The 72089-nt window shown below is 39.7% G+C and overlaps 1 protein-coding gene, 1 long non-coding RNA gene and 1 pseudogene across 2 annotated transcripts; 1 reads left to right on the top strand and 2 right to left on the bottom strand.

Moving 5' to 3' along the window:
- The first annotated feature begins 28676 nt into the window (after nucleotides 1–28676).
- Nucleotides 28677–29395, top strand: LOC104089775 (putative germin-like protein 2-3; annotated as a pseudogene).
- Nucleotides 29396–29973: 578 nt separating this feature from the next.
- Nucleotides 29974–62301, bottom strand: LOC104093136 (protein LOL2-like). Its single transcript, XM_070196266.1, has 7 exons — nucleotides 61992–62301; nucleotides 61210–61323; nucleotides 54097–54207; nucleotides 41867–41979; nucleotides 30670–30750; nucleotides 30505–30576; nucleotides 29974–30386 (listed from the first exon to the last, which is right to left on the bottom strand). The coding sequence occupies exons 2-7, from the start codon at nucleotides 61319–61321 to the stop codon at nucleotides 30348–30350; spliced, it is 528 nt and encodes a 175-aa protein (XP_070052367.1). The 5' UTR covers nucleotides 61322–61323; nucleotides 61992–62301; the 3' UTR covers nucleotides 29974–30347.
- LOC138906741 (uncharacterized) lies at nucleotides 31329–41859 on the bottom strand. Its single transcript, XR_011414355.1, has 2 exons — nucleotides 39507–41859; nucleotides 31329–31687 (listed from the first exon to the last, which is right to left on the bottom strand). It is a non-coding gene; the product is annotated as an uncharacterized lncRNA (long non-coding RNA).
- Nucleotides 62302–72089: the final 9788 nt, after the last annotated feature.

Below are 72089 nucleotides of genomic sequence, written 5' to 3'. Positions count from 1 at the left end.
TGTAGTTTCATCTTTTAAACTAGTAGAGAACAATAATGGAATCAAATCATATAATTTAGTAAGAAAACATATGTGTGTGTATGTGTAAAATTTCTCAAATACCCTGCTCAGTCAATACTCAACATATAGAGATGATTAGCAGTTAAATCAGATAAATGATCAAGGAAATTTCAAGTAAAGACGAAATGCAAAATCCAAACAAAACACTGGCTAGATTTCCTCAACTTTTCCATATCCGTACCACACCACTGATATGTTTCCTAAAATACCGCGTATACACAATCAAGAGAGAAATATGAGAGGGTGACCCTAGGGGGATGGATCCATATCCACACGCAAGCACGACCAATTCAACGTGCTACCAGCTCGGCATGGTCACAGGCTCAATATTATAATCTGCCCCGTGTGGTCACAGGCATAATAGTACAATCCGCCTAGCGTGGTCACATGCATAACAACACAATCCACTCGGCATGGTCACATGCACAACAACATAATCCGCCCGACATAGTCATATGCTCCCACGTTTATCAATCCCCGCGAGGCTCGAATCTAGCCAAACATAACGCAATACCATAAGTAAAAGCTATAGGAATTGATTCCAAATGATAAAGCTAATATCTTTAACCAAAATCAAAAAGTCAACCCTAGGCCCACGCCTCAGAACCCGACAAAATTCACAAAATCTAAACACCCATTCAAGAACGAGTTCAACCATACAAAAATCATTCAATTCCGACCACAAATCAACCCTCAAACCCCCAAATCTTACTCTCCAATCCCTAGTCCAATATCTCCAAATTTCACCTTAACAACACATATTCTAGGGGTAGAAATCAATGTGTATTCAGTATTATTGGACAAAAGTGATCAAAAATAGCTTACCTATTGATTTGTAGTGAAATCCTTCTCAAACATCGCCCCTAGCCGAGCTTCACAAGTCCAAATGTGAAATAATACTCTAACCCTCATTTTTTAAATTAAATAGTCTACCAAGTAGTTCCTCTTCGCGATCGCGGAAAGTCCCTCGCGATCGAGAAGGAAAAAAAATTGTTGCCCTAAAAAATACTCTTCGCTAACGCGAAGAATCCATCGCGAACGTGGTGACTATTTTTCTCAAAGGTACGCGATCGCAGACACATACTTGCGACCTTGTAGAACAACGTGTCTGACATCCCAAGTCTCCTCTTCCTTTTTCGCGAACATGACACCTCTGATGCATTCGCGTAGAACTAACTCCCCAAGGTTCGTGATTGCAGACCAATTCTCGTGAACGCATAGAACAACTTCATCAGTCACCCAAATAACCCTTCGCGAACGCGAGACCTCTCTCGCGAACGCGTATAAGGAAACCAGACACTAGCAAATTCTGCAACTCCACAAGGCCAAACTCAATCTGAATCTCACCCGAGGCCTTCGGGACCCAATCCAAACTTGCCAACACATCGTAAAACATCATATGAACTTAGTCGAACCCTCAAATTACATCATACAACATCGAAAATACAAATCACACTCCAAATCAAGCCTAATGAACTATTGAATTTCCAACTTCTAAAACCAATGCCGAAACACACCAAATCAACTCCGATTGACCTCAACGTTTGCACACAATTCATAAATGACACAATAGACCTATTCCAACTTCCGGAACCAAAATTCATGCCTGGTTACAGTACTTAAAATGACCGGATGGGTTGTAATATTCTTTCCATCTTACACAAATATTTCTCCTCGAACGGGTCTAGAATCACACCTACAGCCTCAAATAGGTATGGATAGCCGCTCCGTATCTCCCGCTCGGTCTCCCAAGTAGCCTCTTTGGCTGGCTGACCTCTCTACTTTACTTTTGATGAAGCTATATTCTTTGATCTCAACTTTTGAACCTGCCGATCCAAAATGGCCACTGACTACATATCATAAGTCAAATCCCCATCTAACTGAACCGTGCTGAAGTTCAAAACATCAGACGGATCACCGAAATACTTTTGGATCATGGAAACATGAAATACTGGGTGAACACTCGATAGACTAGGTGGCAATGCAAGCTTGTAAGCCACCTCTCAAAACCTTTCAAGCACCTCAAAAGGGCCAATATACCGAGGGCTCAACTTGCCCTTTTTCACGAACCTCATAACATACTTCATGGGAGAAAGTTTGAGCAATATCTTCTCTTCCACCATGTAGAAAACATAACAAACTTTATGATCTGTGTATCCCTTCTGTCTAGACTGTGCCGTGCGAAGCTTATCCTGAATCAACTTAACCTTTTCCAAAGCATCCTGAACCAAGTCAATACCCAATAGCTTAGCCTTACCCAGCTCAAACCAACCAAGCAGAGACCAACATCGCCTCCCATATAAGGCCTCATACGGAGCCATCTAAATAGTCGATTGGTAGCTGTTGTTGCAGGAAAATTCTGCAAGGAGTAGATTTTGATCCCAAGAACCCCCGAAATCCATGACACAAGTGTGTAGCATATCCTCTAATATGTAAATGGTGCACTCGGACTATTCGTTCGTCTGAGGGTGGAATTTTGTACTCAACTCAAGCCGTGTGCCTAACTCTCGCTGCAGTGCTCTCAGAAATTGTGATGTGAACTGCGTGCCCCATCTCAAATAATGGACACTGACTCTAAGGCCTCGTAAAATTTTACCTAAAACCCGGGGTTTCGTGGTTGGGGAGTTGAAGAAACTATTTTGAAATACAGGGTGTTTCTGCGGCCGCAGAACTGATCTGCAGACTGTATATCTGCCGCAGACCAAGGCAGAAATATGGGCAAATATTTTGGACCATTATGCGGCCGCATAATCATTTTACGGGCCGTATAACCCCTCGCAGATCCAGCACAAAACGATTTCGGAGGAAACTTCTGCAGCGTATTATGCGACCACAGAATAGGTCTACGAACCGCAGACCGGTCGCAGTGTGAGGAAGGGGTGCCCAGTTCCGGAGGGACATTATGCGGTCCATTTTGCGGACCGCAGTAGCATTATGCGGTCCCATATGCGACCATAGATCTGCATCGGGGCTTCATTTTTTCTAATTTTTGAGCCGACCCTATTTTGATATATTGAGGCAAATGGGCACTTTTGAAGCAAGAATTTGATATTTCTAGAGACAGGGATTACTATAGAGTGAGTGGGGAAGCTCATAAGCTTATTGATTATTAAATCTTGCTCCAAGTTGAAGAATTCACAAGAAAATTCACTACGTCTTCATCCTAGAGGTAAGGTTCTGCTACCTATCCCTCAACTTCTAGATTTTACTGAATATAGGCAGTAAGCCAAGCAATTATTGGGTGTGAGAGTTATTTATTTTACATGCATGTACCATCAAGGGTAGTGAGAAAATTGTTGAGATCATTTGGATAAACTTTGGGAAGTGGGATGAAAGAATCCACCATAGGAGGACCTTGAAACCTTAATGAACACCTAGTGTTTGATAAACTTCTCAAGTGAGATGGAACTATGAAATCCTTCCTAATTTGTGTTTAAATTTTCTATATCTCTAAATAGATCAAAGTTGATATGATTCTGGAACTGTGTAGTGAATTAAGGAAAGTTCAAAGCGAGGTATGTTGACTAAACTTATCTCTTAGAATTGAATTCCCACGATGTTCTTGTAAGTCCCGAGTTGTCCATTATGAATTGACTTTTCTGAATTGGTTTTGTGTCGAAAAATATATATATATGAATATGTTCAAAATGTGTTCTGGAATTTCTTATCGTATTATGTTATTCTTTGGGAGCGTGTTCAAAGTATGAGCATGTATTAAAAATGTTACGACTTCAAGTCAAGCCCAAATGAAAGTGATCATATCAAGTTGTGTAAGAAATCATATGTTCCTAAGACCCTAAGTTGCTCAAATGTATGCTTAATGTCTTGAATAGAAATGTTTGTTGTTGACAATCCGTGATAATGTTTGAAATTGAAATAGTGAGCATGAATTATTAAGTATGGCCAACGTGCCAATGATGATATTGCGTTATGGCCAATGGTGCCAATAAAATGAATGACATGTAAAAGAATATGATATGAGTGGTAAATAATTTTTATAATAAATATCTTGGGAGTATCGTTTATCCACCGAGGAAGGGCAGGTCGGAACAACCTAACCCCAAAACTACACGTGCCGGTGTAGGAGTGATTGAGGGGTAAATTCCCTTGCTAATGTGATAAGATTGTTTCCCCTTATATCGAATGAGATTGGTGTGTTGAGATATTTTTCCTTAAATGGGATGAGATTATTTCTAGATAGATGTGATGTGATGCTGACCCACGCGATATTATGGTGAGACGGCTTAGCCTATCGGGTTGAGATCGAATACCATGCCGCGCACATGGTGGTATTGTGAGTGTATGTATCGGGGCGAGACGACTTAGCCTGTCGGGGTGAGATGGGACTCCGTGCTAAAACACGGTGGTGTATCGGTGCTAAAGATCTCCCAAATTAAATTACTGAAACTTACTAGAAATTTACCTTTCCCCTAACTTCACACCCTGATACTGTTTGAGTCTCTTATTGATTTCATGCTTTATTATTCGTTTACTATTACTCGTTCTATTGAGAGGGTGTTTATTTTTACATACTAATACTATTCCATATGTACTAACGTCGATGCAGGTGGTTCCATTGCAGGTGGTATTGATCAGTAATAGCAGTACACCCTCTCCTCAGCTGACTTGGTGAGCCCCACTTCATTTCGGGGTCTTGTATCTCTTATCATTTGTACACATCATTTTGAGGTATAGCCGGGGCCTTGTTACCGACACTATCATAACACTCTTTTGTTCCTGTTAGAGGCTCCGTAGACATAGTGTGGGTTGTATCTATTTTTTGTAAGGTCAAACTAAAAATGGTGTAATCGTATCATTTGTTCTGCTTTAACTATGATTGTACAATGTACTATTTTGGAGACTTGCTAATGATGTAACTAATGGAAATGAACTGGTGTCAATCACATGACCTCTTACTGTCTAATTAATGAAATATATTCTTATCTTTATTCATGGGTGAGTTGGATAAAAGGTATTGTAAGGGTTTGCTTGACCGGGGTATCCCGATTGAGCGTCGGTCACGCTCCCCGAGGTCGGGGCATGACAAACTTGATATCAGAGCCTAAGGTTTTAAGGTGTCCTAGGATGTCTCAGAGTTGTGTCTAGTAGAGTGCTCTTATTGGTGTGTTGTAGACCACATCTATAATTAAGAGGCTACTTGGGAATTTAGGAATAATACCCTTCTTTGATATTCTAGATCGTGCGATAAAGCTGATTGTAAGATTGTTCCTCCTTTAGCTCGTGCATTGCTCTAATTTTCAGTATATGGTGCCTAGGAAGAAAGCAAAAACTGGCCAAGGAGCCAATGCCACCCCAGGAGTGGCAGTTGATCCTTTACTTGATAATGTGGGTGAGCACCCGAGGGATGAGAACATTCCCCCGACTACTACACTGCCTGATTCTACTACACCTGATCAGACCACACCAGTTCCTGCACCTACTGTGGGTGCAACGATCCCTCCAACTGATATTCCAGTTCCACCTCCAGCCCCAGTTTTTGGTCACGGTGTATCTGATGGGGATCTTATAGGAGCCATACATATGTTGGCTCAGATAGTGGCTTCCCAGACCCTAGAGATCTAATGTTTCACCCACTTCTTCTAGTCAGCTAGGGGATTCCGCTAGTTACGGGGTGAATAGATTTCTCTAGTTGGACCCTCTAGTGTTCACAGGTACTGATCCTGTGGAGGACCCCCAGGATTTTATTAATGAGATGCACAAGACCCTCGGAGTTATGCGTGCTATTGAGATGGAGGGAGCATAGTTGGCCTCCTACCGCACGAAATAGGTGGCTTATTCTTGGTTTGAGATGTGAGAGGACTCCCGTGAGGAGGGGAGCCCTCCGGCGAGGTAGAGTGAGTTTGTTGATGCTTTCATTGATCATTTCTTGCCTGTCGAGACTAAGGCAGCCCGTGCTACCGAGTTTGAGAGCCTGAAAAATGGTAACATGAGTGTGTGGGAGTATTATATGAGATTCGCGCGTCTGTACAAATATGTCATCTACATGTTGCCTACTATGGAGGCTAGAGTGCGCCAATTTGTGCAACGCCTTAGCCCTTTGGTTATTAATGAGGCCTCTACAACCGCCTTGAATTCTAATATGAACTATGATAATATTGTGGCATTTGCTCAAGCCATAGAGACCCACAAAGTGAATAATAGAATGGAGCATGAGAGCAACAACAAGGCTCGGTTCGCGGGCAACTTTGGTGGTTCTTCTGGTGGCGGTGATAGGTCAGCATTCATGGGAGGGTCATCAGGGCCTTCCCAGGCTTTTGCTCAGTCTTCAGCCAGTGCATCGCCATCGGGGCCCAGTCAGCAATAGGGGAGCCATTTTAGACCCTGCCAGGGCAACATGGGATCCTACCAGCAGGGTTGGTCTGGTGGGGGATTTCAGCAGCAGTGGAGGCCCCCATGCCCTAGGTGCGGGATGATTCACTTTGGGGGCCTGCTTCATGGACCAGCTCATATGTTACGAGTGTGGTATAAGGGGTCACATTTAGAGGGATTGTCGTTCGTCTCGCCAGAGCATGGGCAGGAGTACAACACAGCCGGCCAATTCTGCAACTACGACATCTGCGGCACCTCCTCCAGTTCGAGGCACCCCAGCACCTACTGGGTGTGGTGTAGCTAGGGGTGGCGCACAGAGTTTGGGAGGACCCAACCGTTTCTATGCTATTAGGGGTCGCCAGAGTCTAGAGGCTTCTCTAGATATTGTCATAGGTATATTGACTGTCCAATCTTATGATGTATATGTTCTTATTGATCCCGGTTCCACTTTGCCCTCTATCACTCCCTATGTTGCTATGGGATTTGGGATAGAACCAGAACAGCTCCATGAGCCGTTCTCTGTATCTACTCTGGTCGGTGACTCTATTGTGGCTGCGTGAGTTTATAGGGATTGTGTTATCACTATGCGTGGTCGGGACACCATGGTCAATCTCATTGAATTGGGGATGGTTGATTTTGATGTAATAATGGGGATGGGTTGGATTTATTAATATTTTGCCAAGATTGAGTGTCGAACTAGAACCGTTAGGTTTGAATTTACAAATGAGTTAGTGATTGATTGGAAGGGGGATGATGTGGTGCCAAAGGGTAGGTTTATTTCTTACCTTAAGGACACAAAGATGATTAACAAAGGGTGTATCTACCATTTGGTCTGGGTTACAGACACCGATGCGGTCGCATAATCATTTTGGGGGCCGCATAACCCCTCGCAGATCCAACACAAAACAATTTCGGAGCTATTATTCGGACCGCAGACCGGTCGCAGAGTGAGATAGGGGTGCCCAGTTCCGGAGTGCCTTTATGCGACCGCAGATCTGCATTGGGGCTTCATTTTTTCTCATTTATGACCCGACCCTGTTTCGATATATTGAGGCAAAAGGTCATTTTTGAAGCAAAAATCTGATATTTCTAGAGGCAGGGATTACCATAGAGTGAGAGGAGTAGCTCCTAAGCTTATTGATCATTAACTCTTGCTCCAAGTTGAAGAATTCACAAGAACATTCACTAGGTCTTCATCCTAGAGGTATGTTTCTACTCCCTAGCCCTCAAATTCGAGATTATATTGAAAATCGGTAGTAAGCCAAGCAATTCTTGGTGTGTGAGTTGTTCATTTTACATGCATGTACCATCAAGAGTAGTTGGAAGATTGTTGAGCTCATTTGGATAAAATTTGGGCAGTGGGATGAGAGAATCCACCATAGGAGGACCTTGAAACTTTAATGCACACCTAGTGTTTGATAAAATGCTCATGTGAGCTGGAACTATGAACTCCTTCTTAATATGTGTGAAATTTTGCTATATCTCTAAATAGATCAAAGTTGCTAGGATTCTGGATCTATGTAGTGAATTAAGGAAAGCTCAAAGAGAGGTATGTTGGCTAAACTTCTCTCTTAGAATTGAATTCCCACGATGTTCTTGTATGTCCAGAGTTGTCCATTATGAATTCACTTTTCTGAATAGGTTTGGTGTCGAAAGATGTATATGTGTGAATATGTTCAAAGTATGAGCATGTATTAAAAATGCTGTGACTTCAAGTCAAGCCCAAATGAAAGTGATCATATCAAGTTGTGTAAGAAATAATATGTGCCTAAGACCCTATGTTGTTGACAATTCATGATAATGTTTGAAATAGAAATAGTGAGCATGAATTATGAAGTACGGTCAACGTGCCAAGGATGATATTGCATTATGGCCAATGGTTCCAATAAAATGAATGACATGTAAAAGAATATGAAATGAGTGGTAAATACTTTTTATAATAAATGTCTTGGGAGTATCGTTTAGCCACCGAGGAAGGGTAGATCAAAACAACCTAACCCCGACACTACACGTGCCGGTGTAGGAGTGATTGAGGGGTAAATCCTTGTGCTAATGTGATGAGATTGTTTCCCCTTATATGGGATGAGAATGGTGTGTTGAGATGTTTCCCCTTAAATGGGATGAGATTATTGCTAGCGAGATGTGATGTGATGTCGACCCACAAGGAATTGTGGTGAGACGGCTTAGACGATCGAGCTGAGATCGGACGCCATGCCGCGCACATGGTGGTATTGGGAGTGTATGTCTCGGGGCGATACGGCTTAACCGATCGGGATGATATCGGAATTCGTGATAAAACATGATGGTGTATCAGTGCTAAAGATATCCAACTTAAATTACTGAAACTTACTGGAAATTTACCTTTCCCCTAACTTGACACCTTGATATTGCTTCAGTCTTGTTTCAGTCTCTTATTGATTTCATGTTTTATTCTCCGTTTAGTGTTACTCGTTCTATTGAGAGGGTGTTTAGTTTACATACTAGTACTATTCCATATATACTAACGTCCCTTTTGCCGGGGGCGCTGCATCTTTAATGGATGCATGTGGTTCCATAGCATGTGGTATTGATCAGTGATAGAAGCACAACCTCTCCTCAGCTGACTTGGTGAGCCCCAATTCATTTCGGGGTCTTGTATCTCATATCCTTTGTACATAGCATTTTGAGGTATAGCCGGGGCCATGTTTCACTCTTTTGGAAGGTGAAACTAAAAATGTTGTAATCGTATCATTTGTTCCACTTTAACTATGATTGTACAATGTACTATTTTGGAGACTTGCTAATGACATAACTAATGGAAATGAACTGGTGTCATTCACATGACCTCTTACTGTCTAATTAATGAAATGTATTCTTCTCCTTATTCATGGGTGAGTTGGGTAGAAGGTATTGTAAAGGCTTGCTTGATTGGGGTATCCCGGTTGAGCGCCAGTCACGCTCCCTGAGGTCGGGACTTTACACCGGCACACCATGAAGGCAAAAACTCTCGTGACTATAAATCTCAACCAACCGCTCCGAAGAATAGTTAGTACCAACTGGAATGAAGTGTGCGGACTTATTCAATCGGTCCACAATCACCCAACTAGCATCAAATTTCTTCAAAGTTCGTGGGAGCCCAACTACATTGTCTAAGGTGATACGCTCCCATTTCCACTCAGAAATCTCAAGCATCTGAAGCAAACCGCCTAGCCTTTGATGCTCGTACTTCACCTGCTGATAATTCAAGCACCGAGCTACAAACTCCACTATATCTTTACTTATTCTCATCCACCAATAGTGCTGCCTCAAGTCCTGATACATCTTTGCTCCACCTAGATGAATGGAATATCTCGAACTATGGGTCTCCTCAAGAATCAACTCACGTAACCCATCCACGTTGGGTACAAAAATCCGACCATGCATGCGCAACATCCCATCAACCCCTATAGAAACCTCCTGGCATCACCATGCTGAACCGTGTCCTTAAGGACTAGCAATTGAGGGTCATCATACTGACGCACTTGTATGCGCTCATATAAAGAAGACCGAGAAACCATGCAAGCTTACCCGACTAGGTTCCGAAACATCTAACCTGATGAACTTATTGGCCAAGGCCTGAACATCTGATGCAAGTGGTCTCTCACTAACAGGAATATATATAAGACTACCCATACTCACCACAAGGTATCGGCCACTACATTGGCCTTCCCGGGATGATACAAAATGGTAATATCATAGTCTTTTAAAAGCTTCAACCACCTCCACTGCCTCAAATTTATATCCTTTTTCTTGAACAAGTGTTGAAGGCTCCGACGATCAGCAAATACCTCACAAGACATGCCATAGATATAATGCCTCCAAATCTTCAATGCATGGACAATGAATGAGAACTCTAAATCATGAACGGGGTAGTTCTTCTCATGGGGCTTCACCTGGCGTGAAGCATAAGCAATCACTCTACCCTCCTGCATCAAGACTCACCCAATACCAATCCAAGAAGCATCATAATACACTGTATATGAACCCGACGCTGAAGGCAAAACTAGAACTAGAGTTGTGGTCAAGGCAGTCTTGAGCTTCTGAAATCCCTCCTCACACTCATCAGACCACCTGAATGGGGCACCCTTCTGGGTCAATTTAGTCAAAGGTGCAGTAATGGACGAGAAGCCCTCCACGAAGCGGCGATAATATCCGCCCAAGCTAAGAAAGCTCCGAATCTCAGTAGCTGAAGTTGGTATGGGCAAACTCTGAACTGCCTCAATCTTCTTTGGATCTACCTTGATCCCTTCAGTGTCCAAATACCTCACAAGGCTCAGTTCTATGAAAACTCACATTTGGAGAATTTTTCATAAAGCTTCTTCTCTCTCTATGTCTGTAGTACAATCCTTATATATTGTGCATGCTCCTCCTAGCTCCGCGAGTACACCAGGATATCATCAATAAATACTATTATAAACGAATAGAGATATGGCAGGACTACACTGTTCATCAGATACATGAATGTTGCTGGGGCATTGGTCAGATCAAAAGACATCACAAGGAACTCGTAGTAACCATAGCGGGTCCTGAATGCCGTCTTCAGAATATCAGAGTCCTGAATCTTTAACTGGTGATACCCAGACCTCAAATCAATCTTAGAGAACACTCTAGCTCCCTAAAGCTGGTTAAATAAGTTATCAATGTGCGACAAAGGATACTTGTTCTTAATTATAACTTTGTTCAACTGTCTATAGTCGATGCACATCTGTATAATACCATCCTTATTCTTCACAAATAGAACCGGTGCACCCCAAGGAAACACACTAGGCCTAATTAACCCCTTATCAAGAAACTCATGAAGCTGCTCTTTTAATTCCTTCATTTCTGCTGGTGCCATGCGATACAGAGGAATAGAAATGGGCTGAGTTCCGGGAACCAAGTTAATACCAAAATCAATGTCCCTGTCGGGCGGCATGCCCAACAGGTCTACAGGAAACACATCCGAAAAGTATTGCACTATTGGAACAAAATCAATGGTAGAAGTATCAGCACTAACATCCCTCACAAAAGCCAAATATGCCAAACACCCCTTCCCAACCATCCGTTGGGCTTTCAGATATGAAATCACCCTACTGGGAACATAGTCTAGAGAACCTCTCCACTCGATCCTAGGTAACCCCGACATCGCCAATGTCACAATCTTAACATGACAATCCAGAATGGCATGACATGGGGACAACATTTCCATGCCCAATGGTCCCCACAAATGAGAGGTACACACAGTCTACAATAATAGAATTTCCCACTGACGTAGATACATGAACAGGCAAAACTAAGGAGTCACGGGGTTTATCCAAATAACGAGCAAAATACGATGATACATATGAATAAGTGGAACCAGGGTCAAATAATATGGAAGCATCCTTGTGGCATACTGAAACAATACATGTGATCACTGCGTCTGAAGCAATGACCTCTGGCCTGGCAGGTAAAGCATAACATTGAGCCTGACCGCCACCTGATCGGCCTCCCCCTATAGGGTGACCTCTAGCTGCCTGAGCCCTACCCCGAGCTGGCTGAGCGAGCGGTGAAGTAACTTGTGCAGAAGTCATAGTATGGGATCTCTGTTGTGGAGCCCTACTCAATAATCTGGGGCAATATCTCTTAAGATGACTCAAATCCCCCCACTCGTAGCGACCCCTCTTGACAAGCTGCTGACCCTGATAACCTGAGGAACTACCTATAGAAACCTGGGAAGACGAAGCATGGTAAGAACTTTGTGCTGGTAATGCCTTCGAATAATGACTGGCCCAAATGAGCACAGTAGGAACCATGGCTAGTTGATGCACCACAATGAACCGAATGAGCCATCTGAGCAGGCCTATAAGGACGACCCCTACTTTGATAGAACTGCCCTTCAGAAGAAATACTGCTGAAACCACCTGAACCACGAGGTCTCTTGGCCTCCCTCTCCTTACGCTCCTTGATGCGAACCTGCTCTAGACGCCTAGCAACATCAACAACATCATCGAACTTAGCACCTGATGCAATCTCCCGAGTCATGATGAAATATAGTCCATAGTTGAGGCCATCAATGAACCTCCAGATCCTCTCCCTCTTAGTGGGAACTAACCATATCACGTGATGAGCCAACTTTGAAATGAGAACTTATGCCACGTAAGTGGTGCAACGCTGATTGGCCCGCTCAACTCATAGGCCTCCCACTATCTAAAGGCTGCCCCGACAACTAAAAATTAGAGAATGAGACTCCACTAGCCTCCAAAATTCCGGCCGTGCGAAGGATCCGCTGGCATCTGTCTAAGAAATCCTGAGAATCCTCTAACTCAGCCAGACTGAAAGCTGAAGGCCTGATCTTCCCAAACCGCTCTAGCCTTTTTTACTCCTCATCACTCATAGGTGGACCCACCTGGGCCTGAGCAACTGCAACTGTTTGGGCTGTTAGTAGCCCCAGTGTCTGAAGTCTGTGAACCACCTGCTCTGAAGTACGGGCGGTGGGAGTTTGAGCACCTCCCCCGACCTGAGAAGTGGCTGGTGCGTCCTGAACGTAAACCGCCGGAGCAAGGCAAGTGCGTATAGTCAATATCTGGGCCAAAGCCTCCTGAATGCCTAGAATCACAATGGGCACAACTGGTCCTACCAGCTCAACCACATCTAGTATCTGCTCCTGAGCTGGAGCAACTGGTGGCTCCAAAGGTGTTGCTCTAGCTGCTGTACAAGATGCACCTCGGCCTCTACCATGGTCCCGCCCTCTCACGGCCCTAGCTGGTGGTACTGGTGGCCATCCGCTTGATCCGGTCGCACGTGTCCTCACCATCTGTGAGAGAATAGAATAATAAAAATTTAGTTTCAGTAATCAATAAATCTGTACGACATGAATACAAGAAAATGAAGTTTCCTAATGGTTTGGTAGCCTCTCGAAGATAAATACAGACGTCTCTGTACCGATCCGCAAGTCCCTACTAAACCTGCTCAGAACGTGTAATACCTATGAACCTAGGGCTCTGATACCAACTTGTCACGACCTAAAATCGCTATCCGTCATGATGGTGCCTAACACACCGACTAGTCAAGCTGAAACATGATAATGAAGGCAAATAAAATAACAAAATTTATAGAAATAGCATAAGTCTGAAGTTTCAATACAGTATAACTGCTAATACAAAGTCAATCCCCAGAAGATGGTAAATACGGAGTCATGAGCTTCTACAATAGAATACAAGTGTTACACCCTATGTTTTCGTACGTGGAAGTATGCCATAAGTAAATTGATATAAGCTCGAAAATGAGATGTTACATCCCGCATTTTTTTTTCGTACGTTAAAATTTCGTTGAAGTTTGGCAATTTGGGATAAAATACGGTCCGAGTTGTAATACCCGGTATTTATGGACAAGTATCATATAAGGTACCACATGACCATGATAGTAAGGTGTATAAGGTATGTTAAAAGTGAGTAGTATTATAAGTAATTTGAGATAATTATTAATTATATGGGTAATTGGTTAATTATTGGATTAGTGGGAAATTATTAATTTATTATAGAAATGGGGGAATTATTGATAAGACTTTGATGAAAAAGGACGTGACAGCCCACCCTTCAAACAAGTACCACATGACTCTTGAATTACATTGAAAGGTGGCAAAATTTGTGAGTTAGTGGCTTATTAGTCACCATACAAAGTGGCCCACAATGTTAAGATTCTTTCTTATATTATTATTTAAGATGCATAGATTTGCAAAAAAGGAACGGATTTAACAATTCAAAGCAAACATTAGTCATTCTAATATGCATCTGCATATATCACATAACGTAAGAAACAGATGGATTCTCAACAATTCAAAGCAAACGTGAGCCATTTAATATGCATCTGCATATATCATATAAGCAACGCAAGACCTTCAACAATTCAAATCAAAGTGAGATTTTGCAATTATAACGGAGTACGTTGTAATCTTTCTCAAGACTATCATACGGATATTTCCCTAATTTGATCTGCCGTTACATGTTATTCGCAAAAGCGGTGTGTTAGAGGGATTATCAAGAGAATCGGTTCAGGTATGTTAAGACTATCCTTTCTTTCTTTTGGCATGGTCCAAATGATACAAATGAAACTTGCAAAATACGCAACTTCCATAAATGACTCTATTCATAGAAATTAGGGGTGTCTATATTCTTGATTCGCCATATGAATTATTATTATATCTTCTGTTCATGGGTCTCAGAAAAATACGTATTTGATAAAATTTATCTGACAGGCATATTATTTTTATGACATTCCGAGAAAATCTTATTAACGTATTTCTTATGCATTTCATGCATTTATACATGTACATTGACCCATGACCAGATGGCGTTATATACGTGTATAGTATATGTATATGGGATATGGGAAAAGGTTATGGTGTTATATACACACCACCACCTGATCAGCTGGTATACGTTGATGATTTGCCCACAGTGGCCGAAATGATATGATGGGATGCCCTTAGAGGCTTGATGATGTTATGAACGCATATACCTATGCATGGTATGAAATTTATACACATACGCATGACATTATAAAAATGAAATGACTCACAGAGCTATGCACACATACATGTCAAGTCTTTTACTCCATGTTTCTCTCATGTCTATTATTTACTGATTTTTATTCCTTACATACTCGGTACATTATTTGTACTGACGTCCCTTTTGCCTGGGGATGTTGCGTTTCATGCCCGCAGGTCTTGATAGACAGGTCGAGAGTCCTCCAAGTAGGCGATCAGCTCAGCAGAAGATATTGGTGCACTCCATTTGCTCCGGAGTTGCTTGTTTGGTCAGTATGATTTAGAAGTGTATGGTTTGATATGGCAGTACTCTATCCCGACCTTTATGATAATTATATACTCTTAGAGGCTTGTAGACATATGTCATATACGTGAAAGATTACACGGCTATGTCGGCCTATGTTTTGAGTTTATAAATGATCATGTTGGCCTATTAGGCCCGTATGTCACGAGTATATAATGAATTAATAAGAAAGATACGTTACGTTGGTACTCGGTTGAGTAAGGTACCGGGTGCCCGTCGCGGCCCATTGGTTTGGGTCGTGAAAAAAGTGGTATCAGAGCAGTTCTGTCTTAGGGAGTCTACAAGCCGTGTCTAGTAGAGTCTTATTTATGGGTGTGTTGTGCACCACGCTTATAAGTAGGAGGCTACAGTGTATTTAAGATTGTCACTCTTTCTTCTTACTCTAGATCGTGTGGTAGAGCTCAGTTATAAGAATTCAATTTCCTAAACTCTATCTTATTCATAATACGACGATGCCTATATCCAGAAAGACGGTTGGTAAGGGATTGAATAGCTGTAGAAGAGTTGAGTCAGAGGAACTCGATTTTGCATTATGTTTATGATGAGTAAATATAAAGTCTCCAGCAGATCATGTGTGTACTAAGATGTTTGAGCTTTTTGATAAGGATCCTTAAGGCAAGAATATCGATCCACCCCTATGGTGAAGGGCAATGAGAGATTTAGAAGATAGATACAAGTTTCAACAAGTAAAAGAAGCAAGGTGAGGAAGGGTACGAGGTGCCCAGTTAATGAAGATTATCAGTTTTTACAATTCAGGCAGAGGAATATAAGCATTTTGAGTTACCTTCAATAGTAACAGAAGTATGTACAATTGGTCACACCCATTCCAGTTATGCCCTATGGGGGTCAACAAAAGTAGTATAAGAGAAGGACGAGATATCAGGATCTGGCTGGGGTTAAAGTAACCCAAAATGATGGATGAATCCTTTTTGAGTTAGTTGACATTTTCGAAGGGTATTACAAAGGTGAACTCTAAAATAGTATAGCTTGATATGAGCACTACAAAGATAGGCACTAGAAGCCTTGAAGGGATAAATATTACATTAGTGTGGCTCCCGTCCCTAGTAGAGGGAGAACGTTAAGCAACCTGAAGAGCCACTGGATGGAGCAAAGGGGAGCAAAAAGCAAAAGAATGTCTTGTTGATGTTTTTAGAATAAAGTGATAGACATAAATGTTAGCAAAAAATAAGAAGAGAGTCAATAAAGTATTATGAGTAAGATATAATACATGGATGACAACGATAGATCAAAATAATGATAGTATTACAGAGTCTATAGTCACGTGAAGGGAAAAATGAGAGGTGGCAGGCCTTGAGACAACAAAAGAGTATAGGCCATAAAGTCATATCCTTACTTCGAAAAATAAGTTCGTGACTCCGACGCAGCTACCGAAAGGAAAAGTTAGACCCCAGAATAATAGAAATCAGTATGAGCTAGTGAACAAGATAAACTAAACATGAATTAGGGACTGAGTAACTTGATAATAGTCAGCATCATGAGAATTTCAAATTTGCGTTCCGACGATAATAGAATAGACAACAGAAGACGATTCATGAGAAATTCAGAAAATGGTCATTCAGGAAGACGCTTCCCTAAAGCAAGCAATATGAGTAAAGTTAAGCTTAAGGGATTGTATGTGCCAGTTGCACTAAGAAAATGGTCATTCAGGAAGACGCCTGATAGGGATATCGATTTTGGTATTGATTTGTCATCGGGCACTCATCCCATTTCTATTCTACTATATCGTATGGCCCCAGCGGAGTTGAAGGAGTTAAAGAAGCAGTTACAAGAATTTCTTGATAAGGGCTTCATTCGGCCTAGTGTGTCACCTTGGGGTTCTCCGGTCTTGTTTGTAAAGAAGAAGGATGGTTCTATGCGCATGTGTATTGATTATCGATAGCTGAACAAGGTTACAGTGAAGAACAGGTATCCATTTCCACAAATTGATGACCTATTTGATCAGCTACAGGGTGCTAGAGTGTTCTCAAAGATTGATTTGCGGTCAGTCTATCATCATTGTAAGATTCGGGATCCAGATATTCTGAAGACTACCTTTAGGACTCGATATGGTCATTACAAATTCCTTGTGATATCATTTAGGCTGACCAATGCCCCAGCAACATTCATGCACTTGATAAACAGTGTATTCCAGCCCTATATTGACTCATTCGTCATTGTGTTTATTGACGACATCTTGGTGTACTCCCTGAGATGGGAGGATCATGAGCAACTCCTGAGGATTGTGCTCCACACCTTGAGAGAAAAGAAGTTGTATGAAAAAATTTCAAAGTGTGAATTCTGGCTTGATTAGGTGGCATTTTTGGGGCATGTAGTGTCGAATGAGGGGATCAAGGTAGATCTGATAAAGATTGAAGCAGTGTAGAGTTGGCCCAGACCGTCTTCAGCTACTGAGATCCAGAGTTTTCTTAGTTTGGCAGGGTATTACCGTCGATTCATGGAGGGTTTCTCATCTATTGCTGCAACTATGATCAGATTGACCGAGAAAGGTGCTCCATTCAGGTGGACCGAGGAATGTGAGGGGATCTTTCAAAAGCTCAAGACTACTTTGACTACAGCCCTAGTGTTGGTGTTGCCTATGCGTTTAGGGTCTTACATTGTGTACTGTGATGCGTCGCGTATTGGCCTCGGTGCGGTGTTGATGCAATACGGTAGGGTGATTGCCTATGCATCTAGACATCTGAAGGTACATGAGAAGAATTATCATGTCCATAACCTTGAATTAGCAGCTATTGTCCATGCCTTGACAATTTGGTGGCACTATCTGTACGGTGTCAGTTGTGAGGTCTATACCGACCATCAGAGTCTACAACATATGTTCAAATAGAAGGATCTTAACTCGCGGCAGCGGAGATGGTTAGAGTTGCTTAAGGACTATGATATCACCATTCTATATCATCTCGGGAAGGCCAATGTGATGGTTGATGCCTTGAGTCGTAAGGCGAAGAGCTTGGGCAGTTTAGCATATCTACCGGTAGCAGAGAGGCCATTAGCATTGGATGTTCAGGCCTTGGCCAACCAGTTTGTTAGATTGGATGTTTCATAGCTGAGTCGAGTTTTGGCATGTGTGGTTTCTTGGTCTTCTCTATATGATCGTATTAGAGAGCATTAGTATATTACTATTGAGGATGATGGTGTGTTACGGATGCAAGGTCGGCTATGTGTGCCCAATGTAGATGGTTTACATGAGTTGATTCTTCAGGAGGCCCACAATTCACGGTACTCCATTCATCCGAGTGCCACTAAGATGTATCAGGACTTAAGGCAGCACTATTGGTGGAGGAGAATGAAGAAAGACATAGTAGAGTCTGTAGCTCGGTGCCTAAATTGTCAGCAGGTGAAGTATGAGCATCAACGGCCAGGTGGATTGCTTCAGAGGCTAGATATTCCAGAGTTGAAATAGGAGCGGGTTACTATGGATTTTATTGTTGGGCTCCCACGAACTCGGAAGAAGTTTGAGGCAGTATGGGTGATTGTGAATAGGTTGACCAAGTCGGCTCATTTCATTCCAGTGGTGACTACTTATTCTTCAGAGCAGTTGGCTCAGGTTTATATTCGCGAGATTGTCCGACTTTATGGCGTGCCAGCATCCATCATCTCTGACTGTGGTACGTAATTTACATCGCAATTTTGGAGGGCCGTACAACGTGAGTTGGGCACACGGGTTAAGTTGAGTACAACATTCCCCCCCCCCAGACGGACGGATAGTCCGAGCGCACTATTCAGATATTGGAGGATATGCTTCGTGCATGTGTGATGGAGTTTGGGGGTTCTTAGGGTCAGTTCTTGCCGCTTGCGGAGTTTGGCTACAACAACGGCTACCAGTCGAGCATTCAGATGGCTTCGTATGAGGCCTTGTATGGGAGGCGATGTCAGTCTCTGGTGGGTTGGTTTGAGCCGGGTGAGGCTAGGCTATTAGGTACTGACTTGGTTTAGGATTCTTTGGAAAAGGTTAAATTTATTCAAGATCGACTTCGTACAGCCCAATCTAGTCAGAAGAGTTATGTGGATCAGAAGGTTCGCGATGTTGTATTCATGGTTGGGGAGCAGGTTTTGCTCAGGTTTTGCCCATGAAGGGTGTTATGAGGTTCGGGAAGAAGGGCAAGTTGAGCCCTTGGTATATCAGACCTTTTGAGATTCTTGAGAGGATTGGAGAGGTGGCCTACAAGCTTGCACTGCCATCTAGTCTAGCTGTAGTTCATATAGTATTCAATGTTTCTATGCTCCGGAAGTATCACGGTGATTTGTCTCATGTGTTGGATTTCAACTCAGTCCAGTTAGACAAGGATTTGTTTTATGTTGAGGAGCCGGTGGCCATTTTGGACAAGCAGGTACGAAAGTTGAGGTTGAAGAGCATTGCTTCAGTGAAGGTTCAGTAGAGGGGTGACTTCAAGTATACGTAACCATTATCCTCATCTTTTCACCACTTCAGGTATGTATTTATACTTATTCGAGGACGAATGTTTATTTTAAGAGGGGGAGGATGTAACGACCCGGCCAGTCATTTTGAGTATTTTAGCTCCAATACCCTATTTGTTGCCTCCTCTATGTTGTATTATGGTTATGTTATTTTCCGGGGGTGTTTGGTTTTGGGTTTTGGGTGAGTTTCGGAGTGAAATGGGACATATGGTCCCTAAATTAGAGGCTTAAGTTGAAAGAGTTGACTGTAGTTTGACTTTTGTGTAGACGACTCCAAAATAGAGTTTTGACGGTTCCAATAGCTTCGTGTAGTGATTTTGGACTTAGGAGCGTGTCCGGATGTTGATTTGGAGGTTTGTAGGTCGTTTCGGCTTGAATTGGTGAAAGTTAGAAAGTTGAAGGTTTGGAAGGTTGGAATGTTTGACCGGGAGTTGACTTTATTGATATCGGGGTCGGATTCTGATTCCGGAAGTTGGAATACATCCGTCATATCATTTAAGACTTGTGTACCAAATTTGAAGTCAATCAGAGTTGTTTTGCTTTGAATTGGCACTAATTTTGAAATTCGAACGATCATAGTTCAATAGGCTTGAATTGAGTTGCGATTCATAGAATCGATGTTGTTTGATGTGATTTTTGGCCTCGAATAGGTCCGTTATGTGTTTTGGAACTTGTTGGTATATTCGGACGGGGTCTGGGGGATCCTGGATGTGATTCGGATTGAATCCGGAACCAAATTGGACTTAGTCTTGTTGCTCAAATTCCAGCCTTTTTGGTGTCATCGCACCTGCGGAGGGATTGGTCGTAGGTGCGGACTCGCGGGTACGAGTGGTGAAGCGAAGAAGCCTAGGTCTGGGCTCGCAGGTGCGCCTCCGCAGGAGCAGACTTTGCTTTCGCAGAAGCGGAATTTGGTGGAAGTCCTTGGCATGACCACAGGTGCAGTCATTTTCTCTGCAGAAACGGGCTCGCAGGTGCGAGCAAGAGGTCTGTAGGAGCGGAATCTAAGGACCTAACTGGGAACCACACCTGCGATGGTTTTTCCGCAGGTGCGGCGTCGCAGATGCAACTGAGTGACCGCAGATGCGGAATCACTAGGCAGAAAAGGCCTAGTTTGAGGGTTTGATTTCATTATCCATTTTTTGACCTAGAGAGCTCGGTTTGTGGCGATTGTTCGAGAGATTTTCAAGAAATTAATTGGGGTAAGTGATTCTAACTCGGTTTTGACTATATTACACGAATCCATTGTTATTTTTATCATTTAATTAGTGATTTAAGTTGAAAATTTGGGAAAAATTATGAAAACTTCTTAGGCTAATTTTGGGGATTTGAAAGACGATTTGAGGTCGGTTTTGAGTAATTCTTGTATGGTTGGACTCGTTATCGAATGGGTGTTCGAATTTTTTAATTTTGGTCGGGTTCCGAGACACGGACCCGGGTTGATTTTTTGAGTTGACTTTTTATTTCTCTTTAAAGATTATAACTTTATTGTTCGAAATAGCGTCCTATAGTTTATATTTATGGTATAAAGTTGTTTTGGCTAGATTCGAGCCGTACAGAGTTGGATAATTGAGGGAAAGACTTACTAGTAGATTGAGTTAGCATGTTTTGAGGTAAGTGTCTTGCCTAACTTTGTGTAGGAAAATTACCACTTAGAATTGGTGTTGGTTTGCATTAATTGTGATATGTGAAAGCCGTGTATGCAAGGTGACGAGTATGTACACAGACTAAATATAAAAATTTACCGATTTTAGCTATGTAGATTCCTTTTATGCCTTAATTGAGTTAACTTAACATGTTATAATCATCATCATTAGTCTATCTTCACATGCTCTACTTGTCTTATATCTCACTTGTTAATTGTCTTTACATGTTTAGTTGAAGTATTGTTTCCTCTATTCCTTATTCATATTTAACCGTTGAGTTCTTTACTTGAAGTTGTTATTTTTGGAATATCTTGTTGTTGAAATTGGTATTGAGTTATAAAGGTCGTGATTTACATTGAGGCAAGGTTGTAAAGTTTTGACATACTATTCTTGTTGAGTTATTCACTTCTGGTTATTATTCTGAGAATCTTGTACCTATTGTGGTTGAGCCATGGGCTATTTGTTGTGAAAACACTATTGTTGTTGGTTTCTTGGCAAGTTGTAATATTGGGCACTTGAGGCGCGATTTGTGATACGTTGTGATATTGATATGCATATGGTGGTATAAGGATTTGGGGTTGAAACGCATGCGGTGAGATAAGGTGAGATTGATACGTGTGTTTCTAGTAGGGGAACTACTTGAAGTCACGCGGTATGATAAGGTGGGCTAAAATGCGGGATGCTATTTTGGAAAAAATAATTTTCAAAACTAAATGCAAGGCTCCCGCGGTGATATAAAGTAAGATTGTAAAATGTTTTGTGATTTGAGACTACGAGGCGGTACCTCGGTAGTGATTTGAGACTACGAGGCAGTACCTCGGTAGTGATTCTTGTTGATACTTTTCCATTACTTCACTTGTGTTTTGTTGCTTTGTTTCATGTCATAGCATTCCTTGTTTTTCTTCCGTGGTGCATTATTTGCCTTAGTTTAGTGTAGCTAATCTCGGTGTATTTCTTTATTGTTTCATTTCTATTATTATCATTATTTCATTGTTATATACCTGTTCAGTTTCTTATTTATTCTAGTAGGGCCTTGACCTGACCTCATCACTACTCTACCGAGGTTAGGCTTCGCACTTACTGGGTACCGTTGTGGTGTACTCATACTACGCTTCTGCATATCTTTTTGTGCAGATTCAGGTACCTCCTACCAGTTCAGGCACTAGTGAGACGAGCCCAGGTTCGGAGACTTCAAGGTATACCTGCCGGCGTCCGCAGGCCTCGGAGTCACCCTCTATCTAGTCTATCTTATTTTCTTATCCTTTTATAGACACTGATGTATAGATGTTCAGTACCATCTTATAGAGCTTGTGACTTATATTCGCCGAATTTTGGGAAGTTGTGTTCTGTTGAGTTACGGGGTTTCCTTATATGATAATGGTTGAGTTATTTGAAGGTTCTTTATAAATTCTCAGTTAATATTGCATGTATGTTAGGCTTGCCTAGTCGTAGAGACTAGGTACTATCACGACATCCTATGGAGGAAAATTGGGGTCGTGACACCCATTGCCAACTCTGATTCACAAGTAGGATAGACACCCCATCAACCACAAACCTTCCACTTGACCCCATCCGCGAGAAAATCACAACACTCAACATACTCCCCATTCCTGTCGAAAACATTTGTTCTAAGCCATGGTAGAAATCATCGAGAACTTTTTGAAATCCATTAGCACATAAATAAATCGTCATAACTGAATCCCTCTAACTCAACCAAATCACGCAGGTCTCCAAACCCAAGAATATTATCACAAAACACTCGTTCACTCTCACCGCATCAAAAGAACTGATCATTTCTATTATTATATTGTTCCGAATCACTACCAAGCTGACCCATTTCTTCGATTTCTCCTTGACTTGCCTTCAAGTTAACACTTATTCTTGCCAGTACACTATCATCCTTAACCAAGGCTCAACACAAGAGATCCTAGCATGAAACCACATTGCCCTAAAGCCCATAAGCCACTATATTCCTTCTTAAGCACCCAAAAATACCGCATCTGAGATACCAACTCTAAAGAGGCCTTAGGTGAATCTAAAGTTGTTTCCTTAACCCCTCTAATACTAAAATATATAATCCATAATGATACAGAAATACTGCGAGTTCCGACACCACCCATTGCAAATCTCAGATCTTAGCCTTTTACGAATCCAGAAATTTCTCAAATACCACATATGAATCTTGAACTCATTAGAACTTTCTCGAGAGTCATCCACCTTATTCTAATCTCAAGTGCACCGCCCAAATAAGCCGAATGACCTGTGCTCCATTAGCACACTAACACCCAAAGAAGTAATCCCACTTTAACGCAACCAAGTGACTCCGTTTTCTTAGCACATTACAACCATCACGAATAACAAACCCAAATCATTCTAAGATTTCCATATATCCATAAAGTTTAATACATCACGCTTCCATAAATTCCTTACTCGAGTCATCCTCGAAATCAACATCTTCAAGTCATTACTGATTCACAAACATGCCTCAGGCCGAAACTATTACAACACATAACCATGCAACCTTATCGTCTATGGTAGACTCCCCCACTAGGCTCGAAGCCATATAACTAATACATCTGATAACCCATAATACCCTTACTCCATTACTGCCATAATCCCGCACTGAAATTCAATTGAATCCTTCATAAGCTCATGTAACACAACCACAAAATACCTCAAATCATCAGCTAAGCTCGCATTCATCCTCCAGTCAAGTTGACTTTCTTAATCGATCCAAACTCAAATCGCAACACATATAACCCACTGGTAGAAATAAACCCTCCACACAAACATCATAAGGATCACACATCTATAGACCACCCCGCAGGAGATAACCCACCTGCTTAGCCTCAAACTGGCATTTCACTTCGTCCTACCATGGTCACAACCACCATGCAATCGCTAAATCTTCCTGAGTCTAAACTCGTCAACAAGACATAAGAATTTATTTCAGCCCATAACTGGACAACATGAAAGATCGCTCAACACGTTCATAACTCGAAACTGTACAACACATCAAGACAGAAATCAAGCACCCAATAGTCCTTTTTACATCCCAACCAAACTCTTCTCATCACATCCAAGCCATCTGAACACATCCTGCAGTCACATCATATTCATCATATAGCTTATTCAACCACTCAAGGAGCCAAAAATCTCACTCCTAGGGACACTACCGGACATATAAGTCCAAAAGCACATGCTTACAAAACTGAAACTACAGAGCCTAAGTTGTGCTCCAAACCTAGCCTCAAGTCCTTCAGACTAGCCCATCACCAAACACAAAAGACACATCTCGCACCTTATCCATGGAATCACAAGTCGTCGATGCACAGTTTATACCAAGCGCTCATATAACATACGAGTGAGTGGAAGTAATTCAAAGAGATACGCTTCAAGCTGAAGCAATGCCGCATTATAAGGTAAGAAAGATGAGAATTTTATCCTAGATGCCCTGTAGCCTCTAGAAGATAGGTATGGACGTCATCATACCGATCTGCAAGACTCTACTAGACATTTGCTCGTGACTCATAGAACCTATGAACCCAGTGCTCTGATACCAACTTGTCACGACCCAAAAATTCAACTAGTCGTGATGGCACCTACCCAACCCGCTAGGTAAGACAAATAACCGTCACCACAACTTCAATCAAGTAGTAAGAGACAATGAATAAAATAATTGAACTTTCTATACAAATCTCAAGGATTGATAGTACAAATCATAAGCTTCTAAGACTTAGAGTTTACAAAGCTGGTACGAAGTAAATACATCATATGTTCGAAATATACATAAACAGATTTACAAATCTAAAGCTACCAAGGACAAGTGGCAGCTGCAACCGGAACGCAGGTACATCTTCAAAGCCAGCTCCCGCCATACATAACTACATCAGTCCCAAGATCTGCACGCAAGGTGCAGAAGTGTAGTATAAGTAAAACCGACCCCATGTACTTAATAAGTAACATACCTAACCTCGGATTGAAAGAAGTGACGAGCTTAGAAGAAGGTCAATTCACATCACCAATAACCAATAACAATTCATAACAGTATAGTGAAGAAAGTAAGGGTATATAACTCAAGAGATGTAAGGCTCATCTCGTTCATAGATACGGAAAAGTAGACATGCCTTTCAAGTATAATAGTCCAAGTCTAAATCTTACCGATGAAATCAATTAAACATGAGTTTATCAAAAGAACTGTGTTTTCCAATTTACAACATCAGATAAGACTTTTCGTTTATCAATTAGCATGCGGAAAGTAAATCTCTATGCATACATGTCAATATGCATGTCAAGTCATCAATTATCATATACCGCCTAGCATGAGGAATATACATCTCTATGCTTACATGTCAAATCATAAATGTCACATTACCATCTAGCATGAGGAAAGTGCATCTCTATGCCTACATGCCAAGTATGCGTGTCATATGAATGATTTCACGGTGATATCCCCAGGTACTATCACTCTCAATATACTCAAGTTGTTTGTCTTAATTGCCCACTTCATCACACACACAACCACTCAGCACTGTATTAGGTGCATGGCTCATAAACTCTTCACTAAATCACGTGTATATATCACAGTGCCTGCACTCACTACTGGTATGTGAGACTCCGGAGAGGCGGATCCTTCCCAATCGCTTATCAAAAGCCAATATGACATGCTGCGGTGTGCAGCCCGATCCACAACAAAGACTGAGATATGATATGCAAATGAAGAACCATGACTGAGTGTATAATTGCGGTTAAATCAGAGAACTGAGAACAGAAATAGATTCATTAGGTCTCAATCGAATAAGCATAGCCTAAATATGATTTCTAACATGAATAGCAGCTCAAAGAATCAAACAAGTAGGGAAAATTACAGATATAACAGGATATGGTAGCAGAACAATTTCGGTACTAGTCTAAAACTTAACTTGAATCATCATTAACCTGGTGCAAGTCCACACACCCGTCACCTAGCATGTGTGTCACCTCAACACATCACAAATAACATGGTTCACAAGGATAATTACCCTTAAATCCAAGTTTAGAAATGTTACTTACCTCGAACAAGCCAAATCCAGTATCGAGCAAGCCAAACAATACTCTAGAAACGCTATCACGTGCGAAACATCCTCCAAACGGCTCAAAACTAGCCAAAAGAACCCAAAAACATCAAATAATGCCTTAGGAAATAAACCCAATCAAAAAAGGTCGAATCTTTTAACCAAATACTCAAAGTCAACCAAAACATCAACTCCGGGCCCGCACCTCGGAACCCGACAAAACTCACAAAATCCAACAACCCATAATTACGAGTCCAACCATACTAATTTCACTCAAATCCGACTCTGAATTGATGTTCAAAACTCAAAAATTCACTTTAAAAAAATTTAGACAAAACCCTCAATTTATCAGTGAAATTATCAATCAAATGCCAAAATCAAGGATGGAATCACAAAATATAATCAAAACCGAGTAGAAACACTTACCCCAATTCATGTGGTGAAAATCGCCTCCAAAATCGCCCAAATCCTAGCTCCATAACTCAAAATATGATAAAATAAACTCAAAATCCCGAAATTAGATGTTTTAATGCACTTCCAGTGGTCCTTCTTCGCGAACATGATTTCAAACCACGCGATCACGATTGCAAAACTGTCCAGCACAGTTTTTACCCTTCGCGATCACAGCCATTTCCCAACGATCATGATGAATAAATTCCATTATCTTCCTAAACTCTTTCGAGACAGCCTATAGTATAACGGCTATAATTTTTTGTACAAAACTCCAAATGATAAACGGTTTGATTTTTATAGAAACTAGAAACAAAGAGCTACAACTTTCATTTTTTATCACCTCAAAATTCCTTATAGATTGCTAGATATGAGTTTCCAAAATCAGCCTGGTGACAGCAGAATTCTTCTACGCGGTAGCAGGAATGGCTTCCGCAATCGCGATTCACAAGGCTCAAACAACAACTTGCTCTTCGCGAACCCGACCCAAAGGTCCGCAATCGCGATTTGCACCCTTGTAGCTAAAAACCAGCAGCTAAAAAGGGCCTAGAAATGATCCGAAACCACCCCGAAACTCACCGAGCCTCTAGGGACCCCGTCCGAACATACCAACAAGTCCCAAAACTTAATACGGACCTACTCGAGGCTTCAAATCATACATAATATTATCAAAACCACGAATCGTCGATCAAGATCAATCTCTTAAGTTCATAAACTTCAAACTTCGACCAAAGCGTCCAATTCAAGCCTAACCAATCCGGAATGAACCCAAATTTTGAACACAAGTTCCAAATGACATAACGAACCTATTCCAACATCCGGAACAACAATCTGTACCCGATATCATCAAAGTCAACTCTCTGTCAAACTTGTAAACCTTCCAAGCATTCAAATTACCAACTTTCGCCAATTAGCGCCAAAACCTTCTAAATCCAAATGCAAATCCGAGCATACACACAAGTCCAAAATTACCATTCGGACCTAACGGAACCATCAAAACTCCGATCTGAGTCCAAATACACAAAAGTCAAACTTGGTCAACTCTTCCAACTTAAAGCTTCTTAGTTGAGAATCATTCTTCCAAATCAATCCCGAATGACCTAAAAACTAAAATCGACGATTCACACAAGTCATACTATATCATTTGAAGTTATTCATGGCCTCAAACACCCGAACGGAATACAAATGGTCAGAATGACCGATCGAGTCGTTACGTACGTTTGAGCCGGCCTTGATGAAACATAGATAAAGTTCCATCCCTGTAAAAATTAGAAATAGATATTCAATATTTTAGTGATCGTTTCGTTTTGCACACTGGTTAGGCTCCATCTGGAGTCTGACAAAAGAAGAATGTCATTTTACTATTTCCACACGTTTTATCGTTAACAATGAGCATCAATAGACTCTCTCTCCGACTCGTGTGTTAAGGTTCTGGACGGCACAAAGCAATGTAAACTTTCTCTTTCTCCATGACTACATATAAATGCAGTCCTTAGCGAAAGCTTTCATCTGCAACCAAAAAAGAAAGCTTGTTCCGATAAGCAATTCATTAATTCTCTCTAAGTAAAAGAAATTTACGTTGAAATGGCTTCAAAGTTTCTTGTATTAGGGCTCCTTGTCTTTATAACTTATTTAGTTGCTTTAGCATCTGATCATAGTCCACTCCAAGATTTTTGTGCAACTGACTCCTCAAGCTCAGGTATGGTTTCCTATATTCTTCCTTGTATTGCTTTTCTGTTAAAGAGAATATTCAAAACTTAAAAGGATTTAAATATATACTGATAGTAAAAATTTTGCACTATCAATGTATTAATTTTAACATGTTGAATCAAGTATACTAACACCCAGCTTAAAAAGGTGATTGCCTAGGTGAGAAATTTAGTGCCCAATGAATAACTTTGCACTGCTGCTTGTATAATCATGGCAGTGGTTCTCAATGGCATGGCTTGCAAGGATCCGGAGCTAGTACAAGCAGATGACTTCTATTTCAGTGGACTGCACTTAGCAGGGAACACATCAAATGACTTGGATTCCGTTCGACTCCAGTTAATGTTGCTCAAGTTCCAGGACTCAACACTCTTGGCATTTCTATGGTGCGTTTAGATTTTGCACCAAATAGAGTGAACCCTCCACACTCACCCTCGTGCTTCTGAAATATTGGTAGTCCTGGAGGGTTGTCTTGAAGTAGGATTTGTGACCTCCAGTCCCGAGAATCGCCTTATAACTAAAACACTTGAAGTAGGTGATGTTTTCGTGTTTCAAGTGGGTCTCATCCATTTCCAGAAAAATATAAGAGACACTAATGCAGTTGCAGTTGCAGCTCTTAGCAGCCAAAATCCTGGACTTATTTCTGTTGCAACTTCAGTTTTTGGTTCGAATCCTGCTATTCCTGTTGATATTCTTGACAAGGCTTTCCAAATTGATCGAAACACAACCATTCTGATGCAGTCCCGCTTCTAGACATGTTTTTCAGGAAATTAACAACATTTTATTATTCAACATATATCCTAGAAAATATGTTTTGAATTATCCACGTGGTATGATGTTGTTTTTATTAATACTTTATTAATTAGCAGCTGTTTATTGTCCTACTTTTTCAAAATTAAGCATAGATTAATTACACACTAAGTGTTCTGTAATGTTTCTTTCGTTGATAAAAGATAGAATCAAGTATGCTAGCTGTTTCTTTTACTATATATATGTCATGGGTAATCTTCTTTTGCTTTACTAGTCTGTGCTTCCACTAATATATACTCCTTTTTATAAGGCATAAGTTACAGAAAATCACTCAAGTCTAGTGAGGCCTTATGCGCAAAAGTACTATTAAAGTGTGAAGTTGCTAAAGAAATGCTCAGACAAAGAAAAAGGATGGGTTAATACATCAACAATAACTAAGCACGGACGTCAATTATGTGGACAAAGGACATGAAAAAAAGAAAAACAGAAGTGAAAGAAACGAAGTAAAAATAGCATCATTCCAAGCACTCAAGGATGTAGCCTAATGAAGCTAAATAAAAACCTTTATCAGACGGTCTGAATCAAAGTAGAGGCAAACAAAACTAGATAATTTATTCCCAACTGCATAAGCGTTGGTGGGTAGAGTTACCCAGTACCTCCGAGACAAATTTTATTTTCAAAAGCTCGCCTAAGAGCAGTAAGGTCATGATCATATAAACCAAGCTGATTCAATTTTATTAACAAGAGGACAAATGGTACATATCAACATTCTGTACTTTGAATCATCGGGCGTATTCATACCACAGAATCTAATTTCACAACAATTACCGACTCCAAAAATCACACATCCCTGAAGCCTAAATCTTCCAATCACTTTGTGATTGTTATCACAAATGGTCCGACATCAGGTACAGTTCTTCAATCTAGAAATGCTTTGATACTAGCTCTAAATATTACCATATCTATATAGCACCACCTTTGTACTCATCATTCCAATGGAAGCAAACAAAAACCTTACTCCCTTCAACTAGTGCACTTCACATACATAGGAATCTTAATCCTTCTGCTATTGCATTCCATAGATAATCCTAAGTCGTAGTCGTCACACCAACAACGACATTGCTCACCTAGCAAATGTGAAAATGATTATCAGAAATACTTACCTCAAATGAAGCACAAGAAAAAATGAATCAGACGTGAGCAGTAAAAGATGAATAAACAGAGGTCATAATCAAAGAAACACACCAACTTGCCACTTTCATCTAAAGACATAGGGTTCTGAACGACCACGGTTTGATTCTGTGAACGGGCTGTAGCCTATACCAGATAAACAATGTTTCAGAAGTGAATTCTGGCTGGCCAATCGCAAGTAGCAAAGAGACAGTAAGATGCACCATATTAAGAACTCACAGTTGAAGAAATGGGTCCTGCAGAGGATGTAGCACCACCATTTGGGGTGTGCACAGGAACATGGACTCTTCCATCTCCGGCCTGCAAGGAGATTCGTAGACAAATTAAAACTTAAGATGAATCATCACAACCAGATGTGAACACTAATCGCCTAAGCAATGATTAGGAACTGAAACCTGACCGTTTCTAACAGCCAAGCTAGCAAGGTGAATTAGACGAGTAATGCATTTGCAGAAAAATAGTCTCCTGTGACATATATAACCTCTGGACTTATGCAAAATGAAATACAAAATTAATCAGCAGACAGCATAATTTCTTCAGTCTCACAGCAACTGGTGAAACTGCCTCCAAATTATGGATCTCAGATGGCAAAACATGATTCAACTTTTACTTTCCAACATGGCTTCAACAAGGACCACATTTTGACATGAAACCACTTCCCACCTTTCTTTATGTAAGACCTCAACATCTGTCATAATATATGTCCTTCCATCATCGTCACTTGACAACCCTTGAAGTGAAGCATAAATTAAATCACGATAACTAGAGGTTTAAACCAGGAGCAGACTGGACGAACCACAGAAGAAGCGACTTAATTAGAGACAACTGCTGCTCACTCCCAGGAAACCATAACCTATTGTAAAGCTTGATAATCTGTCTTTTCGGTAACAGTCCGTTTCAATTATCTGGTGCTATCATCTCGGATAATTCTAATCTCAACTGTAAATCTTATTATTTCCCTATCAGTCCTAATGTTTCAATTTTAATGAGTAGCAACAGATAGGTGCAACTACCACAGAATAGTCGAATCTGAGCTCAAGCAAAGCTCGTTTCAACCAAAAATGCTGTAAATCTTAGACTACATCAATGCAATGATCCCCCATACCCAACACTTCAATAAAAGCAGAAGCAGTCTAAAGAAAAAAATAGATAATATCTCAAGCTAGCCGAGGACAACTACGCACAATTTCTTTAAAGACAAGAACAAGACTTCCAGGTCATCCTCTTTGTATTAGCGCTTCTGATAGCATCCTAGGAAGCTCAACTATATTCAAGGACAAGGATGAAGTTTTGGAATATCAAAAAGGGCCTTTAACAAGATGTCAAGTTAAAGAGTTGCAAAACAAGGTCATTATACTTCAAGTGCAAATAAAGAAGTTGTTAATTGGGAAGAAGATCTCAAGGATAAAGGATGTGAATTGGCTAGGTGTTACAATTGATTTATAGCCCAAATTTATGTCCAAGAAGAGGAGTATTGGATCCCAAGAGATATCCTATGAAGAAGGTCCTAATCAGTCCACTTTTGGACCATTTTGGCACCTAAAATGTATCCAAACTTGCAGCCCAATTAGTCCTACATGAAGTCATATTTTTTATAATATAAAAAGGACTTGCTTTATGTCAAAGAAGGATACAATAGTCGTGCTAGAAGTTGAGTGCAAGTTGGTGCCAAGTTGCTTGCAAATTTCCTTCAAGATTTTCAAGATTTCCAAGATTCTATCCAAGATTGGTTTTGGACTTTCAAGATCCTATCCTAAGGTACTTAGACTTTTTGTCCAAAGTAGTTAGGGCTTTCTTTCTTTCCGAGATTTCTAAGATTTCCAAGATTGGTTTTGGACTTTCAAGATCCTATCCTAAGGTAGTTCGACTTTTTGTCCAAAGTAGTTAGGACTTTCTTTCTTTGTTTTTGTGGTAGAATTTCGTAACTCCCTCTCTATATAAAGGGATGTCTTCTTTGTTTTTAGGGCAGATTATGATGAACAATATCAACAAAAAATGTGAGAATTTTCTTGCACTCTTGTGTGTGGCTACTCTTGGATTTATTCTTCAACCTTCAAGAATCAACTTAAGGTGGTAAGATTAAACCCTTTTCGAAATCTTAGATCACTTCTAGGTATTCAAGAAAGATGATAAGTTTAGGCTTATTGTTTTTCTTGTTATTCTAAAGGGTCGGGTTTCACAATCTATCTCTTGTTTTTAATTCTCTACCAAAGGCGATTAGTTTAGGATACGATCTTGAAAGTCCAAAACCAATCTTGGATAGAATCTTGGAAATCTTGGAAATCTTGAAAATCTTGAAAATCTTGAAAATCTTGAAGGAAATTTGCAAGGGAACTTGGCACCAACTTGCACTCAACTTCTAGCACGACTATTGTAACCTTCTTTGACATCAAGTAAGTCCTTTAAATATTATAAAAAACGTGACTTCATGTAGGACTAATTGGGCTGCAAGTTTGGACATATTTTAGGTGCCAAAATGGTCCAAAAGTGGACTGATTAGGACCTTCTTCAAAGGATATCTCTTGGGATCTGTTAGTTTTACAGCATGTATATAGTGTAGTATTGTCCCACATTGGTAGAAGAGTAGTATGTACTTGTATAGTATAACTATAAATAAGGACCTCTTGTATTGTATTGTTCATCCAATATCAATAACATATTTTCTCCCGTGCCTTCTCACATAGTATCAGAGCAATTGTGAGAGACTTATCGCTGTGCATAAATTCCAGCGATTCCGGGAAAGAGAAATCAGTACTTTTTTAAGGCTGTTTTCTATCTGCTTCATCTCTGTCAGTGTTATGCAAAATCCAACACTACCACGCGTCACTGTCCGGCGACCAAACCCCAGTGAAAAGCTCCGGCAGCAGCCACCTCACGCGCCTCCACGCGCCACTAGAAGCTCACGCGCGTGAGCTCACGCGCCGACGCGTACGACCACTTCCGGCCATTTTTTGAAAATCTTCCTTCAGAACAATTGGGTCGCCTGGTAATTCCGATCCTACCCCTACTGTTTTCATTTCATTCCGACAACTTTGAGTTTTTTCCGACAGCTACAGTACTATTCCGACAGCTACAGTAGATTCCGGCAGCTACAGTATTTCAGTATTCTGTTTCTGTGTTTCCGTACACTGTTTCAGTGGATTACAGTTGATTCTTTCTCTTATTTGGTAATAATTTGCAACAATATCTTTGGGATTTGATGCTTTTGGGTCTAGAAACATGAGTTCTAGAAACTCTAGTGTTATTATTACCTCGGAACCTTTAATGGGAGGTTCAAACTATTTAGCTTGGGCTTTATCTGTCGAGTTGTGGTGTAGAGGTCAAGGTGTTCAAGATCATCTAATCAAACAGTCTAGCGATGGAGATGAAAAGGCAATAGCACTTAGGGCAAAAATCGATACTCAGTTATGTAGCATCTTGTGGCAATCTATTGATTCCAAGTTGATGCCCTTGTTTCGTCCATTCCAGACATGTTATTTGGTTTGGACAAAGCATGCACCTTATACACTAATGACATATCTCGCTTCTATGATGTGATATCGCGGATGACAAACTTAAAGAAGCAGGAATTAGATATGTCTACTTACTTGGGTCAAGTACAGGCAGTCATGGAGAAATTTGAGAAGTTGATGCCAGTTTCTGCTAGTGTGGAAAAACAACAAGAGCAGCGACAGACAATGTTTATCGTTCTTACCCTCGCTGGACTTCCTAATGATCTTGATTCAGTACGCGACCAGATTTTGGCTAGTCCGACTGTCCCGACAGTTGATAAATTATTCTCTCGATTATTCCGCCTTGCTGCAGCACCAAGTCCACCAGTGATCTCTGTTAATTTACAGCATGTATATAGTGTAGTATTGTCCCACATTGGTAGAGGAGTAGTATGTCCTTGTATAGTATAGCTATAAATAAGGACCTCTTGTGTAGTATTATTCATTCATTCAATATATCAATAACATATTTTCTCCCGTGCCTTCTCACATGGTATCAGAGCAATTGTGAGAGACTTATCGCTGTGCATAAATTCCAGCGATTTCGGGAAAGAGAAATCAGTATTTTTTAAGGTTGTTTTCTATCTGCTTCATTTCTGTCAGTGTTGTGCAAAATCCAACACTACCACAAGAGTTGTCACTGTCCGGCGACCAAACCCCAGTGAACAACTCCGGCAGAAGCAGCCTCACGCGCCTCCACGCGCCACCAGAAGCTCACGCGCGTGAGCTCACGCGCCGGCGCGTACGACCACTTCCGGACATTTTTTGAAAATCTTCCTTCAGAAAGTTGGGTCGCCTGGTAATTCCGATCCTACCCCTACTGTTTTCATTTCATTCCGACAACTTTGAGTTTTTTCCGGTAGCTACAGTACTATTCCGACAGCTACAGTAGATTCCGGCAGTTACAGTATTTCAGTATTCTGTTTCTGTGTTTCCGTACACTGTTTCAGTGGATTACAGTTGATTCTTTCTCCTATTTGGTAATAATTTGCAACAATGTCTTTGGGATTTGATGCTTTTGGGTCTAGAAACATGAGTTCTGGAAACTCTAGTGCTATTATTACCTCGGAACCTTTAATGGGAGGTTCAAACTACTTAGCTTGGGCTTCATCTGTCGAGTTATGGTGTAGAGGTCAAGGTGTTCAAGATCATCTAATCAAACAGTCTAGCGATGGAGATGAAAAGGCAATAGCACTTTGGGCAAAAATCGATGCTCAGTTATGTAGCATCTTGTGGCGATCTATTGATTCCAAGTTGATGCCCTTGTTTCGTCCATTCCAGACATGTTATTTGGTTTGGGCAAAGGCACGCACCTTATACACTAATGACATATCTCGCTTCTATGATGTGATATCACGGATGACAAACTTAAAGAAGCAGGAATTGAATATGTCTACTTACTTGGGTCAAGTACAGGCAGTCATGGAGGAATTTGAGAAGTTGATGCCAGTTTCGGCTAGTGTGGAAAAACAACAAGAGCAGCGACAGAAGATGTTTCTCGTTCTTACCCTCGCTGGACTTCCTAATGATCTTGATTCAGTACGCGACCAGATTTTGGCTAGTCCGTCTGTCCCGACAGTTGATGAATTATTCTCTCGATTACTCCGCCTTGCTGCAGCACCAAGTCCACCAGTGAGCTCATCACAGATACTTGATTCCTCTGTTCTTGCATCCCAGACAATGGATGTTCGGGCATCTCAAACTATGGAGCATAGACGAGGAGGAGGTCGTTTTGGAAGATCTAGACCCAAGTGTTCTTATTGTCACAAACTTGGACACACTCGTGAAATGTGTTATTCCTTACATGGTCGTCCACCCAAAAATGCTTACATTGCTCAGACCGAGACTCCAGGTAACCAAGGATTTTCTTTATCTAAAGAAGAATATAATGAGCTCCTTCAGTATCGAGCAAGTAAGCAGACATCTCCACAAGTAGCCTCAGTTGCTCAGACTGATACTTCTGTTACTGGTAATTCTTTTGCTTGTGTTTCCCAGTCTAGCACTCTTGGCCCATGGGTCATGGACTCAGGCGCTTCTGATCACATCTCTGGTAATATATCACTTTTGTCAAATATTGTATATTCACAGTCTCTTCCCACTGTTACTTTAGCCAATGGATGTCAAACTAAGGCAAAAAGAGTTGGGCAAGCTAATCCCTTGTCTTCTATCACCCTAGATTCCATTCTTTATGTCCTTGGCTGTCCTTTTAGTCTTGCATCTGTTAGTCGTTTGACTCGTGCCCTCCATTGTGGTATATATTTTATTGACGATTCTTTTATTATGCAAGACCGCAGTACGGGACAGACAATTGGTACAGGACGTGAATCAGAAGGCCTTTACTACCTTAACTCACTCAGTCCTTCCACAACATGTCTAGTTACAGATCCTCCAAATCTAATCCACAGACGTTTAGGACATCCGAGTTTATCTAAACTTCAGAAGATGGTGCCTAGTTTATCTAGTTTGTCTACATTAGATTGTGAGTCGTGTCAACTTGGGAAACATACCCGAGCCTCCTTTTCGCGTAGTGTTGAGAGTCAAGCAGAGTCTGTCTTCTCCTTAGTTCATTCTAATATATGGGATCCTAGTAGAGTCAGTTCATCCTTGGGATTTCGTTATTTTGTTAGTTTCATTGATGATTATTCAAGATGTACTTGGCTTTTCTTAATGAAAGATCGTTCTGAGTTATTTTCTATATTCCAGAGTTTCTGTGCTGAAATCAAAAACCAATTTGGTGTTTCTATTCGCATTTTTCGCAGTGATAATGCCTTAGAATATTTATCTTCTCAATTTCAGCAGTTTATGACTTCTCAGGGAATTATTCATCAGACATCTTGTCCTTATACCCCTCAACAAAATGGGGTTGCTGAGAGAAAGAATAGGCACCTTATTGAGACTGCTCGCACACTTCTAATTGAATCTCGTGTTCCGTTGCGTTTTTGGGGCGATGCAGTTCTCACAGCTTGTTATTTGATTAATCGGATGCCTTCATCTCCCATCAAGAATCAGATTCCGCATTCAGTATTGTTTCCCCAGTCACCCTTATACTCTCTTCCACCTCGTGTTTTTGGGAGCACGTGTTTTGTTCATAACTTAGCCCCTGGGAAAGATAAGTTAGCTCCTCGTGCTCTCAAGTGTGTCTTCCTTGGTTATTCTCGTATTCACAAGGGATATCGTTGTTATTCTCCAGATCTTCGTAGGTACCTTATGTCAGCTGACGTCACATTTTTTGAGTCTAAACCTTTCTTTACTTCTGCTGACCACCATGATATATCTGAGGCCTTACCTATACCGACCTTTGAGGAGTTTACTATAGCTCCTCCTCCACCTTCGACCACAGAGGTTTCATCCATACTAACCGTTGAGGAGTCTAGTGTTGTTCCCCCTAGTTCCCAGCCACATGAACACCACTCTTGACTTATCGTCGTCGTTTGCGTCCTCCATCAGGCCCAACTGGTTCTCGTCCTGCACCTGACCCTGCTCCTGCTGCGGACCCTGCTCCTAGTACACCGATTGCACTTCGGAAAGGTATAAGGACCACACTTAACCATAATCCTCATTATGTCGGTTTGAGCTATCATCGTCTGTCATCTCCCCATTATGCTTTTATATCTTCTTTGTCCTCGGTTTCCATCCCTAAGTCTACAGGTGAAGCGTTGTCTCGTCCAGGATGGCGACAGGCTATAAGTGACGAGATGTCTGCTTTACATACAAGTAGTACTTAGGAGCTTGTTCCTCTTCTCTCAGGTAAATCTACTGTTGGTTGTCGTTGGGTTTATGCAGTCAAAATTGGTCCCAATGGACAGATTGATTGACTTAAGGCCCGTCTTGTTGCCAAAGGATATACTCAGATATTTGGGCTCGATTACAGTGATATATTCTCTCCCGTGGCTAAAGTGGCTTCAGTCCGCCTTTTTCTATCCATAGTTGCGGTTCGTCATTGGCCCCTCTATCAGCTGGACATTAAAAATGTCTTTCTTCACGGTGATCTTGAGGATGAGGTTTATATGGAGCAACCACCTGGTTTTGTTGCTCAGGGGGAGTCTCGTGGCCTTGCATGTCGCTTGCGTCGGTCACTTTATGGTCTAAGGCAGTCTCCCCGAGCCTGGTTTGGTAAGTTCAGCACGGTTATCCAGGAGTTTGGCATGACTCGTAATGAAGCTGATCACTCTGTGTTTTATCGGCACTCTGCTTCAAGTCTCTGTATTTATCTGGTAGTCTATGTTGATGATATTGTTATTACTGGCAATGATCAGGATGGTATTACAAATCTGAAGCAGCATCTCTTTCAGCACTTCCAAACTAATGATCTAGGCAGATTGAAGTACTTTTTAGGTATTACGGTTGCCCAGTCTAGCTCAGGTATTGTTATTTCTCAAAGAAAATATGCTTTAGACATTCTTGAGGAGACGGGGATGATAGGTTGCAGACCTGTTGACACTCCGATGGATCCGAATTCTAAACTTATGCCAGGACAGGGGGAGCCGCTTAGCGATCCTGCAAGCTATAGGCGGCTGGTTGGAAAATTAAATTATCTCACAGTGACTAGACCCGACATTTCTTATCCTGTGAGTGTTGTAAGTCAGTTTATGAATTCTCCCTGTGATAGTCATTGGGATGCAGTTGTCCGCATTATTCGATATATAAAATCGGCTCCAGGCAAAGGGTTACTCTTTGAGGATCGAGGTCATGAGCAGATCATTGGATACTCAGATGCTGATTGGGCAGGATCACCTTCTGATAGACGTTCTACGTCTGGATATTGTGTTTTAGTAGGAGGAAATTTGGTGTCCTGGAAGAGCAAGAAACAGAATGTAGTTGCTCGGTCTAGTGCAGAAGCAGAATATCGAGCAATGGCTATGGCAACATGTGAGCTAGTCTGGACCAAACAATTGCTCAAGGAGTTGAAATTTGGTGAAATCAGTCGGATGGAACTTGTGTGCGATAATCAAGCTGCCCTTCATATTGCATCAAATCCGGTGTTCCATGAGAGAACTAAACACATTGAGATTGATTGTCACTTCGTCAGAGAAAAGATACTTTCAGGAGAGATTGCTACAAAGTTTGTGAGGTCGAATGATCAACTTGCAGATATTTTCACCAAGTCTCTCACTGGTCCTCGTATTGGTTATATATGTAACAAGCTCGGTACATATGATTTGTATGCACCGGCTTGAGGGGGAGTGTTAGTTTTACAGCATGTATATAGTGTAGTATTGTCCCACATTGGTAGAGGAGTAGTATGCCCTTGTATAGTATAGCTATAAATAAGGACCTCTTGTATTGTATTGTTCATCCAATATCAATAACATATTTTCTCACATGATCCAATACTCCTCTTCTTGGACATAAATTTGGGCCATAAAACAATTGTAACGCCTAGCCAATTCACATCCTTTATCCTTAAACTCTTCCTCCCAATTAACAACTTCTTTATTTGCACTTGAAGTATAATGACCTTGTTTTGCAACTCTTTAGCTTGACATCTTGTTAAAGGCCCTCTTTGAGATTCCAAAACTCCATCCTTGTCCTTGAATATAGTTGAACTTCCTAGGATGCTATCACCTTCTCTCAAGTGACAAAAGAAAATGGCTAGTAAGCACCTTTTGTTTATGAATAGACTTTGGGATGAAGTGGTGGATGCAGTGGACTAGGAGATGCTATAGTAGAATAAGATAAACTGTTGTATGATTTTAAGGATTTCATTTTAGATGCATTAGCTTTTCAGATTTTGTTATAGATTTCAAACTATTTTACATTTATTACAAATTTCCTATTTATATTCTAAATTATACTTGGATCTTTTTTATTATAATTTATACCTTATCAATCCGCTCTTTTTTCTCTTCAAGTAGGATTCATGATAAAGAAATCTCTCAATTTTATTACAATGTTAAAGTTTTGTAAGACCCTAGTACAAATGGGAATTTGATCCATTATAAACTGATAGTTCATACAGGCACATTGTTTATTGAAGGATCAACCACCACAAGATACTACGTGAATAATGATGGGTGACGATACTTCCTGATATTTTTGAGTTGCACCAAAAATCCTACTTGCCAAAGTCGAATGTTCTCCCTCTGGCGGAAGATTTTATATTGGAATATCTCTACGGAAAAGGGTCATATTTGCCCCTTTACTATCAAAAGTAATCTATATCTACCCTCCGTTTCAATTTCCTAGTATAACTACCCCTATCGCCATACTTTTGACTCATATTTGCCCTCCCCCTGTTAAATGGCTTGGTCCTCATCTTAAAAAAGATAGGTGGTTGGCCCTGATTGGATGAAAAAGACCCGCCTGTTTCTAATTAAGACCCACCTGACCAATACTAATAGCCCACCAATTCCAAAAAAAAAAAAAAGGAAAATTGAACTCATTCTACCCCATCTCCTTCCTCAATGCCTTTTCAGCACAAGTGAAGAAGCTCAATGCCTTTACAGCACTGCAAGAGAAAAATTTCAGGAAATGGCTGCTTTGGCATTGTTCAACTGGGGCAATGTTCATATGTCCAGGGCACGGAAAAGGATCTGTTTGAAAGAAGAGGGTTCAGGAGACACTACAGAAAAGGGCATATTTTAAATGACCCATCAAATAAACTATAGCCATGGCAAGCAAGAGACACCACTGAAACAACCTTCTGGTCTCCAAACTTTACTTTTGACTGATGCATAGAGTCCACAGCTATTAATGCACCATGTTGAACCCATATGCATAAAACTGCTAATGATGGGTTACATGAAGTAATTTTCTTTACAGAGGTCAAATTCACCAATATCTTGGCTTAATTTGTATAAATTTAAACAGTTAAAGTTTCAAGCATCAAATGCACAAACCACTTAGCTCCCAATATAATTATTATTTCAATTACAATGGTGGGAAATATCCAAAACATGGTTGCAGACTAGTCATCTCAAGAAAATGAAATTTCAAATAAAAAAATAGAAAATGGAAAGTTGAACCAGGCGCCACAAACTTTGCAGCCACCATCAACTTTGCTAATCTTATAGGAGAACACATTTGTGATTTGAGTTACAATCTACATTACTGTCAAATACATAGTTGTTATTGCTTATGATAGGGCTCGAAAGGAATATTCAAAAGCAGGAGAGAGATATTATAGGTTCAATTTTCTTTTTTTCCTTTTTTGGAATGGGTGGGTTATTAGTACGGGTCGAGTGGGATTTAATTAGAAATGGCGCGGGTTTTTTATCCAATCAGGGCCAGCCACCAGTTTTTTGTTTAAAATGGGACCAAGTCATTTAACGGGTGGGAAGCAAATATGATCCAAAAGTATGACGGTAGGGGTAGTTATACTAAGAAACTAAAACGGATGGTAGATGTAGCTTATTTTCGATAGTAGAGGGGCAAATATGGCCTTTTTTGATATCCCTATCAAAAAGATTTTACATTGGAATAAGATTAACTACTGTACATTTGAGATTTTCTTATAGATTTCTGAGTAGTTTTACATTTATTTTCATATTTATTTTTTAGATAGATTATGCTTAGCTTTTCTAGATTAGATTTTATCCCTTATTATTATCACTTATTCTAATTTTATTTTATTCTTGTCTTGCGGCTAGAGTTAAAAGTTTAAATTGTCTAAAAGCTCTAAATTGTTCCCAGTTTTTTCATACTAGGTAAATATGACCTATATTACTTTTTTGGAGACACTCCAAAAAACACATGATTTATTGATTTGGATATAAATTGTATCCTACTCTCCTTTTACTTCCTTGTTTCTCCCTCTTTCCATCTCACTTCTATATTCATCTCCTCTCTTAACTTCTCTCTACACTCTCGATTTATATCTGTTCTCTTTCTTATTCTTATCTCTTTTTTCCCAGACACAATAAAACATAAATACAGAAACATTAAGTCATCCACCAAAGAATTAAAAAAGGGACTAGCATTCTCACATTAACGTGTGTGATATAGTGGCATATGGCACATTTAACTGATGGAGCTCCGCATGGATACATCAGCATAGTACGACAGTTTCCACAGTTGACATGAGCAAACTGGTTAGGACCTGAAGATCAAGAGAAAATTAAAATTTGCACGGGAAGTACATCAAAGCATAACAAAGACAAATGAGAAAACGAAGATAAGGAGACGAAAACCTCGAGCTGACACCATTCAACAAATTCAGCTTGGCTAGATCCTATTATCCTAGTAAATGATAGAATTTGCAAACTTTATGTGCTAGTCACCTATCAATTCAACAGAGATCACCATTTATTCATCTAAACAATTCTTCACACATACATCAAAAAAGTAAAGGTTCTTCACACCTTTACAAAGACTAATACTACTGAAGATAGAAATAATTTTTAATATTGTTTTCTTGTTATTGTTGTTATTATAGCAACAACCTCCTATACATCCAAACATAAGGAAAAAGGGCTTCTCTCGCTGCTTTCATTTATGCATATTTAATTCATTGTATTCAACATTCATGTATATATCAGGTAAGCTAGTAACAAACATATAACACCAACATTTTTCTATTAGTTACTATATGTTAGTATTATTTAACATATATTTCTTTTGCAATACATAAATAAAAATGTGCCTATGCAGCATGTAAGAATATCTACATATATACTTTATGTTAATTGAAGGGGAACCTAAGTACAACGCTAAGAGTTAATGACGTGTGACTAAGTGACGGCAAGCCGGGGAAACAGCATTTTTGCAGAAATGTGAGGTAAGTAAGATAATAGACCCGATGTAGTGTGAACATTCCTCGAACTCTGCGAACAACAGGGGCTTAGTGCACTAAGCTATCCCTTTTGTATATTTATGTGAATTCAAAGAATAAGTATATAGGGTTTAACATTGGGACATTTATTCATTAATTTCACGCATAAGATCACATGTTCAAAAACATAACATATTTATAGTATACATTTCCTAAACATATAGTAGTATATTGTCTAGATTACTTGTACCTTATTATGTATATTAGGACTTGTTTTGTTTTGTTCTTTTAGTAGATGTTTTATACTAATAGAACTGATATCCTATAATTGTTTTCAGGGAGACATGTACGTCTTATAGGTCTTCATTTCCTATTATTTTTTGGTTTTTATGTGTAAAAAGAAAATAAGCAAATATCCACAAAAACGCAATAAGACAAGGAAAGGAACTGGTGAAAGAGAAGAGTTTGGTGTTAGAAACTTCGGCAAACATAGCATCAGCTTGCTGGGAAGTGCTTATGATGATTTAGTAGAGACATAAACAGCCTATAAACCTGTATATCAGCTAATTAGGGAGAGGATGGAGGACAATGAACTTCAAGAAAAATAACCCCCATATGAAGTGTAAGGAAGTATATCAGAAAATACTAGGGAATTCCATATTCCATTTGCTTCCCTTGTATGCTTTTATCTCTATTAGCAGACTCTGAGATATCAGAATGCCTACTTCTCTACGGGAAGTGGGACGCTCATCAAATTCTGGAAAGATAATTGGCAAGGGAACTGTCTTCTAAAAGATGACTTTCCAAACCTCTATCACATCTCTTGTGATCCTGACTCATCCATTGACTCATCCATTGCTCAATACAGGGAAAATAACAGTTGGAACATTCTTCTTAGAAGGTATATACAAGACTGGGAGTATGAGGAGCTGCTAAATCTACTGTCAAGGGTAGAGAATAATGGAATCAATGTTCATGCAGTAGACAAGCTAAAGTGGGGCAAGTCCAACGAAGGTCTCTATTCTGTCAAGGCTGGATATACATCTTTGACAGCACAAAATGAAATGGTAGAAAGCTGGCCATGGAAGCTTATTTGGAGAACAAGAGCTCCTTTAAAAGTCACCTGCTTTTGTTGGACTGCACTACAAGATGCATGCCTCACTGAGGATAATCTAAGGAAAAGAAGCATCCAAATTGCAAATAGATGCTACATGTGTCAGAACAATGAAGAAACCAACAACCATTTGTTTCTACACTGTCCAGTAGCTGCAGATGTATGGAACATGTTTCTCTCACTTTTTTTACTCAACTGGGTCATGCCTCAGAGCACCAAGGAAGCCTTTAGAAACTGGAACACATGGAAAGTTGATAAAACCATCAAGCAAATCTGGAGAATGATCCCTGCTAGTATTTTTTGGTGTTTATGGACAGAAAGAAATAGGAAATGCTTTGATGGTGTATCAACTCCAATTCACTCTATTAAGGCTAGGTGCTTAATGTTTCTTTTTAGTTGGCACAAATTGTCCCCTGTTGACACCCCTGATAGCTTTCTGAACTTTGTCAGCACCTTGGTCTTAAATTAACATTTCTTGTATTAGAGCTGACTTAGTTCTTTTTGATGTATTATCTTTTGTACTACTGCATCTTCTTGATGCCATCAATAAACAAATTAATTCATCAAAAAAAATATAAACTTAAGTTATGTAGTGCACCATTTAACTATTATCAATAAACTACTACTTAACATATTAAATAATGTTAAATCATGTAGTATACCAAGTTAACTAGTTGTCGATAAACTAATATACTTAGGGTCGTCTGGTTCACATACTAGTTATGCGGGATTTATACGGCATGCATTGTTTATGCAGTAAATAATAACAGAAGGATTGTTATGGGGTGAATAATGTGAGAAGGCACGGGAGAAAATATGTTATTGATATTGGATGATAAATACAATACAAGAGGCCCCTATTTATAGCTATACACTACAAGGAGATATTACTCCTCTTCCAATGTGGGACAAGACTACACTATACATATTTATAAACTAACACTCCCCCTCAAGCCGGTGCATACACATCATATGTACCGAGCTTGTTACACATGTAACTAATACGAGAACCAGTAAGAAACTTAGTGAAAATATCTGCTAGTTGATCATTCGACTTTACAAACTTTGTAACAATATCTCCTGAAAGTATTTTTCTCTGACAAAGTGACAGTCGATCTCAATGTGTTTAGTCCTCTCATGGAACACCGGATTTGACGCAATATGAAGAGCAGCTTGGTTATCACACACTAGTTCCATCTTGCTGATTTCTCCGAACTTTAACTCCTTGAGCAAATGCTTGACCCAAACTAACTCACACGTCGCCATAGCCATGGCCCGATATTCGGCTTCGGCGCTAGATCGAGCAACTACATTCTGTTTCTTGCTCTTCCACGAGACCAAATTACCTCCTACTAGAACACAATATCCAGACGTAGAACGTCTATCAAAAGGTGATCCTGCCCAATCAGCATCTGTGTACCCAACAATCTGCTCGTGGCCTCGATCCTCGAATAGTAATCCTTTGCCTGGAGCTGACTTTATATACCGAAGAATGCAAACAACTGCATCCCAGTGACTATCACATGGAGAATCCATAAACTGACTTACAACACTCACCGGAAAAGAAATGTCAGGTCTAGTCACTGTGAGGTAATTCAATTTGCCAACCAACCTCCTATATCTCGTAGGGTCTCTAAGAGGCTCCCCATGTCCAGGCAGAAGCTTAGCATTCGGATCCATAGAAGAGTCAATAGGTCTGCAACTCATCATTCCAGTCTCCTCAAGAATGTCTAAGGCATACTTCCGCTGTGAAATAACAATACCTGAGCTAGACTGAGCGACCTCAATACCTAGAAAATACTTCAATCTGCCCAGATCCTTAGTCTGGAAGTGCTGAAAGAGATGTTCCTTCAGATTAGTAATATCATCCTGATCATTACCAGTAATAACAATATCATCAACATAAACCACTAGATAAATACACAGATTAGGAGCAGAATGCCGATAAAACACAGAGTGATCAGCCTCACTACGAGTCATGCCGAACTCCTGAATAATTGTGCTAAACTTACCAAACCAAGCTCGAGAGGACTGTTTCAAACCATATAGTGACTTGCGCAATCTGCACACACAACCATTAAACTCCCCCTGAGCAACAAAACCAGGTGGTTGCTCCATATAAACTTCTTCCTCAAGATCACCGTAGAGAAAAGCATTCTTAATGTCTAACTGATAAAGAGGCCAATGACGTACAGCAGCCATGGACAAAAAGAGACGAATAGATGCTACTTTAGCCACGGGAGAGAAAGTATCACTATAATCAAGCCCAAAAATCTGAGTATATCCTTTTGCAACAAGACGAGCCTTAAGCCGATCAATCTGGCCATCCGGGCCGACTTTGACTGCATAAACCCAACGACAACCAACAGTAGACTTACCTGCAGGAAGAGGAACAAGCTCCCAAGTGTCACTCGCATGTAAAGCAGACATCTCGTCAATCATAGCATGTCGCCATCCTGGATGAGATAGTGCCTCACCTGTAGACTTAGGGATAGAAACAGTGGACAAAGAAGATATAAAAGCATAATGTGGTGACGACAGACGATGATAACTTAAACCGACATAGTGGGGATTAGGATTAAGTGTGGATCGTACACCTTTGCGGAGTGCAATTGGTTGACTAAGAGGAGACAAGTCTGCAGTAGGTGCAGAATCTGATGCGGGGCGTGAATCACCTGGGCCTGATGCTGGATGTGGACGACGATGATAAGTCAAGAATGGTGGAGCTAAGAAGGTTGAACTGGATTATGTGGAGGAACTGGAGCTATAGGTGGTGGAGCTACAACCGGAGCTGTAGGTGGTGGAACTGGAGCTATAGGTGGTAGAGCTACAACTGGAGCTATAGGTGGTGGAGCTACAACTGGAAGCTGTAGGTGGTGGAGCTGGAGTGACTGAATCTCCAAAAGATGAAACTGGTAGTACCTCAGAAATATCTAAGTGATGACCTGAACCTGTGAAGTATGATTGGGTTTCAAAGAAGGTAACATCAGCGGACATAAGGTACCGCTGGAGGTCAGGAGAGTAGCATCGATACCCCTTTTGTGTTCTCGAGAAACCCAGAAATACGCACTTAAGAGCACGAGGAGCTAACTTATCTGTTCCTGGAGTAAGGTTATGGACAAAACAAATGCTTCCAAAGATACGGGGTGGAAGAGAGAACAAAGGTAAATGGGGAAACATGACAGAGAATGGAACTTGGTTCTGGATAGCTGAAGATGGCATACGATTAATAAGATAGCAAGATGTAAGAACGGCATCCCCCAAAAACGCAACGGAGCATGAGATTGTATGAGTAGGGTACGAGCAGTTTCAATAAGATGTCTATTCTTTCTTTCAGCTACCCTATTTTGTTGAGATGTGTACGGACAAGATGTTTGATGAATAATCCCATGAGATTTCATAAACTGCTGAAATGGGGAAGACAAATACTCTCTGGCATTATCACTACGAAATGTGCGAATAGAAACCCCAAATTGATTTTGAATTTCAGCGTGGAAGGTCTGGAAAATAGAAAACAGCTCATATCGATTTTTTATCAAAAATATCCAAGTGCACCTGGAATAATCATCAATGAAACTGACAAAGTAGCAGAATCCTAAGGTAGAACTGACCCGACTAGGACCCCAAATATCTGAATGGACTAAAGTAAAAGGTGACTCTGCTCGATTATCAAGACGTCGAGGGAAATGGGAGCGGGTATGCTTACCGAGCTGACATGACTCACACTCTAGAGCTGACAAGTGAGATAAACCAGATATTATTTTCTGAAGTTTTGACAAACTGGGATGTCCCAACCGTTTATGTAATAAATCTGGTGAATCAGTAACAGGACAAGTTGTAGAAGGAAGACAAGATGTGAGTCCATGTGATTTAGCAAGGATAAGGTAATAAAGTCCGTTTGATTCACGCCCGGTACCAATGATCCGCCCCGTACTGCGTTCCTGTATAAAAACATGGTCATCAAGAAATAAAACAGCGCATTTAAGTGATTTGGCTAAGCGACTAACAGCTATGAGATTAAAAGGACTATTGGGAACATAAAGGACTGAATCTAAAGGTAAGGAAGGAAGTGGGCTTGCTTGACCTATTGCAGTTGCCATGGTTTGAGACCCATTGGCCATTGTGACTTTTGGAAGAGATTGAGAATACGAAATAGTAGTGAAAAGAGATTTGTTACCAGAAATATGATCTGATGCACCTGAATCAATGACCCAAAACTCAGAGGATGAAGATTGGGAGAAACAAGTCACGCTATTACCTGTTTGAACAACAGAAGCTATCTCAGAAGATGTCTGCTTACATGCTTTATACTGAAGGAACTCAATATACTCTGCTAAAGAAACCATCCGACTATTCAAAGCATCGGTTCCCATGTCGCTACAATTTGTAGTAGTAGGGTTAACTTGAAATAGTGGAAATAAGTAACTCCTGTGAGAAAACTGAAGAAATAGCTTGAAAAACATTGTTTACAGCAGGAAAACAGAATACTGTTCTATGCCGGAGCACTGTTCACGCCGGAAACACTGTAGCTCGCCGGAAAATTCCAAAGTTGTCGGAATTTGTTGTAACCAGGATGGATAGACTCGGAATTCCTTTGCGAGCAAGCTGTCCTGAAGAAATATTTTCAAAAAATGGCCAGAAAGGTCACTGTTCACGCCGGAAAAATATAAAAGTGGCCGGAATTTGATTTGAATTAGATGGGTAGGCTCGGAATTTTGAGAACACACTGTCCTGAAGAAGCTTCGCGAAAAAATGGCCGGAAAGTGGCCGGAACCCTCGCCGGAAAAGTTGTTGCCGGCGCGTGGAGGAGCGTGGCGGCTTTTCTGCCGGATAAAATTTCAGGGGTTGGTAGTCGGAGGGTGATCTACCTCGTGGTGGTGTTGGTTTTAGCACAACACCGACAGAAAGTGACTTTCACTTAGACAAGTCTTAGGTCACCGGAAAAATTACACGATGACTAAGTTCTTTCTTCCCGGTTAACACTGGAATGACGCACAGCGATCTTTTCTCACTAATGCTCTGATACCATGTGAGAAGGCACGGGAGAAAATATGTTATTGATATTGGATGATAAATACAATACAAGAGGTCCCTATTTATAGCTATACACTACAAGGAGATATTACTCCTCTTCCAATGTGGGACAAGACTACACTATACATATTTATAAACTAACAAATAACAATAAAGGATTTTTATGTATCGAATAATAATGTACGGATTCCTCTGTGGTGAATAATACAAAGGGAAAGTTATGTAGGAACTACATACTTCAAAGGCATGTCTATCTTTAAATAGTTAAATACTTTTACTCCAACAACAACAACAACAACAAACCCAGTAGTTTCCCACAAGTAGGGTCTTGGGAGGGTAAGATGTATGCAGCCTTACCCCTACCCCTGGAAGGGCAGAGAGGCTATTTCCGATAGACCATCGGCTAGAGAACAACCGAAAAAGAAAAGGTAATTACAACAAGTAGGAATAACAGCAAGATGAAATAAGATTGAATTCAAGAATGCAGTCAAACTCTATGTAGTAATAGCCATCTATGGATAAAAGATATCATACTAACACTAATACTAGCGATCTGAGTAAGACAAAGAGAAACGCTCGACTACCTACGAACCTTCTACCATAATCTTTGACCTCCACACCCTCCTGTCTAGGGCCATGTCCTCAGTCAGCTCTAGTTGCGCCATGTCCCGCCTAATAACCTCTCCCCAAGACTTCTTAGGCCTACTTCTACCCCTCCTGCTACCCACCGAGGCTAACCGCTCGCACCTTCTAACTGGGGCTTATATACTTCTCCTCTTACCATGCCCGAACCATCTGAACATCGCCTCCCGCATCTTATCCTCCACAAGGCTAACCACTCCCACTTTTTCCCGAATAACTTCATTCCTAATCTTATCCAACCGGGTATGCCCACACATCCACCTCAACATACTCATCTCAGCTGCTTTTAGCTTCTGGGTATGAGAGTTCTTGACCGGCCAACACTCTGCTCCATACAACATAGTCGGTCTAACTACAACCTTGTAGAACTTACCTTTAGGTCTCAGCGGCATATCACACAAGACACCGAAAGCGAGCCTCCACTTCATTCATCCTGCTCCGATACGATGCGTGACATCTTCATCAATCTCACTGTTATCTTGTATTATAGATCCAAGATACTTGAAACTACCTCTCTTGGGAATGACTTGCGTATCAAGCCTCACCTCCATATCCCCTTCCTGGGTACCGTTGCTGAACTTGCACTCCAAGTATTCCGTCTTGGTTCTGCTCAACTTGAAACCCTTAGACTCTAGAGTCTGCCTCCAAACCTCCAGCCTCTCGTTAACACCACCCTGCGTCTCGTAAATTAAAACTATGTCATCAGCACCTCATCTTGAATGTGTCTCGTCAACGCGTCCATCGCCAAGGAAAATAGGAATGAACTAAGAGTTGATCCCTAGTGCAACCCCATCATAACCGAAAAGTGTTCCGAGTCTACCCCCGCTGCCCTAACCCGAGTCTTAGCCTCATCATACATGTCCTTAATCACTCTAATGTAGGCTACTGGGACCCCTTTAGCCTCCAAGCATCGCTAGAGCACCTCTCTCGGGAATTTGTCATATGCTTTCTCTAGGTCAATGAACACCATGTGCAAGTCCTTCTTTATCTCCCTATACCGCTCCACCAATCTCCTCACAATGTGAATGGCTTCCATAATCGAGCGCCCCGGCATGAAACCGAACTGGTTCTCAGAAATGGACACACTGGTCCTCACCCTCACTTCAACCACCCTCTCCCAAACTTTCATAGTATGGCTTAGAAGCTTAATCCCCCTATAATTATTGCAACTTTGGATATCGCCCAAAAACAAGAGGAATCAGCGTACTCCATCTCCATTCATTGGGCATCTTCTTCGTTTTGACATTAAACAGCTTAGTGAGCCACTCCAAACCTGCCCTACCCGTATTCTTCCAAAATTCCACAGATATTTCATTTGGCCCTGTAGCTCTACCCTTATGCATCTTATGCATAGCCCCCTCCCCCCGACCTCCTCTACTCTTATGAGCCTACAATACCCGAAATCCCGACGCATCTCGAAGTGCTCTAAGTCGCCCAGCACAATGCCACTATCACCCTCTTCGTTCAGGAGTTTATGGAAATATGTCAGCCATCTTCGTCTAATCTGAGCCTCTTCAATCGAAACTCTATCTTCCTCGTCTTTGATACACTTAGCTTGATCCAGATCACGGGCCTTCCTCTCTCACCTTGGCTAGCCTGTATAGCTTCTTGTCCCCCGCCTTTAGCCCCAAGCTATTCATACAAACGCCAAAACGCCGCAGTCTTAGCCGCAGTAACCGCTAACTTCGCCTCTTTCTTAGCCCTCCTATACCCCTCCATGTTCATCCTCTTCGCCTCCATGCTCTCTATAAGCGCCAAGTACGCCGCTTGCTTGGCTTCCACTTTCTCTTGTACCTCCTCACTCCACCATCAGTCACCTTTGTGGCCGCCAGAGAAACCCTTCGAGACCTTTAACACTTCTCTCGCAGCTACTCTAATAGACTCCGATGTCGTGGTCCACATACACTCGCGTCCCCACTGCTCCTCCATGCTCCCATAGCCAACAACTTCCCCGAACTCCTGCGCTTTGTCACTAGTCAAAGCACCCCACCTGATCATGGGTTGACCATACACGGCCCTCTTCCTCCTCTTCCTCACGATCTCTAAGTCCATCACTAATAATCTATGTTGAGTCGTGAGATTCTCGCTTGGTATAACCTTGCAATCCATGCACAAACTCCTATCGCACTTCCGGAGGAGTAGATAATCAATTTGAGTCTTGGGCAACGAACTCTGGAATGTAACCAAGTGCTCTTCCCTTTTCGGGAAACACGAGTTGGGAATCACCAAATCAAAGGCTGTAGCACAGTCCAACAACGAAGTACCTCCTCCGTTCCTAACTCCAAAGCCAAAGCCGTCATGCACGCCGTTATACCCCCCAGATGTCGCCCCAATGTGACCATTGAAGTCCCCTCCTATGAATAACTTCTCGGTGAGCGGAATGCCACGTACCAACCCGTCAAATTCTTCCCAGAAGCGCCTCTTAATCTCCTCGTTCAAACCCACTTGAGGCGCGTAAGCACTAATCACATTTAAAGTAGACCCTCCCATAACCAGCTTAATAGCCATCAACCTGTCGTTCACCCTCCTAACTTCTACCACTAACTCCCTAAGATCCCTGTCAACCAAGATACTTATCTCATTCTTACCCCTCTCGCGTCCTGAGACCCACAATTTAAACCCATCAGCATCTCGAGCCTTCGAACCCACCCATCTAGTCTCCTGGACACAAGCTATGTTGATCTTCCTCTTATGGAGGATCTTCGCTAACTCTATAGACTTCCCCGTCAAAGTTCCTATGTTCCAAGACCCCACTCTCAACCTAGAGATTTACTTGCCCCCTTTTGCCCCCGCACCCCTACCCCCACCCCCACCCGAGGACATGACGTTATTCCACCATCACTCACCCCAGCTACTACAATCTACGGAAAATTACGCAAGAACTGTCGCTAAAACAGACAAAGGATTAAACTAAAGGAGGCAGGTCTAAGTTCTAACACTTACAACTCTAACCACTAGAAATGCGTACAGATAAGACAAACAGACAAGCAAGAATTAAACTAGTGACTTAAATACTTTTACTCCAATATTGCTAATACACGTCTTCTTATTCCACATTCTATCCTATATTCCTACATAAAATAATTCAAAGATTCCTGCATCACTTTTCTTTATCAGGAATGTTCCTGCATGACTTAATACAGGTTTTATTTACATTACCAATCAAATGTTGCATTAGTTATGCAGGAATTGGACTTTTCATACAGCCAACCAAACGCTGCCTAGTTACAGTGGATTATTTTTCTAACCTCTCCAACCAAACACTGTATTATTTTAAGCAAGATTTATGTTGAGATTATTTTTCCTAACCCCTCCAACAAAAGGATCCCTGAAGTTATGAATATAGATGTTTTAGAAGAAAAAATAAATGTTGGAACTAACGAGGACAGGAAAGGAAAGTAAGAATATATGGAATACCATCACTATTATATGCAATTGCCATAATGGAGAGAGATGATTGGAGATGTTTCTAGGGAATTAGACTTTTTCATACGGCCAACCAAACGCTACCTAGTTACATTGGATTATTTTTCTAACCTCTCCAACCGAACATTGTATTATTTTAAGCAAGATTTTATGTTGAGATGACTTTTCCTAATCCCTCCAACAAAAGGATACCTGAAGTTATGAAAATAGATGTTTTATAAGAAAAAACAAATCTTGGAACCAACGAAGACAGGAAAGGAAAGTAAAGAATATATAGTACCATCGCTATTATATGCAATTGCCATGATGGAGAGATGAATTGGAGATATTTCTAAGGAAATTACACTCAACAACAACAAAAAAACCTAGTGTAATCTCACAAGTGGGGTCTGGGGAGAGTAGTGTGTACATAGCCTTACCCCTACCTTGCGAAGATAGAGAGGTTGTTTCCGATAGACCTTCGGCTCTCTAAGGAAATTACACTCCAATTAAGAAATTGAAGACTTCAATGCCGGCAGTCTGTAGCTTTTTGGTGTCAAACGGAAGTTGTAAATACATGTAATGGTGGATTTTATTCGCTCCCTACATTTTCTATTCTTATAAAAGGGCAAAAAATAAGTGTACTTGCAAGTATCCTGTGGATACTAAATGCACAGAGTTACTTACCTTATCGAAAAGAATTGTTAATTAGAGCTATCTTATAGGCAAGAATACTGCTAAATTGGAAAAAAGTGAGTGAAAAACAGACAAGTTGCAGTGAGTATGTATCAGCCGGACAAAAGCAAAAGTATACAAACTCTTGCCTTCAGCAGAATTTGAAGTGCTACAGTGCTTCAAGCTAGCAAAGAATAAACTAGACCACCCACTTAGTTTAGGAGTTTCAATAACAAATATGACCTTCATAAAAGTTCCACAATCCAATCTGCATAAGTTTACATCAACAAGGTGTTTTTTTTTTCTTCCGCATAATAAACATTCTTCATCAGCATGGAAACAACAGATTTCTTTTTTTCGGTTTTTTTTTTGTGGGAGGTGGGGGGGAAATTCAAATCTTAATGTAAGATCCTACTGGAAGAATGTAAAACAAATGGAAGTCAAGATACAGTAGATATTCTCAAAAGCTAGATATGAAAATATGCTCAAAGAAAAGTAAGACGAGGGCTTCCAGGAAGAAAAGCTAAATTTCAAAAGCAGACTATGTGATTCTTTAATTCTAAAGAAAAAAGTACCTGGCACAAGGTTCACCGTATGACAGCAGGCGCATCTCACACTAGTTGCCCCACGTGGATGCATCAGCAAGGTGCGACAGCCTCCACATATCAACTGAGCCATTTCCATTCCTGCATAAAGGACGGAATTTAAGCAACACTGGAAGAACGGTACAGTGTAAGCCGTAAGACATATATCGTGCAGCGAACAGGTGTCATCTGGGACTGTTCGCAATAAGATGATATATAGTTCCTCACCGTGATTATCAAATCAGTTCGTGATTATCAAATCAGTTTTTTCTCCTCGGGGAGGGATGCAATAAATTTTCAGGAGTGAAGAGAAACTGCTCTAAAGACTACTTCTGTTACCCAGGTATTGTGAACTGCTTGATTGATGGAAAAAAAAAAAGAGAAGGAAAGCTCATTGGTTAAAGAGAAATTTCCTCCTACTCTAGCCCCAGGGGATGGCTTGAGCGATTGAGATATAGGAGCAACAACCCGGAGAATCTTGGTCAAAATTTTAGCTACAACACTCTGTGTAAGTCTATCTCCAACCCTTGTGAGCAAGATCAATGTTTTAAAAGGCGTGGACGAGAGGCGAGGCGTTTTATCTAACACGGGGCTAGGCAAAATCCTTGAGGTGTGGGGCAAAGCCCCATTGGTATTTAATTTTTAATATTTTATAAATTAATTAAAACAATAACAACAAACTCAGTATAATCCCACAAGTGGGGTCTGGGGAGGGTAGATAGTACACCCCTGCAGTGAATGTAGAGAGGTTGTTTCCAGTAGACTCTCGACACGAGGAAAAATGAGAAAAGAGCAGTAGCAAGAAGAAATAACGAGAACAAAATAAAAGAAAACAAGGCGAAAGAAACAACATGAAGATAGAAATTTACAATATTAGAATACAAGAATGCTACTAATAACACCGGAAATGTCCGAAAACCCGCACAACTACCTATTAACCTACAACCTTAATCCTCGACCACCACACCTTCCTATTAAGAATCATGTCCTCGGTCAGCTGAAGCAAAGTCATATCTTGCCTAATCACCTCTCCCCAATACTTTTTTGGCCTACCTCTACCCCTTCTAAGACCCCCTAAGGACAACCTCTCACACCTCCTTACCGGGACATCTACACTTCTTCTCTTAACATGCCCAAACCATCTAAGTCTCGCTTCCCGCATTTTGTCCTCCATGGGGGCCACTCCTACCTTGGCCCGAATATCCTCATTCTTAATCTTATCAATCCTGGTATGCCCGCACATCCATCTCAACATCCTCATTTCTGCTACTTTCATTTTCTGGACATGAGAATTCTTAACTGGCCAACACTCTGCCCCATACAACATATTAGGTCTCACCACTACTCTGTAGAACTTACCTTTAGGTTTAGGAGGCACATTCTTATCGCATAAGACACCGGATGCGAGCCTCCATTTCACCACCCCACACCAATACGATGTGTAACATCCTCGTCAATCTCTCCATTACCTTGGATTACAGACCTCAGGTACTTGAAACTATCTTTCTTGGGGATGATTTGTGTATCAAGCCTCACATCCGCGTCCGCTTCACTGGTCCCATCACTCAACTTACACTCCAAGTATTCCATTTTGGTCCTACTTAACTTAACCTTTAGGCTCTAGGGTTTGTCTCCAAACTTCCGATCTCGCGTTAACACCACTTCACGTCTCGTCAATTAGTAGAATGTCATTCGCGAATAACATACACCAGGGCACTTACCCTTGAATGTGACGCGTCAGTGTATCTAACGCCAAAGCAAATAAAAATGGACTAAGAGCTGACCCCTAGTGCAACCCCATCACAACTAGAAAGTGGTCCAAGTCCCTTCCCACTGTCCTCACCCGAGTTTAGCTCCTTCATAAATGTCCTTAATCACCTTAGTATACGCTACAGGAACACCTCTAGCCTCCAAAATCTCCATAGAACCTCCCTATGGACTTTGTCATAGGCTTTCTCTAGATCAATGAATACCATGTGCAAGTCATTCTTCCTCTCCCTATATTGTTCCACCAACCTCCTTACAAGGTGAATGGCTTCCGTAGTCGAACGACCCGTCATGAATCCAAACTGGTTTTCGGAAATAGACACACTCCTCCTCACCTATGCTTCCACTAACCTCTCCCAAACTTCCATAGTGTGGCTCAGCAGCTTGATACCCATATAGTTGTTGCAATTTTGGATATTACCTTTGTTCTTGTATAACGGAATCATCGTACTCCACCTCCATTCTTCAGGCATCTTCGTCGTCCTAAAATGATGTTAAATAACCTAGTGAGCCATTCCAAGCCTGCCTTACTCATTAAAATTGTAAAACGTTCAAGAAAATTATAAAATTAGTAGGAAAAAGTATATATATCTATAATAAACATGCTAATTTGTTCATGAACCATACGAAAGAATTTTTTTCTATACTTGAAAAAGTGAAACGAAAAGATGCATTGCACCTATAATTAACATGACTGCCTTGTAAGAAAACCTATAATTAACATGATTATGATAGTTATTAAAATAATATTCTAATTCCTAATAATTCAAAGAATAAAAATGATAATAATATAAAGTTATTTTTTAAAAACCTAAACTAGATAACAAATCACAAATACTTATTGTATAATATAATAGCCAGAATAGAGTCATCAAAATAACAGAGCGATTTCAAAAGAAATTCTAAATCCAAAAATTAACTTGAAAAGAATAAACTAAATAATGCAAAAAAAAAAAAAAAAAAAATGAACATGAAGCATAAAGAAAAAAAACGCAAACATGGAAACAGCGTAAGAATTGGAGGACAAAACTCTTTGCTTTGTAGTTTGCACTTTGCAAACAAAGGTTTAAAGTGTATTTGCTACTCAGTAGTAAACGACAAAGGGTAAAGATTATGAAATTGGGATAAACAATAAGAAAAAACCTTTGGCTTTTGAGATTTTTTAGTTTAAGAATTTACTATGAGTTAACTTTTGGATGTTTAAGTTAAAAAAAGATTTATTAAGCAATTTTGGCTTAAATTTAGAAAGTTCTAAGGGCTTATGCCCCAAATGAACGCCCAATACATTAGGATTTACGCCTAGGCGAATGCCCCGAATGTAATGGCTTACGCCCCACGATACTTATGCCCCGCCAGTACGCCTCTGTCCGTTTTTGGTACGCCTCGCCCCAGGGCTCGCCCGAGGCTCGTCCAAAAAATGCCTTTTAAAACATTGAGCAAGATTATCTGGCACATGTGCTTGTGGGTTATGGGCTTCTAGCACGCTGCTTAATAGATTAATTGAAGTGCGCTCAACCAGCCCAGATGTCACCACCATAAAATTTATCAAAAAAAAACACTTATTCCAAACTTTATTTTAGAGTAGCACTTGTCAACATAAGTCTTGAAAAAGAAGCGGAGATCATAATGTTTAACAACCACATTCAATCTTTGTTTTTAATAATGCACAATAAAATAATTTTCCTTTCTTGCGTCACTTCATTTATCTCACAGACATTTTCTGACCACTTTCTAGATATCCAAATTTAGCCAAGAGAAAACATGCTCCCACGTAAAAGTAAAATGGAAAGAACATAATGAAAAATACATTTGCTGGACCAAAAAGGAAAAGCTACAATAAGGGGGGAAAATAAATTATTACAACTTTCCCTCAAATCCTATAGATCCCAATTCTTCTTGCTTACTGAGGTCTTTAAAAGAATCACCAGAAAATTGAAACTGCAATATCAACCTAAACCAAACCAAGCCCATGGATGAATTCACCTAGCCAACCAAAATAAAACCAAACCCCATGATTAATAATTTTCAATTTTTGGATCGTTTCACATATGCGCACCGATGGAATCAATGTGTCCAAAGTTAGAGGCTCATAAACTGCCTTTCATGCCCACCAATGCAATTTGTAGCTTCTAGTTAATGGATGGAAACTACAAAAGCAAGATGAGGCAATATGTCGTAATGTGTTGTGGAACTTCATGTTGTTTGCTTGTACTATTAAACATTGGATGCTAGTAATCTTGTTGATTTTATGGCATGATGATGATTTGATAGTTGATAGTAGCTAATGGTATGAAGTCGATTTCCTATATCATTTATTTTTCTCTGCTTTAGATTGTACCTTATCAATAAAAGATTGTATCATTTAGTTTTCTAGTCTTCTAAATGCTAAGTTTTAAAATCCATGTTTTTTTGGCCTCTTTTATTTATTTTTTTTATTTTTATTTGGGGGGGGGGGGGGGGGGGGGGTCTCAAAATAAGCATAAATCGTTTTTAGAAAATAAACAGTTTGGATCATCGATCCGGAAAAATGAACAGGAAGAAACAACATCTCATTGGAAATAACTGAAGCTTTGAACCGTGTTCAAATAGAATAGGGTAGAATATAAATTCCCTATCTGAAAATGGCGGTAGAAATGTTGTGATACACTAACGTAATTAGAACCTTAAGTCTACTCACCTTTTCTTGGAAAAAAAAAGGGAATTAGCGCCTAGAGTTGTTTCACAGTCAATAATTTTCATAGAAGTAATAAAGAATGTACATGGATGAAATTTGAGGCATGGTTCGTTGAACTGGTTTAAATGTAGGCATTCTGTCTTTCTCAAAAGTTGCTGGTCAAAACAATATGACTAACATCTTTAGGGGCAAAGCATTTCTGACTTCATACTTGTCTTTAGAGTCAAATTATTATAGAAGTCCTAAAATATTTAGCATTTGTTTGGCTAAAAATCCATCGTAAGCTTCTTTTAGTTACAAGATACAAGAAAATGATATTCTGCAAGTTCCAAAGATGTACTAGCACAATTGCCAAAAGCTGAAACAAAGAACATAACCAAAGGAGCATGCTTAACTCAGGACAATCTCATCAGGTGCCTTTGCAACTGAAAGACAATTAGTCACATGTTTCTTCATTGCCGAGTTGCAACAAGTATATGGGACATGTTTTTGTCACTTTTTGGACTGCACTGGACTATGCCATGCAATGTCAGGGAGGCTTTCTTGAGTTGGAATGCCTGGAGAGTTGGGAAGTCCATCAAAAAGATATGATCTATGATTCCTGCTTGTATTTTGTGGTGTATATGGACAGAAAGGAATCAAAGATATTTTGATGGCATTTCAACTGCCAACCATGCACTCAAGGCCAAATGTTTAGTTAATCTTTTTAGCTAGGTTAATTCTACCTTATAACCCTGAGTCTTATTTGGAATTTATCAGCGCCTTAGTATTACAATAGCTTTTTTGTCATCGGGCTGATAATTCCCTTTCTTACCTATGCATCCTCTGGATGCTTCTTGTTAATGACATCCAACTTATTTCATCAAAAAAAAAAAACATAACCAAGCTAACATCAAAAACCAAAAAGGTTTACACCAACATCATCAGCCAAGAATAAAAACACCTAGAGTTACCTCTTGCGCAGATCAGAAAAAACTAGCTTTTCCAATTATCTCTTGATTTACTTCTCCCATCAATACTTGCCACTGCTCTTAAGAGCCCAAAATTCATACCCCAGTCTCCAATGCAGAGCCTTTGTAGGTAATATGTTTTGCTATCAGTTGATTTCCCAGCTCTTATGCAAATATGTTAGCAAACTTTTGTGTTCCACTCACTTTCCCTAGAAAGAAGTTTAACACTTGACAAACACTTTCATACTTTTTGTTAGATTCTCCTGCCCCCAGGGCTTTGGTTCGGTGATAATGACACACTTGGAATGAATGGATATGGAGCACGTCACGAGTTCGGCCTCACTCTAACCGCAGTTTTGACCTCCAATCGAACTATGAATACGATTAGATAGGCTGTTATGGGATGGGAAGTTGGTCGGGCCTGCATTTTCGATCAATTTTCAGCCACTCAATGCCGCTATAGGTGCAAGTTGTAAAGAGTCTTCAGCCGAGTCAAGCTCTAGGGTCATTTCATTCTTGTAATGGAAAGACTGCACACAAGACCACACAAGTCGCTCCCTTGCCTCGTCGACAAAGAGTCTAGTAGTTAAGTGGGAGCAAAGCAGAGGGGCAAATCATACACCCCAAAGCACTGAACCTATGGACTAACTGAGGTTGGGCCAGCAAACTCACCAGAGATTTCTCGATTATAAGAAATCCACTTAGATTCTCTTAAAACACTAGCAAAGCTAATCGTCTAAATTCCATTCAATTAAGTCAATAAGCTTTGATTGGAACAAGATGTTGGTCCCTTCTTCACATTAGAACCCATGATGTGGACCTTATCCCGAAGGAAAGAGTGGCCGAGTGGTGCTGACTGTAAATCTATTGAAGCTTCTTCACATAAGTTCAAATTCTTCTTCTTCCACTTGTTTGATGTAGAACTCAAGAAAGAGAAAAGATGCATTTGTCAGCTCCATTACCCTTTATCAGACACTGTCGGGAAATAAGTGTTTAACCAAGGGGTCTAGCTCAATTCTTTAGCTTATGCACTTTTCTTTATGTTTGAAAATGACTATCAGATTTCTTAGCATATTAGATTTCTTGCTTTCGGGTTAGTATTTATTAAGCAAGTTACTTCTTGCACTTTGGGACCAAATTTGTGATGGAACAACTTTCCTATCTTACAAAAGCAAAATTTTAGTTGATCACTGACTACCATATGTCTACAGCTGATCACTAATCCATTTCAACTAGAAGCTCGATATATCGTATCTAAAAAACACTTGTAAGGACGAGTTTTATGTCGTAATAAAGTCCATATTTATTTCCTCTTAGAAAAACCATAATGAAATTAAGTTCCAAGTCCTTAAATATTTTGACTACCATTCTGCTGGAATAGGCATTATCTTGAACTCGTAACACGCTCTCTTCTTTTTTCTTTTCTTTTTTTTTTGGGTGGTGGGAGGGGGGGAAAGAGGAGGGGATTCCACTACCAACTTAATCTATGTGCAGTCGTGCGTGTCAGCTCCCAATAGAGCAGTTAACCAAATTCCAAAAGATGAACTTATAGTTTCAAGATATTACCATTTCTTCTTCTATTACTATTTCTTCTTCTTTTCCCTTTTATTCACCATTGGCTAGACAGAAATAGTATCAAAGAAGTGCCAAATAAACTGGTGATGCATGTTCTTATCACACGGCACTGATAATAGAGCAAGAAAAGACAGATACCAGGAGGTGGGACAGGGGTGAGGGCATTGCACACTGCACAGCAGACATTAGTAGCTCCTCTCGGATAAAGAAGAATTGTCCTACACCCACTGCACACCAACTGACTCTGCATAGCTGCACCATTACCAAAATCAAAAACCAAATATGCATATCAATCCTACACCATAAAACTAATGTTTTGACTCTAAGTTTTACAAAAATCAAAACAAAATTCATGGACAGAACAGATCAAATATGTAACATTTTTTAATTACTTCTCTTCAACCTATGCCTAATATATCAAGCACTGTCCTCATATTGAATCAACAATTCTTCAATACTTTGGTCTTCAAAGAATAATACTCCCTTTGTCCCACTTTATGTTATGCACTTTCCTTTGTAGTCTGAATGTACCTGTCTATACTTATGAACAATTTAACTTTAAACTTCCCAATTTATACTTAATGAGATGATTATTTTATAGCTAAACAAATATTTATAACTTATCTTACATCACAGGTTCAAAATATTTTTTATTCTTTATTAAACTTAGTGCCTAGTCAAAGAACATCTCATAAAATGGAAAATGGGACGTAGGAAGTACAAAGTCCAATCTAGACAATTCGTCATGCTAAGATTATCAAAACACCTAACGCATAACCATATTTTATCAACAAAACAGTGTATAAGCTTATCTATAAATCAAATCTATCCCAATTTCAATATCCAAATTCATAAGAAACTGATTTTCAAATATCCAAACAGATGATAAAACCAGAAATTTAAGAAAAGCAATTGCTTACCAGTAGAAGAAACCAGAAAGCTAGGGCCAAACAGATTTGGTAATATATTCCACACAAATTTACAGCAAAATTGACAATAAGGGGATTCCCAATTTTCTGGAAATGTGAATAAAAAAATTGAAAGCGAATTTATAGATTATCCAGAGTTTGGATTTGGTAATCGTATCGGAATTTCCCTTTTTTATTCTTACTACATCTTCTTCTCCGTTTAATATTGACAAAAGAATGTTTTTTTTTGTTTTAACTTTTATGAGTTTTCAACGGAGGAGAGAGAGTAAATTCGTGTAGAATTGGAAAGTTCTTTTAATTTGTGAAGAGTTCTAGACGCGATAAGTGCTTCCTTATGCATAACTGTTATGCCTCTCTCAGAATCTGTGGCATGACCCATCTTATCCCAAAAATACAGTAGGACATTTTGTTCTGTTTCATAGTGCTCATTCTATCAAATTCACTTTTGTGCAGAAGAACAGCGTGTGCACGATCAGAAACAATGCAAATGTTTGCTGCATTCAGTTTTCACCTGACTCCAGTCATTTTCTGGCTTATAGCTCTGCTGATTACAAGACTTATTGCTATGATCTTCGAAATATCTCAGCTCCTTGGTGTATATTGGCTGGCCATGAGAAAGCTGTTAGTTATGCAAAATTCTTGGATGCTGAAACGCTCATTTCTGCATCCACTGACAACAGCCTGAAGATATGGGATCTCAATAAAACCAACTCAAGTGGCTATTCAGCCGATGCTTGTGTCTTAACCCTTAAAGGGCACACCAATGAGAAGGTTGGCTATTTCTAGAACATCAGTCATTTTTGCTTGTATATCTATGAAGTCCCAATTCTGAATTGCCACTTAAACTTAATGATACTATTACTGCTCTTCGCTGTCAATACCATTATTGTTGTACGAATTGACATCTTCTCTTTTATTCTCAGAACTTTGTGGGATTGTCTGTGAGCGATGGATACATAACTTGCGGGTCAGAAACAAATGAGGTAGGTTCCCTGCTCCGCGTTTTAATGAAGAATACGAAATATGAATCTCTTCTATTCCTATGACTGAAGATGGGGCCTAATAGGAAAGGAGGTTTGAGGTGTTAAGTTTGACCCATCCTGGGATATATACGGTCACATATCATTGACATTGATAATTTTCATTTGGTTGATCAAGTTATTGGATGTCCTACATTTTAGTTTCCTTAAACTGAGGTCTTACTTTTCTTCTGTTTGCAGAAGAAACACATCTGCTAGTCACTGCGACGTCTTCATTCCCTCAGAAAAATGAACATCTGTTGCACTGTTGCTGATTACAATTTCCTCATTTGAAACCATTTTTTCTTTAGAAAAGAAAAATTGCTTAACCCACTCTGTATTTTGTTAAAGGAGCATCTTTAAAAGAGATTATGAACCTTCATGCTGAGAACACAGAATATGCGAATAGTACTACTCTCTGTGTATTTATTGCACCAATTTGTTATATTATGACACGTCGTGGTAGACTATTCCTCAACTGCTTTCTTTGACCCAAAGCTACCTTTTGGTTCCTAAGCGAGGAAAGAGAAACTGTTGGAAATTACTTTTCTTGCCTTTTTGCCTATCTATTCTGGAAAGTGCAGAAAAGCAGCTGAAACTTAAAAGAAATTCCTGAGTTATTTCTTGCAAAACATGTACGAAACTTGAAAGATTGGTTTGTTCTTGTTTTACAGATTCCTTTTCCTTTCAAAACAAATGCGTTCAGAAAATGATTTTTTCCCTTTACTTTTCTTACTCAAGAAATTAATTTTTCTGACAATCCAAACGAAAAGGAGAAGACTTTTCTTATTACTGGCTTATCTCTTTCCTGCAGGTCTTCTCTTATTACAAATCTCTGCCTATGCCTATTACTTCTCACAAGTTTGGCTCGATTGATCCAATCTCTGGTAAAGAGACTGATGATGACAATGGGCAGTTTGTTTCAAGTGTTTGCTGGAGACAGAAGTCAAATATGGTTCTTGCTGCCAATTCCAGTGGCTGCATAAAACTACTAGAGATGGTTTAGATGTGGAGCAAGTGAAAGAATCGCAGCCTTCAATTGCTCCTATTTCCTCAAATGTCCTGGGAATCTTTGAGTGGATCATGCGACATGCAGCTTTATGATTCCTTGAGAAATTGGATATTTCTCCAAAAGTATAAGGTTAAACTCGGGGAAGGCACCCAAGTCTGCTAAAATTGTCTTGACAACTGTGGGGTTGTTAGATTCAAAAAGTTTAGGAAGCTGAACAGAAACTAGTAGTATGGTGGAAGGAGTCTTCATGTCGAAGCTGGAAAGGCAATGAACGCTGAAATTACTCGCTTAAGCCCAACGTAATGTAGCGTTCCCAAAGATGCAATGCGTCTGATAGGTGGAGAAGAGCCATTTCTGCCACCTAATTGACTGAATCTTGAGATATTCCCTCATAATCGATGCAAGCACAGTAGTGATATCATCCATATTTTAGAAGGCTCAGGGTGTAGCTGTCTGCGCTGTCCATCATATGAAATTGCAGTCAAGAGAAATTTTGTTGGTGTGTGATGTTCATTTGTACATCCAGATAGATACAGCCATTGTAAAAGCATGTGTTACAGGAGCAGTTTAGTTGATGATGAGTTGGTTGTACATGTCATAATTTTCTTCTTACGTAGCAATATATAGGAAATTTGTACATTGAATATCAAATGAATTTTAATACTTCGGCATTTCTTTGTGCCATATTGGGGTACAGATGACAAAAATTTGTTGTTTTTATCTCCATTGATCTAATGACATAAAATAGATAAATCCAGAGTGACATATTTATTAATATGCAGGTCGAAACTGCTTCAAGTGAAACCAATTTACTGCAAACGTTGCAAGTTTGCAGTAAGACATTCTTGATGGAAGGTGTCACGCCCCCAAACTGGGTTGGACGTGATTGGCACTCAACCCTTATCACTCGTTGAGTTAATCGTGTACTATTTGTATCAAACTCCAAGTTCAATAGCAAAGAAACTTACGTGCTTAAATATTAATTCTAATCAAATTGTATTTTTTAAGCTGACTGATAAAATATAATATATAAAGGATAAATCCCAAAATATTTTAATATTGACCCACTAACCAGTCATGAACCTCTAGAATAAAAAAAAATTAAAATACATAGCCTACGGGGGCAACCCCCGAAAATAAAAAAAAACGTAAAAAAAATATAAATAATAGTCTGAAAAGGATCCACTACCGCTGGGATGAATCAACGGAGTCTGTAAACTGAATCTAGAATATCTCTTCTAGCCACGTGCCTCGTTACCTGCGTCCTCAATACTTGCTACACGATGTAGCAGGCCCAAACGGGCTAAGTACCACCAAAGGATACCCAGTAAGTCTCGTAGGCTACCTCCTAAAAAGGCAGAGCGAGACCTTCTAGGAAAAATAAGAAAGAAAACGCATATACAGAAAAATCAAATAAATTTTACAACCAAGTCATAAGCTGGAAACTGAACTATACGCTAAACTGTGAGCTAAAACTAAAACTTAACGTAGAAATTGAATCCATAACTGATATCTAAAATAGAAACTGAGTTATATACAGTATATATATATATATATATATATATATATATATATATATATATATATATATATATATATATATATATATATATATATATAATATAAGACAAAACTTTGCTAAAAAATATTACGCATAATGGCCCTACGTACGTGAGCATCTGGGAACAAGTACGGGGAGTGTCGGCCTATCTCCCCAATAAATAGTTGGCACCTACGAGCATGGGGTAGGTAACCTTGACATCATGACACTCACACTGGGGGAGGTTGGCCACTTCTCCCTACTGAATGTGTTCACATTGATGCATGAATTAATGTTGAAACTGAATACTTAACTGAATGTGAATATCACAAATAAAGACACATAACAATTGGTAATACACACAAGCATGTATTCATGTCACATATAATGTCGTATTGAATAAGAATAAGTGAACTGAGTGTTGGATCACGAGAATACATGACTTAGCTTTATCTAGCATATAGAGCACAAGGGTTCTAATGGAATTCCCTACTAGGAAAGTAAACCTCAACTCACCTCAAGTCTTAGCTTCAATTCATCCTTTCAAACTTCCTGGGAGTTCAACAACTCACGATCTACAAATATTTAAGCTAGAATCATCAAGACATACTCAACAAATTTTATTCACCACCAATTGAACTAATTTCTAAATCGTGAATTACTCAATATAATCAGTGCATAATGTGAAAAAAAAATATTTGTATTTCTCTGTCAAGCTTACTGCTACAATATCCTTGACCACTTGGTTTATGGAGAGGAAGAAACATATGTTAATATCAAAAATATTACATGTCCATACTTAAATAACACCATCCAAAACCTATGACCATAATAATATTCCAAATACTCCTCGTTTTACCCTTAAAGTTTTGTCCATTACTAGATGAAAATAATTTCTCCATTATTTAATATTTCTAGTCATGTTCCCCATCTCAAAAACTTGGCGGCAACTCAAATGGGTTTAGAATTTATCAAATTGCTTTCAATTTACTTCTTGTCATCATTCTAAAGAATTTGATATCCACATTAATCCTAATGTAATCCAAGGCATGCTATAAGGATAAGATTATATATCTACATACCTAATTATTTGTTGAATTGCACAAGCAAAATTTTCAAGCTTTCTAGCTCTCTGCTAGCGCCAATTATGTATCCTCAAACTCCTCAAACAATAATGACCCAAGCAACATATCAAACAATTGTTCTTTTTTGTTAATCCTTAACGCGACCTCCAAACACAAGTAAGTCTTTCTTATTTTTCTTAATTTGATTCCAAAGCTAATAAGGTTTAATTTTTTTTCCCTTAAGCTATTCTAAGGCCCTGCAAAGTAATGAACACTAAGAAGTGGGGTTGGCCCACTTATTTCCTTCTTTAATATAAAGTGTTTTTTTTTCCGTTAAATAATTCTAAGGCTCTGTAAAGTAAGGAACACTAAGAAGTGGGGTTGGCCCACTTATTTCCTCCTTTAATCTAAAGTTTGGCCCAATATATATATTCTTAATCAAGTAAATGGTATTTACAAGGCTATTGATGGCCTTATATACTGTCAGCCACGTTTTTGGCCTTCAAGTCAAACAAAAGTTCGGTTATTCCATCCATAAGTTCTATTTCAGGTTAAATTAGTCCAAAAAAAATAACGGAGTATTACATAAGGGAAGATAATAAAGAAAATGAAGTTCTGACTCAGGTAAATTTGAACCAGTTCGTTCTCAAAATGGTTGTCGTCTAGAAATTGGTTATGCCTGGTTGAATCGTTCAACAGTTGTTTTAGATTTTTCTTTTCTAGGCGGATCATCTTTTCTCAAGCATGTGCTTCATGGACTTGACCAGGTTAGGAATGAAGATATCAAAGTGTGAGTGGCTTCCTTGGTGGACAAGATGCGGAAAGTGAGGTCGAGATGGTTCGGGCATGTGAAGAGGAGATATGCATAGATGTACCAGTAAGAAGGTGTGAAAGGTTGGCCTTGGTGGGTCTACAGAGAGGTAGAAGCAAGACTAAGAAATATTTGGGAGAAAATTGATTTTTTTCTTTTCGAAGCAAAGAACTTTCCTGATACGACCCGGGTCGCCCAGTTGCTTGATTAGTTATGGGTCAACAAGTTCTTTGCTCGTTATTAGGTGTCCCATCTTGGGTGGTCACTTTTTGGGACCGCTAGGGGAAACTTTCGGAAATTATTATTATTTGGCGGCTTATTGATGACGTGGCTATAATTTAGCTAAATACATTCCGTAGCTACTAATTATTTGCTATGTGATTTATGCTGTATTCAATTCAGATGTATTCGTTCTTATATATTTTATATTGTATTCAATTTTAACTGTATTGAATTCAGTTGTATTCAAACAACAAAAAATCAAGAAATGAGGTGTATACTGCTCTATTCAATTCAATTCGTCTGTATATGTTGTATTCAAATTCGGCTATATTCATTCTTCACTATTTTACATTGTATTCAATTTCACTGTATTTAATTCGACTGTATTCAAACAATAAAAAATCACAAAAATATTGATATTCAACTGTATTCAATTCACTATATTCATTCGTAGTTGCTTCTACACTGTATTTAATTTACTGTATTTAATTCGGTTGTACTCAGACAACAAAAATTCAAAAACAATACAGGGATCTGCCATAAAAAATAACCTTCGGAATACATAAAAAAGAATTATTTGCATTAAAAAATACATAAAACACTCAAATTTGAGTGTATTTGTACAGAATACAATGTATTTGTATTATTATATGTGATTCAATAGCAAATAAGAGAAGAAAGTTCACCGGAGAAAAGGCCGAAGAGTGGATAAGAAATAAAGCGTAGCAGGGCAAGTAAGAGGAGGAGGAGGAAATATAGAAGTAGTTATGGTTCTGGTTACATTACTGGTGATGAGATTTCTGGCTCTGTGGGATACGAATCTCTGCATTGTAAAATCTAGTCACGATTATAAAGAAGAAAACAGGGCAAGGGTTAGAGGGTCAAGATTCAAAAAGCAAGTGCATCTGACTTGTTGCCCACGTCTCGAAGAAGACAATTCCAATGTGTTGTTTCTAGCAAATCACCACCCTCCTTCGTCTCCACACATCACCACTCTCCGTCGTATCCGCAAATCACAACCATCGAATCAGGCCCATCACCACGCACTACCAGATGTGAAATCACGAAGTCGCCACCCACTTCCTGGATCTGGATCTAAAGTCGCGAGATCTGGACGGCGACCTTGCCGAGAGAGGGAAAATGGAGAGAGAGTTGATGGAGAAAAGAAAGGGTTGAGGGAAAAGTTGAGGGATCAGTTGTATATATTTGTACTTTACTATAAAATATAAAAAGTGGCTATAAATAATAATATTTTAAAGTATTTTGGTTTATAATAAATAGGGTGCATTGTTTAACTATAACATGTAAAATTTCCTATTTTAAATTATAATAACAAAGTAGCCATTGATACGATTAAATTGACGTATTTGCCTCTAACTAAAATATGGAACAGAACTCCAGTAATCGATACTGGAGTTCGAATTGAACATTTCCTAAGACAAAATACAAATTTCATGAACAGTTCTTGATTTTTTAACTTTTACTAGTGCAAAATCCAAGAAAATTCAGTAATGATTCATGATATTTGAATTACATTATACTTCAGCAATTTTTTAACCTATAACAGCTTGTTTGGATGGTTGTTATCTATTGTATTATATCGCGTTGTTACTTTAAATACAATATTTATTTTGATTGTTACTTAAATTTTATTGTATTATATCGTTAAATACACCGTTATGTAACGACAAAAAGTGTCACTTTATGTAACGACGGATTTGATGTGATGGCGTTGTTACCTTACTTTTTTCTCTCATCTTACCCTTTCTTATTATTAAATAATTTTATTTTGTCCTTTATCCTACTTTCTTATATAATAATTCTACTATGTGTCCTATTTTTTCTTCGTAATGTTGCAAATTATTGCTGGTGCGTGACATCATGAAACGATGACAAACGATACAATCTATCCAAACGTTATATTCTACAAACAATACAATACAATGCATTACAATACAATACGATTACATTATGAAACGACATGTAACAACAATCCAAACAAGCTGTAAATACAAATTCAGGAAAAATTATTGGTTTTCGAACCTTTACTGCTGCAAAATCCAATAAAATTCAAGATCAATTCAGGGTTGTTTAATTCACATTGTACTTCAGCAAGTTTTAACCTTCAAATACAAAATTCAGGAAAATTACTGGTATTCGAACCTTTACTAGTGCAAAATTCAGAAAAATTCATGGAGCGATTCATGATTTTTGAATTCACATTATACTTCTCGATTTGTAACCTTCAAATACAAAATCCATTAAAAAAATTACTAATTTTTGAACCTTTACTAGTGTAAAATTCAGGAAAATTCATGAACGATTCCTGATTTTTTAATTCATATTATACTTCAATAATTGAGAGCTACTACTTTAGGTCATTCAAACTCCAGGAACAATTCCTAGATTTTAAACTTACAAATATTCAAAGTTCAGTAGTTGTTCTTGGAGTTGTTCCGTATTTTTAGATAGGGGTATTTTTGTACAGACTTGTATTTTCGTATTAATAATGTCACGACCCAAAATTCCAACTAATCGGTGCCTAACATCCACTTGCTAGGCAAGCCGACATTAGTTAAAGAATTGACCGGTTCAACCATTTTAAAAGCATAATATTAATAATAAAAGGCTGAAGTACTATGAAATACATGAAATAATTTCATAAATAACGTTGTCAATACTAATCCCAAAAATTTGGAGTCACAAGTACATGAGCGACTAGAATACTGCAAATATAGTCTGAAATGAAATACAATTGTTTGAAATAAGATAAACTGTCATGCCCCGACCTCGGGGAGCGCGAGTTGTGCCTAACCGAGATACCAGTCAAGAAAGCCTACTTGATGTCTTCTACCCAACCTTACCCATGAATAATTTAAGAATCAATGACAAGAGATAGACGTGAGAGGATAAAATGTAAAGTACCAAGTTTCATTACTTGTAGGGGTTTCATTGATATTTACCAAAAGATTACAAGTTCATGCATATGGCATGGAGTCTGATTCCTGCCTCATCGGCTAAGCTATCTCACCCAATTCATGAGGGTTGACACAACAACGCAATACTACCATGTGGACGGCATGGCATCCGATCTCCGCCCGATTGTCTAAGCCGTCTCACCACAATATTGTGTGGGTCGACATGGTTCTCGCTAGCTATCAACTCATCCCAATCAAGGGGAACAATCTCAATATAATATAATGGGGATTCACCCCTCAATCACTCCTACACCGGCACGTGTAGTTCCGGGCTTGGGCAATTATAACCCAGCCTTCCTCGGTAACCTAACGATACTCCCAAAAACATTTATCATATAAAAGAATCATATTTGTTTCATAGCCTTTCATATTTCCTTTCATATCATTGGCACTTTTGGCCACACATGTAAATCATTATTCTTGGCCCGATGACCGTATTTCACATTTCATACTCTAATTTCTTTACTTGCCACGAATTATTATAAAACATTTAAATACATTTGAAATATTGGGAAATTTACAGCTTCAACTCATAAGTATGCAAGAGCTCAAACACATTGGAACTAAGTTCAAGGAAAAGCATAGTGATTTGCATTTTGAAACATGAATTTAAAATCATAAGCCTTTGGATAAACTAACCATAGAAGTAGATTTGGAATGATGTAAATAGGAACTTTATCAAACCATAATCAAAATTTACAAGAAATCTGTGAAATTCGATTCTATGGAAGAAGTTTAGCCAACATACCTCGATTGAGCTTTTCCTTAGAATTACTACAACGTTTTTCCTACTCTTAGCAACTTCAATCTATAGTAACATCACCAAATTTAACAATAATTAGGAAGGTGCCCATAGGTTTAGCTCATTTAGGCATTTCTGCAACCATCAATTATACAAAATTGACTACAAAGTTCTATGATGGAAATCCTTCATCCCACAACCAATCCCCAAGTTAATAATTCACCCACATTAGTTCAACAACTTCCATACCATCATCATTGGCACATGCATGCACAAATGACTAACTCCTAACCCAAGAATCATGCCTCACACTCCTCACATTCAACCCCAAATTCGAAATTGAGAGCTGGGGGAAGACCTTACCTCTTTGTAGAAGACCTTGCAAGCTTTCCTTATTGAATTTCCAAGGCTTGAGCAAGAAATTGAAGTGTGGAGATGTTAGTGCTTCTCCTTCTCTCTCTAGCTCCTTTCCTCTCTCTCTCTCTCTCTCTCTCTCTCTCTCTCTCTCTCTCTCTCTCTCTCTCTCTCTAAAATATCAAACTTTTGCTTCAAAACGACACCCTTATGTCTTTTTATTAGAATAGGGTTGGGTAAAATTTCCCAAATTTCCAACCTCTGTGCCGGTTCTACGATCGCAGATTAGACTGCGAAACAGGTATGCGGTCCGTGAAGTGGACCGCGAAATGGTTTTCCAAAATTGG

The sequence above is a fragment of the Nicotiana tomentosiformis genome, chromosome 2 (assembly GCF_000390325.3).
Source record: "Nicotiana tomentosiformis chromosome 2, ASM39032v3, whole genome shotgun sequence".
Lineage (NCBI taxonomy): Eukaryota > Viridiplantae > Streptophyta > Magnoliopsida > Solanales > Solanaceae > Nicotiana > Nicotiana tomentosiformis.
The sequence above is the reverse complement of the archived record's forward strand: the minus strand, read 5'-3'. Positions and strand labels throughout refer to the sequence as shown.

Excerpts from the sequence above, each read along its gene's own strand:
- LOC104093136 (XM_070196266.1), bottom strand. The coding sequence starts at position 61,321 with ATGCAGAGTCAGTTGGTGTGCAGTGGGTGTAGGACAATTCTTCTTTAT. Across the intron at positions 54,208-61,209 it reads CACCCCTGTCCCACCTCCTG|GAATGGAAATGGCTCAGTTG; the intron begins GTATCTGTCTTT and ends TCCTTTATGCAG. Across the intron at positions 30,751-41,866 it reads ACTATATCACACACGTTAAT|GCCGGAGATGGAAGAGTCCA; the intron begins GTGAGAATGCTA and ends ATCTCCTTGCAG.